At 36.1% G+C, this 72,089-nt stretch overlaps 4 protein-coding genes across 5 annotated transcripts in view; 2 read left to right on the plus strand and 2 right to left on the minus strand.

Annotated features, from left to right (window-relative positions):
* LOC118262474 (leucine-rich repeat protein SHOC-2) overlaps window positions 1-4,308 on the plus strand; it is a 15,643-nt gene extending 11,335 nt beyond the window's left edge. Inside the window, exons 3-8 of the mRNA XM_050704417.1 lie at window positions 50-256; window positions 595-783; window positions 1,202-1,432; window positions 1,512-1,733; window positions 1,891-2,089; window positions 2,415-4,308. Of these exons, the coding sequence (XP_050560374.1) occupies window positions 50-256; window positions 595-783; window positions 1,202-1,432; window positions 1,512-1,733; window positions 1,891-2,089; window positions 2,415-2,875 (1,509 nt within the window). The 3' untranslated portion in view covers window positions 2,876-4,308. The remainder of the gene's footprint in view (window positions 1-49; window positions 257-594; window positions 784-1,201; window positions 1,433-1,511; window positions 1,734-1,890; window positions 2,090-2,414) is intronic.
* Window positions 4,309-8,603: 4,295 nt separating this feature from the next.
* LOC118269275 (protein zer-1 homolog) lies at window positions 8,604-31,212 on the plus strand. The gene is made up of 8 exons (XM_035584338.2): window positions 8,604-9,903; window positions 14,209-14,411; window positions 15,257-15,428; window positions 16,954-17,115; window positions 21,288-21,449; window positions 21,601-21,750; window positions 26,441-26,693; window positions 26,824-31,212. The coding sequence occupies exons 1-8, from the start codon at window positions 8,884-8,886 to the stop codon at window positions 27,006-27,008; spliced, it is 2,307 nt and encodes a 768-aa protein (XP_035440231.1). The 5' UTR covers window positions 8,604-8,883; the 3' UTR covers window positions 27,009-31,212.
* A 230-nt stretch (window positions 31,213-31,442) lies between these two features.
* LOC118264254 (glutamine synthetase) lies at window positions 31,443-37,299 on the minus strand. Its single transcript, XM_035576707.2, has 8 exons — window positions 37,058-37,299; window positions 36,190-36,384; window positions 35,800-35,991; window positions 35,444-35,605; window positions 34,792-35,008; window positions 33,507-33,764; window positions 31,860-32,002; window positions 31,443-31,696 (listed from the first exon to the last, which is right to left on the minus strand). The coding sequence occupies exons 1-8, from the start codon at window positions 37,092-37,094 to the stop codon at window positions 31,548-31,550; spliced, it is 1,353 nt and encodes a 450-aa protein (XP_035432600.2). The 5' UTR covers window positions 37,095-37,299; the 3' UTR covers window positions 31,443-31,547.
* A 4,726-nt stretch (window positions 37,300-42,025) lies between these two features.
* On the minus strand, window positions 42,026-57,713 carry LOC118273974 (glutamine synthetase 2 cytoplasmic). Of its 2 annotated transcripts, none has more exons than XM_035591312.2 (8): window positions 57,172-57,713; window positions 47,448-47,502; window positions 45,567-45,764; window positions 44,727-44,888; window positions 44,008-44,221; window positions 43,644-43,901; window positions 43,257-43,396; window positions 42,026-43,168 (listed from the first exon to the last, which is right to left on the minus strand). In XM_035591312.2, exons 2-8 carry the CDS (start codon window positions 47,473-47,475, stop codon window positions 43,020-43,022), a joined length of 1,149 nt encoding a protein of 382 aa, XP_035447205.1. In that variant the 5' UTR covers window positions 47,476-47,502; window positions 57,172-57,713; the 3' UTR covers window positions 42,026-43,019. The 2 variants fall into 2 exon arrangements, with proteins under 2 accessions (XP_035447205.1, XP_050560380.1); XM_050704423.1 differs by lacking the exon at window positions 57,172-57,713 and adding an exon at window positions 56,686-57,074.
* Window positions 57,714-72,089: the final 14,376 nt, after the last annotated feature.

Raw genomic sequence — 72,089 nt, forward strand, 5'->3', positions numbered from 1 at the left:
AAAAAAAATGGTCAGCTTTCCTATTCTAATCGTATTTTTTTTTTCGTAGGATATACAGGAAGTGGAACACTTACTGGTGGCAGATAACCAGATATCGAAAATAGAGAGGGATGCGGTGCCCAAAGCATTGAAGCACGTTCATCTTGCAATCAACAAGCTTAGTTCGCTGAATGGAGCTCTCCGAGATTTGGACGACTTGGAATGGATTTTCATTAACGCGAATAATTTAAAGTCTATAGACAATGAATTGCCAGTCGTAAGTACAGATCATTTACACTGTATTATTGTGTCGTAAGAATGGATGAATTTACCTTCAGCTGAGAAAGATATTGAGAAAATAAAAGAAGTATCACACGCAACGCTAGTGGAGCCGTTCATAAGATTAGAAGTCTAATGTTGAAGTTTTTGGGAAAAGTCTAGGTGTAGAATACCTATTAGGTACTTTTGAAAAGCGTGCGAGTACGGTCATGTGCATGAATGTGATGGAAGATGAAGAAGTATGAGACACAGAGTCGCAATTCCATGTACCCACCTGGATATGTATTAAAATTACGTTATGCTTAAAATATTTATACGTTGGTATATTTGTTTCAGAAAGCGAAAAGGATTGTCCTAATTCACGCCGCTCACAACGAATTACAAACCTTACCCAAAGACCTGAAACAGATGCCTTCACTAGAGTCACTGTATTTCTATGGAAATAATATCAAGTTATTGGACGGAGCTCTGCAGAAGTCCAGAAGATTAATAAGGATAGGACTGTCTTTCAACAAGATAGAAAGTGTTAGTAATTTTGTGTGTTGATACATACATAGAAAAGTTCTTCTCTATTAAAATCCTTCTTTCTCTTCCTAACCTTCTTTTTTTATTAATCTTTATTAATTTAGGGTCTTTTGATCACACAAAGACCATGCCAGACCCATCGTACCCTAAACATAGTTACATTTACTTAAATGCTATGTATTTCTTAACCTTATTTCAGGTTATTTAGGGTCGGTATTGTATATCTTATTTTTCCAATGTCCTGTTTAACTCCCTTAGAATCCTTCCACAGACTTATTTTCATTGGTGAGGAGATTCATGCGATCTAGGCAACTTTTCTTTAATCGTCATCTTTTCTGTTTACCTATGAACATTTATCCAGCAATTGTATATAGGTAATTAATTTTTATTTTAATAAATTTATGTTTTGTAATTACAGCTAGCAGAGGATGAGTTTACCGAAGCAGAGAAATTGGCTGACTTGGATCTTGCGTACAATCAACTCAAATCATTAAATGGATCTTTAAAGAGTTTGAAGTCATTGCGATATTTGAATTTGACTCATAATTACATGACAGAATTTTCTCTGCAAGAAATCAAAGGTTTAAAAAGATTATCTGTTATTGATCTCTCTCATAATAGAATAAGCCTTATAACAGGAAACATGGAGGTAAATATTTTAAAACATAAACTAGAGCAATTGTCTAAAATGTTTGTATATTGACCGATGAAATTATTTGTTTTTACAGAATTTAGTTGACGTTGAAACTCGTGTACTCGAACTCAGGCTTGACCATAATCATATCCTTAGCTTGGGCGGAGCACTGATGGGGCTACATGGCCTCCTGAGGCTCAATTTAAGTAACAATCTTCTGCAGCAAATTTCACCAGATGATCTGATTGGTCTTGAAGATTTGAGATTGCTCGATGTGTCCCATAACCACATAACTACATTGGAAGAAACATCAAAGGTTTGTTTATACACTGGAGTATACATACTGTGTCTGGTTTGCTTGGCGAGCTTTTGCGATTTAAAAATTGTACAAAAATGTCAATACCAATGTTTAGCTGTTGCGATACTTTCACTTACATTTTATATTTAATTTTCGTGTCTCGGTTTATTTCCAGACATTTTTGCCGTCACTTGAGGAATTAATAGCACATCATAACAACATAACTTTACTTGACAAAGATTTCCACGGATTGCCTTCGTTATGTATAGCTGATTTGTCATTTAACCACATCAAGACAGTTAACTATGACGTTGTATCGAAATCTAGATGTACTATTAATGGAGTGCCTAGCGTGTTAAAGATTTACCTCCAAGGTGCGTATGGACTTAAATAGTATAAGCAGTTTCTTATAAGTTTAAGAAAAATTGTAACGCTTGTATGTGTGACATGTTCAACTTAAGGAGCAAAGCGAATTTGAGAACAACAAAATTCTGCAGTCTTACATGTTATATGCCTGTACGAATTAATTAGCTCTTGCGAATACTTTTTCCTTTATTGTAAGAGTTAGAATTTAATATGCATTTAATTGCATGTGCTTGTGTATTTAATCGTATGGCAATAACTTAGACAGTTGCGAAAAATAAATTATAAACCTAGCATTTTGTTACAAGTATATATTCTTAGGACGTTACATTGCAGATAACCCGGTGTTATGTGATGATCACCTGTACGAGCTGATCACGGTGCTAGAGACGTTGAGCGCTCGCATTAACGGCGCGTCAACATGCGTCGCGCCGCAAACTACAGCGCCCGTCCCGTTGAGGGCGCTGAACGACGTGGTGCCGCCTCAGGAAACACCGCCAGTCATCATCATGACACAGATGGGGGGCAGTCCACGTGCAATACCAGATAGTGTTGACCATGACACCGCCTCAGTGCCACAAGTGCCTCAGCTGATGTACAGGCGCGTGGGAGCACTCTTCGGTCACGTGTTGCCTGAGCGCGAAGGTGGATTACCGGTGGTCGTGGAACCACCAGTGACGCTGCCACCCTCGAGCACCAACGTTGTGGTTAAGTGGCCTGATGAGAGGAGAATGGAAGAGACACACCCGCTGGTTGACCACCTGCGGCTCCGAGACCTAAACGCATCGCCGCAGTGAGAGCAGGCGACCTGGGTGCCGCGCACGCCGATGACTACGAATTGACTGCTTCGCCTTAAAAATATACTGCCAATAATTTAGGCTAGGGCAGAGTGTCTTCTGATTCGGTCGGGCGCATGTAAATTTTGAATTAGATAGATACCATCCCATTCTGTTAGGTCTGCGATGTACATAGGACGATGCATTAGGTACACCGACACCGACAGTGTATCCTCAACATGATCCTATTCTGACAATGTCGAGTTAATGTGTAATTTGACTTTAGTATGTAGCAAGTATTATCCGAATGGTTAAATTTCTGCGTAGCAAAATGTAATGGGCGTGTATATAAGTTGATTGAAAAGTGTTAAATTATCGTTGATAGTTTTTTCTAATGACATAATTGTAAATCTTTTCTTGTGACCAAAAATTTAAGTAAACATGACCCCTGATCTGATCTGATATATGCTGATATGTAATCTTACGTAAATATAGTATGTATAGATAGATATACAAAATAACACTGGTTTTTATAAGGTTTAGATTTTTTATACAATATTTACCAAATAGTATCTAACTTGCATAATTTTCTAAAATGTTAGGTACCTAAGTTTGTACCAAAGATGAAATAAATAGTGATAGAACCGGCCTATCAAATAAGATAGTAAATGTAATTGTAAGGTTTGTCATGGTGAACTATCCACCGTGATCAGTGATCATTTATTAGTGTAGTCAAAGTGTCGAGATATTCTCGCGTGGGCGCTCCAAGCGTAGGTACACTGGACGCAAGACGAATGCTATCGAAGTGTGTATTGCTAGTAATTTGTCGATAAGAATTTATCTTAGTCATTCCTAGAACAAATTAACATTCAAGTCGTACCGCTGGACAAACTTTAACAATTATATAAATATGGACAGAACTTTTAGTTGTAGTAATGAAACATTTCCTAAATCTTTATAATGCTATTTTTATTTTATGTAGTAGTTATCTAGTATATAAGTAAATATATTTCAGTAAAGTACTTGCAGCCGAAGCAGGCTTGTTGTCTATAGTTCTCAGCGAAACCCTGATAAACCAGTGTAATTATTGTAGCTGTCGGTATGTCTGGATGCGTGATATTGCGTGTGTCGATGTCTGGGCCAATCTTCTTTGTGAGTGTGAGCTAATTATCTAATGACAGCTGTGGACTTTCCACACACTCACAACCAAGATTGGCACAGGTCACTTAAGTTAAATAAATTAGTTGACAAATTAAAATAGTACGTAACAAACATACTAAAAGCCTGTCAGCCAAAGTACATAGTTTATAGTAATTTCGATCCTTTCGAACGAAAGTGTACCTAAGATAACTTATGTAATTAACTACTATAACTTGCTAAGAATTAGATATTTTGTTAGTGTAATTTAAAATGTCGATTAACAATTACTAATAAAAGATATAAGGTGCTAACCATTTTCATTTATTTATTTTGTGCCCTGCGTTTATTTAGTAAGTAATTACTGTTTCACATAGGCGTATAAATAGACATATGCATATACTTACACATTCTTCAATTCTTGTATATATTAGTTGGCCCCCAGAGATCCATCCATATGCACGATGGTTTACAATAATATTATAGTACGTATTATATATCTATATATTAATACGTAATACAAAAACTTTGGACCCCTCTTTACGAAAATTGCGAGGACGTAGGAGCATAAAATTTGGTACACTTATAGATTATGTGTAGGAGAAGTGCAGAACGCAAATGTTTTTCAAAAATAATGCTTATAAAGTACGTTAAACTAATAAATAAAACATTACACACACTACCATGCATAGTATCTAATAGTATTTAACAAAACGTCAAAATCGACAGACATTGCGATGTTATTCTCACGTCTCATATGAATATTTCCTGTTCATGATGCGCCGGAATATATTAATTTGAATTTTACAAAACTAATAGCAATTCGATAAATAAAAATTATCCTTGTATGTTAAGTGGTATTGTAAATTAAATCGTATATGGTTGAATTTCGACCACTAGGCGACCACTAGTTATTAGAAATACAGGCAGGGAACCTATGGACTGCATGTTATGGTCCAATACAAATCAGAAATAAAATTAATTGTAAATAGGCTTGGAATGTGCGTAGTATACAAATGAAATTTATACGCACCATTTATACGCTGACACTGTCACAGGTCAATTATAACTTCGACTTTTCCCACCCTGTCTCTCAAGTCTCAAAGAGGAGACTTACCGATACCATAACAGTGAGTTCATGTTCAGGGGCCCATAGCCAATGATGACGTTAATTTTCATAAAGTTGCTGCCATAAACGCATACTTTTCGTGGAAAAAAGGCATTGATTATTTGGAGTTTAGTAATTTCTGAAATGATTCGCAAGTTTTTATTTTTTGCTTACGCACGTTTGGAGCCCTCGTATAATTGATAGGCAGATACAGCGCTAGGTACACCCCTGCGGCTCCAGACTTGTCTTACCGCCGTACTCGGAGTTATTTAATGATTACTTAACCTAGGCCTTAGCAATTGTTTCCATACAAAATCATTACTAAGGAATACTTTAAGTAATCATTAAATGTCTCTGAGTGTGGCAGTTAGTTTAACACTTTAAGTTTGTCAGTCAAAGGGCCATCACAGTACGTACAAAAGCACTCCTGCAGTAGACATAATCATGTTGTAATTTAGGTATTTAACTTTTGGCACAATTAAGCCCAAAAGTACTGTAATCAGATAGTGTAAGCCACCATAATGAGTACCTTGTTAGTTTAGTAGTCACAAGCGTAATTGCCGAGCGGATTAAAGGGTCTCGATTTTGATTCCCGAGTAGGATGGCAGCCGACGTGGTCATAAGTAAGCTGTAGGCAATGGTTAATTGATTTTAGGTATGTCTTACGGTTACATGTACAAAATTTGTACCGCTTCAGTCGCAGAACGGATACTGATGCTGAGCAAGTGGCGTCCAAAACCTGGAAGACATAGCGAAGGGGCTGAGTACTTCGGGCCGGCTTCAAACTGTCCTGCGAAGAGGTTTGATGGCATTGTCAGTTAGTTAGTCTGCAACACTAGCCGTAGCTGTTGGTTGTAATTGTTATCACATAACATGAATGGACAACGGTTGAAAATGTTCGGACTCTCCCCATCTTTACAACACTTTGAAATCCAATCGAGGGGTTTTAACCACCACATCACTGTAATGTGAGAACAAAGTTGCATCAATCTAAAGATATTGGAATTACTTACTAAATCCTAATAATACGGTGTAATCATTTTTGGAATATTACCACTAAAATACTACAATTATATCGATCCTGCAATGCCTACCCTTAAATATATGCAAAACAAGATGCAGCTAAATACTACAGCTATAGCTCATAGCACGTAGTTCGTAGCGTATAGTTCGTAGCGCACAGTTCGTAGCGCGTAGATCGTCGCACGTGGTGCGTAACACGTAACACCGATTTCCCGCTATTACTGTAATAATAGACTACAAGCATAGAGTTTGTCTAGGTTCTCCATAGCTCGTAGCGTATAGCTCGTAGCGCACAGTTCGTAGCACGTAGCACGCGTAGCGCACAGTCCGTAGCGCGTACATCGTCGCACGTGGTGCGTAACACAAAACACCGATTTCCCGCTATTAAACTACAAGCATAGAGTTTGTCTAGGTACTCCTTCCGTGCGACAGACTCGCCAGTTGACTCGGCTTTCATATGTACGGGATTAATAGGAAAAACACAGCTGCTACGCCCCACAAACTACGACTTACGAGCTACATTTGTAGTATTGTACCGCAATTAAGTGTAAAAGGGCTTTACAAATTTAGAGCTGCATAGTTCAAAACTGGGGTCTACATGAGACATATAATATGAGCTAAGAGATATATAGCTTATCATTACTATAGATAGAAACCGGACTTATTTTTATTTTATAGATAATATATTATAAAGTAAGTCGGGTTTTCCTTTCCGACGCTATAACTCCAGAACACACGAACTGGTTTCCACGGTTTTGCATTCGTTAGAAAAGTCTCGGGCTTCGTAAGGTAAACCTTACAGGTGCTATAAATAACAAAGAAAACTCAGGAAAAAATTCAAGACAAAAGCACGCATACAGGGAAAATCATTGGTGGCGAAACGGAGATCGCCGGCTTGCTAGTACTTCAACTAAAAGTAGCACGAAACAGGCACTAAGTAAGAATGAGGTATCGTTCACACCAAACATGTTGTCAGTCGCTGACTGTTAAGTTGTCGAATAAAAGGAAATAGATCAAAATAGCCTTACGTCCCATAACAACGTGACATACCTTAAAAAAAAAGATAAGAATGTATAAAAATATATGGCGTAGGAAAATCCTAACTTTTGAACAAAAAAAGAATTTGAAAATCCATAGGCCATAGAGACGATTTTTTTATGACAACGCCTGAACTATTTTTATAGCAATTCTTTCATAATATGAAAGTGTAAAAAATTTAAGTTAGGAAGTATGCCATACTTTTTTGTATTTTTTTTTATTTTTTATTATGTCACTTTGTTATAGGACTTGGAGTATTTTTGTGTGGATTATGATCCTTCTTATTTTATCTTACATAGCAAATGTGTTTCAACCAAAGTTTAGCAACTAAATATTGGGTATTTGCTATGTGCTTAAAGTGTAATGAATGAAATAATATTCGATTTTCGCGGTTTATTACACTATAGACAAACAGCGCCACCCTGATATTCGCTAAAGTCGTCGTTAAATGTCGAGCTCAGGCTAAAGAAAACCAATGGATAAGAAATACCTACAAAAGACGTGCAAATTGACATACCGACGTTACTTTTGAAACAGTAAAAAAATATCGATATTTTTATAATTTCATCTGAATTTTATCGGTTTTAATTGGCTTATCGATAAATGTTAATTATTATAATATAATAATATTATTTATGTACCTAGCCTTAATTTTTCATAAGTTATCGCCCGCGCTTCGTTTCGCGTGGAATTCGGTTCCTATATGAATTTTGGGATTTTGGTATGTATCTTTTACTTTCGAGGGGGAAAATCATCCATTGACTTCTTCCGCCTTGGTTGAGGCTGAGGTGAGAGAGAGCATCAGGCTCTTATTGGCTAAAAACTTTCCTACTCTGTTTCGATCCGGAGCCCGGGTAACCAAATTAGTTGTCCGCAACTTCGAATCAGGCACCAGCCCTACTGGACCCCGTCGTTGTTGGCCTGATGGATCTTTGAGGTGCATGTGGAACGCAACGCGCCGTATGCACGAGTCTTGTTCTAGCCATTCGCAGACCCGAACTTATAGTGGCCAGATGAATAATATTATTATTCATCTGGCCACTATGGCCACTATGGCCACTATGGCCACTATGGTCAGACTATGGTCAGTGGTGGTCAGGCTTATGTGACCACCATTGTAGGTACATTGTAAATACAATCACTACACATCCATAAGTTTTTAATCTGAGGTAAAGAGAAATAATTTTATTGATCCGTGAGTGTTGTCTATTGTCCTCTCACTTCAACATAGCAAAAATGACAAAGAGCGGCAATGTGAAATTGTCTATTATTAAGTTTTTGGGATACTTTTCAAATTAATTAGGAATTCTACAATCCTGAGGGTCAGGGAGATATTATACAATTATTTTATGTACAAAATCCTATAAGATTTCCAAAATTTTTACACATAAGAAATTAATGTAGTCGGGGCGTACTGTCCTTGTCTATGGTTTATGACGACAGTTGATATAATCTGTGTCCTGTGAAAAAAAAAGACAATTGACTTTCTTGTTGCGTTGTGCGAAAACTGCGAAATTCTGCCAGTCCGCTGACCAGGAAGCAAGTGTGTTGTGGTTTCGGACCGTCGGGAGAAAATACAACTGACTAACATTGACTATCATTACAATGGTCTCTGACGTAATTTCCAACACTTAAGATCAGTGCGTGAATTTTTTGACGAAATGTTGTCGTCGCAAGGCTCTCTTATTTCAATACAGTAAACGAACAGTGTTTGTCCATCAGAATGTCGGACGAAATATGTTTGTATGATACTACGTACGACTGTGTACCGGACAGTCTGTTTGATATTTGTTTGGACTATATTGTGGTGAATCTTAATACGATTACTAATTTCGATCGTGAGACTCGATGGCGTCGATTCAAAGAAGATGTTATACTGCCTTCCGAGATTTGCGAAAAATTTATTCGCGCATACCAGAAAAAATATCGCATTAATGATAATATAGCGAACATGTTCCGAGATAAATACCGCACCCGGTTACACCGCGTTAGATTGCGAAACTCTCGCATTACTGATGAAGGGCTGCGCTGCCTGATGGAGCACAAACCCTATGAAGTTGAACTGAACCAATGCGAGTATCTGTCGCAGGCATCGCTGGAAATTATCAGCAACAACAGCCAGAATCTGGTGTCACTGAAGTTTGGTCCTCTAACATATGTATTTCCCCAAGATGATGAAGGGATCTACCGCCAGCGCGGATACATTATCTATGCTCCCAACCTAAAACGACTTACCATCCAGCGTCGAGGCCTGGCAATTTTCCCATTGCTGCTTTTGAAGCCTCTGCAGCACCTGACTCATCTTGATCTATCTGAGTGTACCTCAGCTGGGTCCATTTGGGCTTTAAATGAAATGACCAACTTGCGTTACCTAGTATTGCACGCTGTCCCATGGACTAAAGATTTAATTGATTGGATATCTGGAATGCGTCTCCTGACACACTTGGACATATCCCAGTCAAATGAGAGGCATGGAAAATACTTCACTCCCAATGAGATTTTGACACAATTAGTGGAAAGCCTAACAGAATTGGAGTCGTTGGATATTTCCGGCACTAATTTGGCTGGGACCGGAGCTGCTGCAGTTTCAACTGTGCAACAAGGAACTTCAGATGGTATGGAGTATGAGGTGCGCTGTGATATACCAGGACTTGTAAGCCGAGTCAACCGCCCGCTCGAGTTCCTGGGATTGTATGGCACTCACCATGGAGCCTGCAAGCGTCATGATATACCCGCTAAAGTGGTAAGTAATTTTTTGTTTTGTTTCAATATCTTCATGTTATTCTTCAATAGAGTATTGTTATGAAGCAACATTTTTTTTTATTGTGTACCTACATTATAAAGGATAACCTCGATTATTGCATATCAAACTAAATAAACAAAACCCTTGATATATTTGCTAGGTCAATGTATGGATTCGCAGGGGCAAGGACCAAATACCTTCTGTTACTCTTTTAGTAACTTTTACTCTCTTCCTTCCAATTACATTCATTCACCAGGCCATGAACAAAATGGCAGACAAAATATTGTTGATAATAATTGTTTAGTATCATTAATTATTGTTAGTTTTACATACCTAATTGTCACTTAAATGAAAAATATGTGGATATGAATTTGTGAAAGGTCCACAAAGAAACAAAAAAAAAAACAACTGAGGGTTTAGTTGGAAGCTGAACTTCCAATCCAATAGATATAGATATATTTTTCATACTCTAAAACTTATAAAGTGTTTTTTAAGGGTTTAGATGTCTCTAAAATTAATCTTAATAGCACAATTATATTCGGTTTAATCTGGTTTGGCAATGTTTGTCTGACATATTTTGTAAAATTGATAATAAAATTACAAACTAGTAAAGTGTAGTTAACTAAACTACAATAGGTATTATTTGGGGATAGTAGAATGAATATTCGAATATGTGGGTACATAGTAATATAAAAACTTTGAGAAAATTTTCTTATGCAATGTCGTAATAGGAAATTTACCATGTCTTCCAATCTAAAACAGTGAAATTATGATGTTATTTTGATTACCTTTCTAAGATATTCAAAATGACAGCATGAGCAGCCTTTCTACCAGAGATGTGCTATGTAGCTATGCTATGAAGATGGAATAGCTAAGCTATGAAAGTATGTGACCGTTTCCACTGTTACTAAGCTGTGCGAGTGAGATGTGCTATGAAGGTGCACTGCAAAGTAGTTGTGCGAGGAAGATATGCAGCTCGAGTGTACATGGTATCGATAGTAGGAAAGCTTTATATAGCACACATCCATAGTACACATCTTTCCATATAAAAACAGCTTAGGTGAGTCCATGATTGGTGGAAGCCAAACACATCCACAGTAACATATCTGGTGGAAAAGTACCCTTATTCCAGTAATTTTACAGTCCTTTCAGCTCCTGTAAATCCAATGGACGATAATTAGTTATTTCGAGTTAGTTTTAATAGTTTTATTAAGCAAGCAAGTACCTAGTTAAGACAATAAGTAAGCAAAACAATAGTTAATATTTGCTTTTGTAGGTGACTTTCGGCTATGAGTAATAAATAGGTTATTTATTATAGAAATATTGTCAATTGCCCACCATGTAATAGGTACAGCGTGTTATGTGTGTGCATGCACATAGATGCATTATCTGTTCCTCTAATCTCATGGTCAAGTAACTATAGATCTCTGGGTAGTATATTACCAAACTCGAACTCGATTATTAATATGAATTCTTACCTTGCGGAGAGCCTAAAATATAATTTATTTAGAGATTTCCTTTTTTTTTGGGTGGTGGGAGGCCATAATTTGTTTGGAAGGTAATACTGATCTTAGGTTGGTGTCTGGAATTCACCAAGGTTATTTAACTGCACATAGATACATTCAGGAGACGCCAGAACAGCACGTCATGGTTGTCCATCCAAATCCAATGTGCCCACATTGGATTTGTAGGTCGAGGTTTCATATTAATGTTATGGCTAGACGATGCCCGACTCTTTCGACACCCGATGGGCTCGCTTACATTGCAGCGGTAAGTTGCCTCTGAGACGCTACAGCTACCTCCTCTCCCCCTTTTTTAAGGGGGAAAATCATCCAATGACTTCTCCCGCCTTGGGCGAGGCGGGAGGGAGTGTCAGACTCTTACTGACTAAAAACCACCCCGTTCCTACTCCTGCATTTCGAGCCGGAGCCCCGGTAAACCTGCTAGGTAGTCCGCAGCTCCGGATCAGGCATCAGCCCCATCTGTGGTGGTCTGGCTCTTTGAGGCACGCGCGGAACGCGACGTGCCGTATTCACGGGTCTGGTTCTGGTCGGGCGGCTAGCTACCCTTTTTCGCCGTCCGCAGACCCGCAATTACGGTGGCCGGAGATCGTCGCGCGATCCCCGACGCCCGGAGTGTCTCTCGCGAGGCGAGAGGAGGTTCGTTCCCTCACGTGTCCCGCCTCCTCCTTAGCTAGCACGACTGCTTTGCAGAAGGAGGAGACGGCATCCCAATCCCCCTCGCTCCGCACCATGGCCTGAACCAGTGCCGGACGCGAGAGGTCGCCGTCACCGACCGCATCCCTGAGTACTTGGCGGTGCTCAGCCCATGCAGGGCACACCGCCACCGTATGTTCCACCGTGTCCTCCGGGTCCTCTAACCCCTGATCTTACCGGACTTGAAAGATTCGGGAGGCACCTGTTTCTGATTGGGCGGGAGGAAATCAAGGTGGTGGTATGCCCTGCATGGGCTGTGTGAAGGAGGGAAAATTCTGCTAAGCAATCGCATGATTGCTAAATAGTTAAGGAGAAGGTGGGACGCGTGAGGGAACAAACCTTCTCATGCTCCAGTAGTCGCGGGAGACTTTCCAAGAACTTAAAATTAGTATTGAAGAGGAGACCCACTCTTACTTCAGGAAGTTTTAAAAAGACAAGGTAAATGAAAAAGAGGACGGAAGCTGCAATAGGAGTTCGAGTTAGAAACTTAAGCTACTGTGTTTTATTTCACCCAATTTATACAGGGTGTTTGGCGAATGGACCGACAATTTTTTTCCTGGGACTTCAGAGGTTTTAGCATTAGCTACCTTATACTCATAAACCCAACGGCTTAAATGCCACAGTTGGACAAACTACGACGAGGAGGAAATATTGACTAATTAATGTAACTATTTTTCCTTTTGATAATCCAATCATTGAAACTACCTAGCGGGTTTATCGGGGTTCCGGCTCGAAAAGCAGGAGTAGGAACGGGGTGGTTTTTAGTCAGTAAAAGTCCGACACTCTCTCTCGCCTCGCCCATGGCGACAGAAGTCATTGTATGATCCCCCCCCCCCCTTTAAAAAAGCCCATAAATAAACAGGAATCCTGTCACGCTTGGGATGAGAACACGCGATCATGTACCTACACGTTTTGTCGACTTTTTGTCAACTTACAAAATATTGGAGGGGAGGCGGTTTTCAATTTCTCAATATATTTTAGTTTTACGTTTAATCGTAGAGGTCCGGTACTGATCGGTCTGGATAGATAAACGTTTTGGTAGATAGCGCTGGCCGTAGACCTTCGCATCCATATGTGCTAGGATTTTGAAGGGCAGAAAGCGAGTGATTTTTTTACCATTTTTTGGTCTAGACGATCAATATTCTTTCTACAGCATCGATACCTGTCTAGTCTATCTGATCTAACAGGTCTGTGAAGGACTATCGATCACACGATATCTGCTTAGGGATGATTAACTTCTCAAACCCCCTCATGATTAGCAACAGTCTATGCATGCAGAACGACTGCCTTTTGGACATGGGTGACCATGCATTCGAAATACTGTTCCAAATCTCACCGACCATCTAAGACTAGGCTTAGAAACTTTGTGTGTGTCGGCTTGCCTGGATTTGCGCATCTCTAACATAGACCGACGTACAAGGCGGCTCCCTGTTTCTCAGCTGTGTATGGAGCCTTAGTGCCTCAGTTTGGTGAAGCGCTATTTCCAAATCCAGTCCGCGACTTGCCACCTCTAGCTCTGTAAGCCGGATGGTCTCCTCGAAGGCGCTACCGCTGTCCATTACCAGATTGTTATCTACGTAGCAAATGACGTGGATATCAGCGGGGAGTTCGACACGAGAGCCCGCGTCGCAAGCGAGATTGCACAACAAAGAATCTGCTGTAGATGCCGCTTGAAAAATAACACTCTAGGGTAGGAGGTCTGGAAAGACAAGATCTAGGAGGATTATTGTAATATTTAGTATCTTTAAAACGGACTATTCATCCTGATTTTACAGGGGTATGAAAATTGCCTCTCACCCTTTAGTCTTTTTGAACATGTTTAAAATATTTAATCTTGTTCTTGTAAATCACATCTCCTATTTTAACAAAATATATGTTGTTAAACAATTTGTTTACACTAATGCACGGCGCGGCGTACCAATAGTTGGTCGCTAGAACCAATGACATTTTCGTAAAAAATGTGTAATCCACCGGTAACTATTTCGGGCCTCTCCACTTATACGGATTTTTCATAATATCTTACAATTCCTTTTTCTAATGCCTTACTTGGCCGACTATGGGTACTCTATAGCCTTTCTTTTTGTCTTAGATCACCGGGGACGCCAATGAAGAACAGATTCTTACTGCAGCTCGAGCTTATATGGAGCGACCGGCCATGTTGACCCGTGTCCTCAATGATTTGTATTATTTGTTCCGTTACGAGAACAATGCATACGTTGGCCGAGCTCTGTCTGTTGTCCTTGATGCTATGGATCAACACGTTACAGAGAAACACATCCAGATATCGGGAAGGTAAGTCACATTGCTGTTTATTTACGTTTTTATTGTCATACATAAACATGCGTCCATAAAAAAAAAACCATGCGTTCTTTAATGTTTCCAAAAGACGCATCAAGGAAGTTTCATTATTATGCAACGGGCGCCAACGATTTAAATGTCATGTAGCTATGCCACTATGCCACTGACGATAAAATCTCAAGTTATAAGTACGTGATTTCGTGCGTTTGCTCATCAACTTTCGTTGTGAATTCTAAGAAAAGTCAGTACTTAGATGTTAGAACGTTAGTGTTGTTAATAAATTACCGTAATAAATTTATTTGTTTTTAATTAAACTTTTGTAGTAGAAGAAACAGGTCACTTAAAATCCGGGAATACATCGCTGTACCATATTGTTTTTTATTAACGCCGCAAATACTATTGAAGATAATATACCTATTAAAGAAGAAAGTACAGTAAATCTCAATTTCATCTAGTCGTAGATAACAGCGATCAATATCCCAATTCAGAATTAGGCTATTCGGATCAAAGAACCGGAAATAAACCGTTTTCCAATAAGGCATATACAATACGGTTGCTTCATTAGTTAGCTAGGTAAGGTATTTATTGTTAGTAAGTACTTCAAAAATAGAAAAGGTACATCTCATTTTTTTATTTAATAATTTTAATAACACCGATGTTAATAAATTATAAGCACTTAGTTTTGAAGAATTGCTGTCATTGCGGTGAGATAGAATAGATAGCATACCGAGTTTTATGTAATCAAAGATGAAAAGCTAATAATAATATAATTCCGACATCCATATTACATAAAAATGAAGTGACACTTCTTTGAATCTCACACTTGCTTGCACTTTTAGTGCCACCCTGTTCTACATAGTAAAGGGGAAGGAAAAGGATCGTATCGGCATGAAGGTGAAGAGACGCATCATCACCGCACTGCTCGACGGCATGGAGGCTCATCTTGGTGATGACACAATGATGAGGAATGGGTGCCTCACTCTGTGCCAATTCAAAATACCAACCGACGTGGTAAGTCTTGATACTGTTAATTAGTCTAGGAAGCTTCCCCATTGTAGTCATGAATCAATCAAGATAAACCTCTCAATTATTCAGTACCTATCAGTAACATAAGCGATGATTGTTACCGATGATTATGTAATTCCTGTATTGAGCCTAGGTTTTATACCAGTCTTTCGTAAAAGTGCACAGAATTAAATTTCGTTTAAACGGTTCAAATATTTACAACTATAAAAACGATTTTATTAAATTTTTCGAATCATGTCAAAAGTATTGCATACAGATTTAACACTAAACCAAATTCGTTTAAAACGCCATATTTCACACTCAGTAAATTATTCTATTTAGTTTCATGGAAACGAACAATTTTATGAAATTCTGTAGCCAGATATTCGGATTTATTAAATTTTATTTTATACACATTCGCTACCTGTATGATTTCGAGCTCGAGTAGAGGTTCTACTCATAGTAGGTCAAACACTCTAAATGACCATTATCATTCCAAGTGCCGTAAAGTTAGTGCCTACCGAAAAGGTTCTAGAATATAACGACAGTTGCAAACTGCGCGTCATATTTTTTATGATATCGATTTCCACCCTCTCGGGATTTATTCGACGCAGTGTGAGGAGGCAGATACTCCCACCCACCCTGTTGCACTGGGGTTGAGCTGTAACCTACCACCATACAACGCTTCGTCGGCATTGATTTATTGTTATCTCGAAATAGTATAGATAGAGCGGATTCTATAGTTTCACATGAGACTTACTAACAAAATTTTAATATTGTCATTCATCGCACCCAGCCTTTTGTTTACATATTTATGTGATCTGACATTGAGCTTAACTCAAATCATGATCTTCGTATAAGTTAGTCAAAAATTATCACTTTGTGAAAGATTTTCAACAGTGTGATTGAAATTCTTAGTGCATGCACCGAACCTCACTAAGCACCCATAAATATTGTATTCATATGGTAAAGAAAAGTACATAATGCTTGCTGTAGCGGAATCGCTCGTTTCTTATGACTTTTAATGTTTATAGTAAACATCATCATATTTTATGAAATGTAAATAGGTTTCTAAGAGTAGGTTTATTTTAGGAGTAGGGTTGATACCGACACGCAATGTTCTTTGTTTTGAATTTGAGTGTGACGTGACATTTTGCGAAAGATAAATAATCCATCTTGCATTGATGCATTTTCTTAAGAATAAAAAGGACGTACCGTATCCTCATATCAACTGCAAAGTTTTATGTTTTTTAGTACACCAGTTCCTATTAGTTTTAGTTTTATTATTCAGTCCTACAAAACAGATAAATTATAAACGTGGGGAGCTCAATAAGGAGAAAAGTTTTTTTCTCAACAATAACTATGTATAGACTTTGAACACAAACTTGTAAACTGATACGCTATAAGACAGTAGCCATAACAAACTGTTATCTATTTAATCTTAATTCGAGCAATAATTTTGTTTATAATTCCGACTATAAGACAGTAAAGTGAAGTTTTATTTTACTAAAGTGATTATTTTTTCTTTCAGTTGTTCGAGTATGAACGTGTGGTACAGATTCTTTTAAACGGGGTGGCCGACGTCAATCAGGAAGGCTTTGTCCAGCGCATCGCTATCTACTTATTAAACTCATTAGCATGTCAAGTTGACGGTAAACAAAAGACCTTCCTCGGAAACCAAGGAGCAATTGGGGTAAGTTTCGTTATTTGTACCAACTTTATTGAAAACGTACATTTCCCACATAAACTTGACTTATTTTATAGTATATGCTAGCGACATAAACACATCATTTTTCATACAATGTTGAATTAAAGTATCCTGGCAGGGCACTCGACGCGGACGTATTGTACGGTCTCCTGAGATTGATATGACCTATTTCTATTGAATTGGAATATGATAATAAAGGATCTGCATTCTGCAGTGTGCATATCACTCTTGTTAAAGTCAATTACAGGACAATAAGGCGTTCCTGTTAGCCGGCAGGGTGGGCGTTTGTTACTTTTATTATGCTTTGCGTGCTGTTGCATTTGGTTTCAAGACTGTTCAATACAAAGATATGTATGGCAATTTAGCAACTGTCATATAAATAGTTCGATGCATATTGCCTCGTTGCAAAAATACCATGTTTACTAACATTTAATTTCTAGTCTATTGTTCTTAATTCTAACTCCATTCTCGTTAATGTATGCAAAAAAGTGCCCGCAGTATCCAAATTTATATGGACCAACACTCAGTAGTAATTTAAAGTGAACTTATGCGGATTAACAATAGCTAAATTAAAACAGTTTCACAGTTAGTTTTGAAGCTTGGGGTTTCGTGCATATAACGCAGATGCGATTCGCGACGTCCATGAATTTGATATCTAGATGTAGGTGTGCGTATGTAGGTAGTCGACGTGGCAGGATACCTAGGGAGTTGCGCCGGTGTTATTGATTTATGCATCTCAATGGCCCCGCACCCCTTTCACCCCGTCAGTTTTACGAAGCCGATGAAAGCTTGACCGAAGCGACGCAAAATGCGCCCGCCAAAATTTTAAAAGCTACATGCATATATCTTGTTACACGCACGGATATGACACCAGATCGATCGAGCTCGCCTGGGCTCAAGCTAACAACGTAATATGCACATACGAGTCCTTATAAGATTATCGTTTGTTAAAGTAATAGATGCAGTTACTCTCGTAACTGTTAACTGGACCCCCTCTGTTATTAGAATTGATGCAATGATTTGTGTTCAAGAGTGTGGAGGTGTGAAGTTGTTAGGTATTCGCATTGGGTCCTTTTGAGGAATATTCTTCCTGTTCTTTTCCTAAATCTTGTCTACTTAATAGTATCATTGGAGTTTTCAGTTCACATCATTACAATATATATAGGCATTTGCAAATGACAAATAGTTTTAAAGATACTCAGCCTTGGTTTCGTTAGTGGCACTAAAAGTACTAATGAAGCTGAAGGCGGCCGTTGCTGAGCTTTACATAAAGTAGGAAAAGTTGCTAAGCGCAGTAAGTGAGCCTAATTGTTTACTGAACTGGTGGAAGTATAAATAGCTTCATGAAAGTATAAGACGATGTTATAAAACACTGAACTGAAGAAAATAAGCTGTTCGAAATTCACATTGTAAAGGGAGGGTCTCGTTCATTTTATTTGTGTACATTAATTCGTATGACATGCTCTTGGTGAAGTATAACAACGTTGATTTATGTATAAATGAATATTTCTTTCCTTGAATGAATGAGAATGTGAATTGGAAATGTGTAACTGTACCTGAACCTTTAATCTGTTATTCTACGGAGGCAGGATTGACGAGCTAACGCGCGAGGCTAAAAGCGAATTTAAAAGTCTTTGTTTCAAAACAGCGAATTTTTATTTCTTTTGTTTTGTTTTTAAATTACTTTGTCTCTTGGCTTCGATTATGCTTAGTTATATTTATGTTATTATTTATTTTTTTACTGTGTATTATTTTGCCATAGCAACATTATTTTGTCATTGTTTAATTTTAGGCTAAGCTTGCGTAATATTCGTATTAATGTTAACGTGAAGTGTTTTATATTTTTCCATTGTTCTCCGAAATAACGTTTGAACTTTCAGTATTAAAATAACGAATATATTTCAATTTTGTAGATTGATTGCAAAGTTATTGGGTAAATATTAAAATGCAAATATAAAATTTATAAAAACACCTCGATTGATTCCAATAATCCACGTAGCATACATGCTACGTGAATGATTAATGAAAGCAACGGATTGGATAAGCACTCTCTTTTTATTTCAATTTTAAATATTTTAAACTCGGTCGTTTATTGAAATTCCCGATTCGAGGAATTTTCATACACTGAGAAGTGGAAGCAATTTATTGGAGAAAAAAATATATAACGATCTTAATTTTTTATTGCATAACTTTTACCGGGAGATTATTATTTTATATTACGTAATAATTACTTAGCTTATCGAGACTTCTGCGCACTCTTACATAGAACATATCTTTGTCATAATAATATTATTTGCTGAATTGTGTTTGGAATCGCAATATATTTGAATCGACATTACTTTCGTTTTCTAATGAAATCTCATAGGATTTATTTATATGCTGGACAGATTTAAGAGTTATTACTGGACCTTCTAATGGCATTCGTGTGTGGTTTATCTTCCACATCATGTGTACATCATGAGGTGTTTATTTTATCGAGACTTCCATATTTAGTAATGTAGTAGACGCTGATACTAATTTAATTATGTTATACTGCAAACTCACGTAACCGTTAATTAGCCAACTCAACTAGTTTCGAGGAAGGATGGGGACTAAAAGTCTTGATCAACATTCTGCGATAAAGTTTTGCAAAATTATGAATACTCTAGTCCTAACACATTTCTTTCGCGCCCTAGACTTCACCGACCTCTTCATAAATGCTAGTTCATGTAATACGAAGTGATTGAGTCTGTGGCTATCTACATCATCTAAGCTAGATAAAGAGGTTAAGTGGACGTTTGAAGACGTCTTCTGTAACGCTCAAGAGAGAGTGAGAGAGAGATAGACGCTTTACATTAAAAATGGCATAGTAATGGAAATTTTTAAACTAAATTTTTTGTTATTCCATTATTCGAGTTCAAAAGTTGACGTTCAATAGTGCCTTCCCGATCTATTTGAAATAAATAATTTTGACTTTGACTGCTATATGTTACTATTCCTTCTTATATTTTATGCAGTAAGGCAAATTATGCGATAGTCATTTCTTGTGTAACCTATGATGGGGCTGACAAGGTTACTGTTATATCCTGCTACAGATAATGTGTAAATCGTTGGACGTTTCGTAACATTATAAAACATACCCGTAATTGAGACACAATTTTCTTTGTACAGAATGAGGTCAAACTATTCGATCCTCGTACTTTTCCTAGTTTCATATCTCTTCATAATATTTTGTACATAACTACACCCAGGAGCTGTCTAAAAATAAATATTTTATTGATCCGTCGCCAGTCTGTATTTCTCGGACTTTCTTGGGTTACAAGTCAATTATAATTGGGTTTGGCGGCCGCCATTAAGTAATTGGTTATTATTAGCTGTTTATTGGTTACTAAATGTGTTATATGAACTTATTAGTTATTATTCTCATTTATGAGGCGAGTAGATACTAATATTGACGTAGAGATTTTCTTCTTACAAAATAGATAACTGACTTCGACTTTACCAAAAAGTAGAATATTTTTTGGAATAATCCTAGAATAGAACAATTTTTTGTTCTTTTTAAATTATTACTCTTTGAAAAGTACTTAGTGCTTACTAAAAGAATTGTTCAAATCGATAGTTATTTCGGAGCATTTAATGGAAACATATAACAAAACATGAAACTTTCTATTTAACTAGGTGAAAATAACTCGATTAAAAACATAGACCAATTTATGTGCTGGCGTCTGTGATTCAAGAAATAGGGGTTTTTCAAATATGGAACCACTTTTAAACCTTTTCGAATTTACTAGAAGCTTCATACATTATGCAACGCGAAAGCAATCGATGCGATTCATGGCAATAGGCAATCGTTTTGCTTTAATTTATAATGAACTTTGCTGCCCTATGGTTTAGCCGTCTAATTTTAACTGGACTTTGATAGTGATTGGCGTCTTCTACGTTTACTGCCGATATATTTAATTATTTATGGTTCGGAGTAGTAATATGCTTGTAACAATGTGGCCTGTTTGTATTGGACCTTTGGATTATGATAATAAATAATGAGCATTATAGTGAATCAGATTTAACCTACATTTTTACTCGTATTATAAGACGATAAAGAATCTCTTTTCTGACTTATCAGTTACTGGAGTGGTTTATTGCGGCCGATGTATCATGTGCAGTTTCTATTGTTTCAGAAAATGCTCAACTTGATTTCCGACCGATTGGAACGTCGCATCTGTGATGATGTGCTGGAAGTTGCATGGTCAACTATGTGGAACGTAACTGATGAGACTCCACAAAACTGCCAACGATTCTTGGAGAACCGAGGCATGGAATATTTCCTTGCCTGTCTCAAGGTAATGAATTGTTTTTTTGACACAACGAAAAGACCAACCATACAAAATAAAGAAATTAATAATAGTGCTGTTACTGTTTATATATAGAAACCTAGTTCGTTATGTTTTGTTAGTGTATAAGGTATAGTAACCGATGACCATATAATTTCAGATATTCCCCGACAAGGAAGAGCTGCTGCGCAATATGATGGGTTTGCTGGGCAACGTGGCTGAGGTGGCCCTGCTGCGTCCTCAGCTGATGAACAAGCTGTTCCTGTCCGTGTTCTACGAGCTCCTGGACTCCTGCAGTGACGGCATAGAGGTCAGAACCGATTTATTTATTTACTATTTAATAATATATGTTGTGTTACGATATAACAGCTACTGCGCCCGCGACCAAGAATATTGAAGATGCCATGGTAAGATTGTGTAAACTTAGCTGTGCCACTATTATCACTGTTGCACGAGGATGGCAAATTATATATCCTATTGGTGTACCCCCTTCCCCCGCTTTGTCGCAGCAGCAATCATGGACACCAGCGAAGGACTAACTAACCAACTAATGCGTTCAAACTAATCCTGACACTAAATAGTCGTTGCATAAATATATTAGCAACATTACGGGTTAATCAAATTGTAAAAAAAACTTAAAATATTTTAATCAAATTAATAGTAGAGATAATATGAATATTTTATTGTTCAACTACTTACAACATATCATAGCTAGTTATATTTATTGTCAAAATAGCGGCATCAAGTCACGCGAAACTCTTCATAAACCAATCAAATCTAAGATTGGCAGCAGCAAAGCTTTTTCAAATTTTTAATAAAAAACCCAATTGGCATTAACTTGTAAACTTTATAATACTTTTATGCTGTAACCATAGATTTGTATGTTATATTGTGGCGCAAGGAAATATAAACGACCCAAGTGTTTAATGCGGCATATTCTGACGAAGTAAAATATTGTACTCACACAAAATATATGTCAAATAAATAAACAGCCCTTGCTGCCGCCGTAGATACTATATAAAAGCAAATCTATGATGAAGCGTTGAATATTTTAAAGTATAGCAACAGCTTGATGTTTACGTAGCGTAAATAAACATTTAATGGTATGATTTAATTATTTCAATTACCATTGATTTTACTTTCTGAAAAAGTAAATGTCAAACTATTGCTACTTCTATTCGTTGAAACGAACACGTGCTTAGGATTTGCAATGTACGCACGTTGTTGATAGATACAATTTGTAAAACATACGGGATCAAAACAAAAATTGTAATCAACGCAATATGGATATGTTTTAAGATCTATGGATTTTTTCTGTGGGGATTTCTCAAAGATAAACGTCTTCATACAGTAGAGAGTAATAGATAATTTGGACAAATATGTCGACTGATATCTTTGATAACGCCTGTAATTTTAAAGTAAATCGATTCTAAAACTAACTATTGCTAAAACTAAATGACTAATCATATTATACAAAGCGTTCACTCATAACTGGGTCGTTTTAAGTTTCCCTCTATGTACGTAAAATACCGTGAATAGTATTGCATTACTAAATACATAGTTATAATAACCATTTGCTAATGTTTGAAACTTACGTAAACATCTTACGACACGTAATAAGATTTTTTAGTGTAGATTATTTTGTAATTTACAAACATACAAAATATACGTAGGGGCAAGATACTGTAATAATGACCGGAGTTTGTAAAGATTATTTATTGAGATACCTGCTAAGAAAATGAGAATGTCCCGACGACGGTGTTGGAGGAAGTCACACGCTTCTGATGTCTACGTCGTGCAACCGATTCAGCTCGTGGAGCTAGCACAAGGTAATCTCTCAAAGATTGTAGTAGATGCATTAACTCTCTGGGCGCTACACCTCACTGGCCGGAGCTAGTACTGGCTGGAGCTAGTACACCAACGTGGTAAAACAACGAGAAACCAGCACTTTCCGAGCTGCAGGGTGTATGGACACAAGGTATGGCTACAGCAGCAAGCAAAAATTAATTGAAGGCGTAAATCCGAGCGGAATTACGAGCTGACGCTTTTGCTCACGTAGTTTATTCAGGCACTTTACCCATACCCATTGAGTTGTAGATAGTGGATATGCTTTAACCTATTTATTATAATTTATTTTTAACGAGGCAATCCTTTGTACATTCTGAACTATTGAAAAATACAAATTTATATGAACTGCACGCAGTTGCCCGATTTTAAAGCAATGCATATTATAAAATTTTTAATTGACATGAATTAAAATATAATTATGATCCAAAATTTACCTAAAACTCGTTCTTTGTAGATAATGGGGCACGATTTTTGTGCACTCGTTACTATGGATATAATAACAAACGAGGTACTCGATAAGATTGAGTTCACATCAGCGAAACAAGTAATTAAAAAAAAAAATCGCCGATAACTTAGCATTGCTAGAATTGCTTTTTTTAAGCCAAGCAGAAGCAAGCGGGTAAGAGAATAGCTATTTTATATAGAGGCATCTTAAAGCAGTTATGTTTTAACACTAACCCGGATAGGATTTTATGCACAATTATTACGTTTTTGGTAAAAAGTTATGACAGTGGTAGTTTAAATTGTATTGTTATGAAACTTGTACCGAGTGCAGAGGGGAGCAGTTAGACGGCCGCGCGCCGAGCGCGAGGCTCGTCGCGGGCGCCCGTGGTTGCTCAACGAACCGTCTGTCACCGATATGCGGCGCCGCGGATCTTGGCACGGCGCACGCAGCGAGGTGGGATATATTCAAAAAATAGCATTAAGGCTCATATATCTTTTAATTTTTTTATTTATTTATTGTAAGACATCAAAGAAAGCTATCAAAGTAACTAAAATTAACATGCCGAGTAGACAAATGTTTTAAAAATTATTCGGCAGAGCTGGCACTTTCTGTGTAGTCTTCATGTGGATCACTATTTGGAAATGTCAATAGCGATACACATTACACAATGTGAGGCAGCCTCTTCGCGAAGTTTGGTCCATGCGCCATTAATTCGAGACAATTATGTACCTCATTATATTATTGCTTTTTATGATGTATTTTTTTCAGTAAGTCAGCTCAATTTGAATAATTAATAGTTAGTGAAATAAAGTAAGTAATAAAGAATAAATGAATTATTTATTTTTGGCTGCCCACAGACAAATTGTGACAATTGCTTCTAAATGAACATAGGCAACATCGGTAATATTCGCCAATCTCCCTCATTTTTTTATGTAACCCTGTGATGAAGGGATCGTTCACATAGCGGCTGTCTAAGGATTAATGGTAATAAATTCTTTGTATTTTTTTACTTTTACACTTTCTACTGACTTAATGAGGGATCGAAAAAATATATATCTTTCTTTTAAGTTATATATTTTTCTCAAGTTTTCAGTTTATCTAAAATTGTAGGTTTAATTTGTAAGTGAATGGTTAAGTATATAGTAATATATTATAAGTATGTCTGTTTAAATATAATCTTATGTTTAGTAATATATTATTATGCTAATGAACTTGATGTTGTTGCTGAACCTAAGTTAATGTAAGTCAGTTACCTTATTGGGGTTGACACTTTAGTCCCCTGACTAAGTATCTGGCTTATTCTCTCAAGGAAGAGATGGGGATAGTAATTATTGAACTCGTATACACAATAAATAGAAAATGAATGAAACGTACTTAAACGTGGCCTGATTTGATTTTTCAAATCTAATATTTTGACTATATAAACAGTTGAAAACGTGCTCAATATTTCTATCAAATGATTATTTTTTTATTATCTTTTTAATGTATGTCTCTGTTTTAATTTCTGTTAAGGAGAGTTAACAGAAAATCTCCCATCTCTCCCTTTTATCATTAGTATAAGAAATAGTCAATAGTTTAAGTTAAGTTTATGTTATAGTATAGATGATAAGATTTATATATCTAATATTATTTAAAGCGTGGTTTTCAAACAGAATGGTACACTGCAAGTAGAAGTGTGGTACACTATGCTTTTATGACGAATATCTGCATTGTCTATGCCATTGTTTATGATAAAACATTACAGTTCTGAGGTGAGCTGCGATTGATGATTTTGTTTGTAATGCAAGAATACTGTGTAGAAACTAGCTGAAGTCAAGTAAGTTGCTTATTATTAAATATATTACAGAATCAATAATATAACTTTAAAGTTTATTAGAAAAAACTAATTCTGTACTACTTAAGAGTGTTAGATTCTTCGTGCGTTGTTTCCAAATATTATGTGAATATTCGGGTACATTGATTTTTCAATATAATATGCGGCATCTAAGTTGCTAAAATAATAAATGATACTGTGTCCACCAGTTATCTTATTATGTGCTAATATGAGGTCTGGTCCAACAGTGATCATTTCCATACACGAGGCATAGATTCATAATTTTAAGTGTGTATCACCCATTCAAGTAAGAACGAACATTCAGCTTGTCTATATTTATAAGCTTTTATATTTATTTAATGAAATAATTGCTATATATTTATTTTATCTTATACTCTGCAACTCTCATTTTATCTACATATATCGTGGGATTCAATTAATTCTAGAGTTCCTGTTCCAAAGCGACGGTTTCACCACTCTCGTATACCCAATATACTTATGTGGTGTACATGATAATTCATACAAATTTCGTTCTCAATTTAAAATCTGGTACATAGCGGTTATCCAGGCATTGGGAAATAGAGCCCGGTTCAAAATGCTATGGAAATTAGAAAATATACTTCTCCGGTCCAGTTATTGGTTGCTTCCACTAAATGTTTACAAACCGGACCTGATTATTGTGGCCCGATGACATTACGATAAACTCCGACGATCAACCATTATTCATAATCTTCTGTGCCTATTTTTTCATTATTCGAATTTATGATACATATTTACTAAATAAATATTAAAATAATAACAGTTATCCAAAAGCATGCGAAAAGAAATAAAAAACAAAATGGTTGATAGTTATTGAATATTTAGATGTGAAGTAAACTAGAGATTGATTGACAGGTAAGCTACAACGCCGCCGGCGTGCTGGCTCACATGGCCTCCGATGGGCCGCGAGCGTGGACCGTGTCGGAGCCCGCCCGGGACATGGTGCTGCAGCGCGTGGCCGCCGCCGTCGAGCGCTGGGACCTGCGCGCCGAACGCAACATTAACTACCGCTCCTTCGAGCCTATCCTAAGCCTCCTGCACGCACATCACACTCCACAGTGCCAACACTGGGCCGTGTGGGCTCTCGCTAATCTGACAACTGTTTACCGTGAGTATTTTGTCAAAAACTACGTAACGCCAATTTGCTTTTCTTCATCTAGTGTAGTAGAAGTAAAATCCATGCAATAATACCTACACTATTATGTAATTGAAGCTCAATTAGAATGTCATTATTTCAGCCGACAAGTACTGCACCTTGGTGGAAGCCGAAGGAGGTCTGCGCCTGCTGAATGAGCTGCTGCAACACCCGCGCCCCTACGAGCCGATCAAGAAGCTGGCGTACATTGTGATCGACAACTGCGCCCGCTACGCAGCCCGAGACACCGCCTACACCCCCCCTCTCTCTTCGTCTCCCGACAACTAACTAACGGAGTTTTTCGAGGAGATCGATCCTCGACTGCGTGAATAGCGCCGGTGTTGCAGGACCGCCATGTGTGTCACACTAGCCGCCATCATCTCTGGAGCGACTTTATTGTATATCAAGATCAACTACTTTGGTCCGTAACCACTAGTTACGGCAACCATACACACATGGATCCGTCACAAGCCAAAAACTTTTAAAATTTATCATTATTATCATGACCTAAGGAATCACTGTGTTAGTACAATAAGTAAATTATGGGTGGCATGTGCCAGTAAATGTAAGCGAAATTTTATCTGAACTAGATTAGAACTAATACCATTTCTATCAAGGATGTATATCGAGCTTACAACCCTGGGGCTGACCACCATCTCTTGCTACACATACATCAATATTTTAATCTTTTTCTAACTCTGTCTGTTTCATGGCAAATCCGAAAATACAAAATTTTCCGAGTTTTACTAACTAGTATATATTTCGACGCTTATTTTAACTGTTTCTTTGATACTTCGTTTTCAGGAGAACATAAGTGTGCTGTGTATGGCGATTACCATTTTGATCTCGTATTGCTAATCACCACCATATATTTGAAAGTTGGAGATATAACACAAAGATATTTCATGGTGTTGGTCGGCTCTTAGGTTACGATACATTGTGAAGACATAAACAAGATGTATATCATTGTTTGTGAACTTTGGTCCCCCTTTAGATTCATCTAAGCGTATTTTCCTAATACTAGTGTATAAAATAAGGCTACACTTGACACGAAAACTCAGTGATAGTTTAGTTGATTGCAGCTGTCGTTAAGTTTATGATTATTGCTTAAATTTTCGTTTTGTGCTTTGTAAGAATATGATCTGTATTGTGTAATATAGTTCTAATTTGGTAGAATCAGTTTATAATAAGTACTGTAATGTATTAATTTTTATTTATTTGGTGTATAACGAAATATTGGTAAAGATGAACATTGTTGGACTACATAAATTTATTTTAAGCTCCGTAAGACCTTCATATATTTGGAGGATAGTGTTTAATATTGTTAGTGTTAGCATGACCAAGGCGTGCACTTGATAGGATTTGCCTCAATTTACTATTCGAATTGTGAGAGAAAGAGCCACGATGTTCGAGGTATAAACAAATTACTATTTCAGTCGGAAAAAGTCGTTGGATGTTTCTGTGAATAAATTAGACTAGCGTCAGAGATTGTATGAAGGTTGTGGCGAATGTAGGTAGCTTAGGAACTTGAATAGTTGTTATAAGTTGGAAATCTCGAATAGTGAAATGGAGCAAAAGTTGCATGACCTTTATTATAGTAACATAATAAATGGTTCTTTTAAAATGTATTAATGTTACATAATATATTTTTAAATTTGAGACAAAAATTAGGTATGTTACTCATTTGTTACAATTCAAATGAGTTTATTATTTTATTTAGGTATATCGTCAGGCGATATGAATTATTTTTAATAAAAAAATTATACAGATTCTATAATTCTCGTATACATATAGTCAGATTGTCTCTCAAGCTGCTGGGAGCAAGCTGAGATTTATATAATATTAGGCCGATGCACAGCATCCACCAAATAGTAGCAGCAAGTGTAGGCTGCCACAAATATTATGTACTGACGAAGTCCATCGTATTTTCACGTTATGTCTGCGATGGCAGCTGAATGTAATAAATATTATTAATATAATTAACACGAAACAAACGGAATTTAAATTTATTATGTCCACTACAGTCCCGGGTAAGTGCTAAAACTGCGAACAGCCACCCACCATAACTGCGATCCTCAAGCCGCCTGCGAGGCGTGGGGATTATGGCAAACCCCCCTTCATTATGAGCAACAACTTAAATACACGACTCCCAGTCCCTGGCACCGAGTGGCGACCGCGGACTGGAAGACGTAACGTAGGCAGACCTCCCACTAGTTGGACCGACGACATCGTCAGAGTGGCGGGGAGTCAGTGGATGCAGGGGGCGGCTTGTCGCTCTATGTGGAGGACTAAGGGGGGAGACTCTGTTCAGCAGTGGACGTCTCTCGGCTGATGATGATAACTACAGTCCACGGCAAAACCACACAAACCTTATGTTGGTTGTTTTATCTTTTCCAATTGTCTGTAAACACCAACTGTTGGCATAAATACATACAAAACTTTATTCAATTACATCGATGATGTGTCGTATATGGGCATTGATGTAACTCTTTCTATTCATGCATATGTAACTCTGTTCTTAAAACTTTATTCACAATCTCAAGTCACGATACATCTACATCGGTCCGTCCCGTTTCCGTTGCCAGTGTCTAATAAATATTTTGATATCATATTTCTACTAACTGTCAATACTAATACTAGTCATATCGTCTTAGTTGTGTGGATATTTGCATTATACTAATAATCATAATAAAATTATGCCTAAACATTGGATTATAATAATTAAAAGTACTTGGTTTTTGAAAGAAGATTATATTTTATTCGAGTGATGTATGTTACGTCGTTGCCACATAAAGTAGTGATGCTGCTATTACTTGGCTCTTTAGTTCCATATTAGTTGATGTTGCCTCACGCGTATTGCACTGCGTCGTCATTATCACAATAGTTATCACGCGAATTATTTAGTAAACTTCAACATAGAACGGAGGAACGCTATATTATTTCGCTATTGTCATTAATTTATTGTTGTTAATTCTCGACAATGCTGTTTTATAATTTATATGACTCTTTGATTAACTCTTTTATATAGTGGAATAGATTCCATTACATTGAATTCCTTAGGTGCTCTGCAGACTACTTTTTATCGGCCGATAGTTGAGGCTGATTTGAAATAAAATAATGTTCTGATTGTTCGCATATTATAGAGACTTCATGCCCATAAATAAAATGGGGCAACTATTGGACGATAGTTTTGGTAGTCTGCGGGGATCTTTACAATACTAGTAATTATAATGATTGTCTATTTATCAACAATAGTGTTAAGCATTTGAAATTGGTATTCATTACATAATTCCGATCAGATTGATGTTATAATGAAATTTTCGTGTGCTTATTGTTTAGTATGGTCCAGTGTACATTTTTGGATCATATTGTATTTCGATTTGAAAGCAGGCGAGTCTCTCTGAGACTCTAATATGGTTCCAAAAATGACTTTGTTGATGTAGCTTCAGCGATATTGTAATAGATTTAATGTTTAATGCAACAGTTAATCATTCATGTGTCATAGGTGTCTATTATAGTTATCTTTGCAGCGTGCAATCGTGCTTTTCCTGTTAGGTTGGGTAAGAAAAGCTTTGTTTGGCAGAATCATTGATTGAATTACTGATTGAATGTCGGACAGAAACATTTGCGTTGGTTGATTTGGAAGTGGACAAACTTCACAGTGCCGGAGGCTGGAACCCATATAGGGCCACGGACGCGTAGCACCCGCATTAGTAGTTATGTTGGCGCTCTGCAAATATACGCAGGGCAAAGGTATTGTTAGAATAGCACTGGCATGTTGTCAGCGCTAGTGCGCCTTCGTGGTAGGATGCGGGTAGCTTGTAGGATGGAATAGATGCACTTAAGGAAAGCAAAGCAAACGATTTTTCGACTTTCAATGTTATCCCTAGGAATATTTTAAGATATTATTGCCGTGAGAGGATGGGCTCTTATCACATTGTGCTGTTAAAGAATGAATAAAATATTCAGGATATGTATACGCGAGGGATAAATAATGGAATTATTTGCAGATTTAATCGGCCTTGCAAAGAGCACATGGTAAACGGCATCATTATATATGTAGTGGATTTTAACATTTTATCACATTTTCTTCGGATCAGTCTTTACAGTATAACAGTCGGTGTTTTACGATGTTTAAAAATAAAGAAATAGTATTACATTTTATCTTACGTGTATGTCGGTACTGTATAACCGATCATTAGATGTTTAATGTCTATTTTATTATAATCTTCTTAGTATGATAATCTTTGTGAGGTTCGCACATGGTTTATTCTTATTTTATTGTTTGTTATTGAATATAACCTTTGACATAATTTATTTTCTTATATCTGTATTCAATTGCCGTGTCATATGATTACATATTCTGTTTTGTTGTTCATTATGTTTGTTTTACTGGCGTTGATCATGTTTTAATCTAGAAATCTTACCTCTCTGATTGTCATTTTAGAGATTAATAAGTTATCAATAATAAATAAATATCTGAATGTCCAAACGTGTTGATTCTTTCTGGTTCCACCCCACACATTCACAAAATGTACAGATAATAATTTTACATTTACACAATGGCGATTAGCAAGAAATAATAACATTGAAATTCTGTGAAAGATAGAAATGAATACATACATAAATAACCTGAACCTCATGCCTCTCACCAATGTAAGTAGGCAGACAATGCAATGCTTAAAATACTTTCCTTATAAATTTAAAATAAAATTTATGTTAAATGTACATAGGAGTTTAATAGTTCTCCAGTTATATCAGCATACAAAAAGTTCAAAGTATGGCCAAAAGTCAAAACGGAGATTCATTGTAGCTAATGGAAGACAATTATTCATTAAGTATAACAGTGCTCATCAGAGCATTAATCACTCGATAAGGATCAGAGTTGGAGGCAGGGCGGCGGTCTTCTAGAAAACCGCATTTGTCTTCAGCCACCATACGCGGTATTCTTACGCTAACTAAACGGTCTGCGATTCCTATAAAAATAAATTTATTTAAAATGACATTATTTATTCATTAACTTGAAAATGCACGGTTATCTAAACAGGTACTAATTAAGCCCATAAAATTATTTTAATGGGCATACAGGGGATGTAGGTCTACTAAGGGGCGCACCGGGCCAGGGAGACAAATAATTACCTGCAGTAAATTTATCTATGGCACTCGTCAATCCAGTATCAGCAGTTAGACGCTTCTTGTTGTCCAGTCCACCCCGAGGGTCATATACTTGGATGTGCCTTTCATGAAAAGCTGCTAATCGTTTTATTCCTCTCTGAATTGCCCTGGAAAGTATGTCATATTTTTAGATCTTGTCTGTTTTCTTAAATAACAGACTTACCAAATTGTATTTTCGGATTCAAGTTTACATTATTAGTTACGTAACTTTTTAACATAAATAATGCCGATGTTATTAGGTAAAAGTCAAAGTCAAAGTATTTATTTGTGAAACATAGGGTACATTATAAGTTGTAGGGTATGCTGCTATACATGAATAGATCCTGCTATGTTTTGCTTCGGAAAGCGTACAAAATTTTATAATATGTCAAAAAAAATAAAAAAAAAATGGGAAAAAGTATATAAACATATGTCAATAGCGTGTGATAACAGTCAAAAAATACTAAAAAAATCGCAATATCAAGAAAACTAAATAAACAACACAATACAATAATCACAGAACAAAATATAAACACACAAATCGTATCAAACTACTCTGTTAACATCTTTTTTATTTAAATATTCCTTAATTGAGTAGAAGGCTTCATTAGCTAGGATGTTAAACAATCGTTTTTTAAAAATGTTAATATTATTCATTTGTAGTAATATATTTGGCAAATTATTATAAATTTTGGGGGCCATACCTAAAAAGTTTGAACTAAATATAGCCTTTTTATGCGGTTTTGCACAGATTTTATGTTGATGACGAGCATTTTTTAGTTTCTCAAATAAATGAAAATTTTTCTTTACAAATATTGCTACTTCATAAATATACAAAGAAGGCAAGGTTAATATTTTATATTGTATGAAGTATGGTTTACAACTGTCAGTTGGTTTTATTCCACTAATAGCTCTAATACACTTTTTTTGGGCTTTAAAAGCTATTTCTCTGTCAGGAGAGTTAGCCCAATAAATTATACCATATCTCAAAGTAGATGAAACATAAGCATTATACGCTGTAACCAATGCCGAGTGGTCGACAATTTTTGCCAGGTTATAAAGTGCATATGAATAGTGATTAAGGCGCCTACAAACATTTTCTATATGCGTTTTCCAGTTCATACTATCATCCAACCAAATACCCAGAAATTTACTATTTTCCACGCTTTCAATTTTGGTGCCATTGTAATTTATGTCAAAATTTAATTTATTAGTCCGTTGTTTAAATTCAATAAGTTTAGTCTTTTCTAAGTTAATTTTTAAGTCATTATTTTTGAGCCAGTCAATTATTGTAATAAGATTATCATTTATTTCTTTTTCTACTTCCACTTTATTTTTGCCTGTAAAAACTACAGTAGCATCATCTGCAAATAACACCGTTGGATGACTAATGACATTAGGCAGATCATTAATATAAACAATAAATAATAATGGACCTAACACACTACCCTGTGGTACACCTCGAACAATTTTGCAGCATTCTGACACATATGTATTTTCTGTTTTTGATTCCAAGCATAATTTGTTAATACGAGTAAACTGGGTTCTATTGCCGAGATATGATTTAATTAACATCAGTACATTACGGTAGACTAATATGTAGATACGAATAAGTATAAATTGTAAACTTACGAAATACCGTTCACTCCGCGTGTAGCAAGAGTCGAAAAATTGATGTGTGCTCCGGATGAAACCCAGTTTGCAACTGGTTTGGGATCGAAGGAGATCACAACTCCGAATTTCTCACCGAGTATATTCAGAATGTAACGAGACATCCAGACATCGTCACCTGCATCTATCCCTACTGAGGGACCGACTTGGTACTCCCACTGTGACGGTACTAACTCTGGATTTGTACCCCACATAGGAATACCAGCGTGTAAACAGCATCTGGAAGATTTTACAGAAGGTAATTTATTACTAAGATTCTCGATTCACGACAAAACGTCGTGGAAGATTTTTTCAGCTGAAGGGATTAGGATACAATTTGGAACAGGGGTAGATCATGGTCTGAAATAACACATAGGCTACTTTTTATTCCACGGGAATGCGGGCGAAACCGATAGCAGAAGCTAGTATATATAAAAAATTTAGACGAAATACTAAAACGGTAGCTCTATCAGATTTTCTCCGGAGGCGTACAAACTCACCAGTTGAGTCCATCAACTGGCGGAAAACGTTACTACACGCTACGAACTACGCGCTTCAAGCTACGAGCTTAACTATGCGCTACAAGGTTTGATTAATCACCACTCTGTGTTGATGATTTTAAACTTACTAGTGGTCGGCTAGTGGTCGAAATTCGACTATATACGATTTAATGTACAATACCACTTAACATACGTTCAAGGATAATTTTTAGTTAGCAAATTGCTATTAGTTTTGTAAAATTCAAATTAATATATTCCGGCGCATCATGAACAGGAAAACTCTATTCATATGATACGTGAGAATATCATCGCAATGTCTGTCGATTTTGACATTTTGTCAAATACGATTAGATACTATGCATGGTAGTGTGTGTAATGTTTTATTTATTGATTTAATGTACTTTATAAGCATTATTTTTGAAAAATATTAGCGTTCTGCACTTCTCCTACACATAAACTATAAGTGTACCAAATTTTATGCTCCTACGTTCGCGCAATTTTCGTAAAAAGAGGTCCAAAGTTTTTGCATCACGTATTAATATATAGATAATTAGAAATTATACTCCCACAATGGCTTCCTCACGATGTATTCCTTCACTGTATGTCACTGGTATTTAAATAATCTTAGAAAGTACCTACATACATATAACTCAGAAAAAGTAACATTTTCATTTGCCATGTTTGGAACCCGCACCATACATAACAAAAGGATGCATTGATACACACGAAATTGAAAAAAAAATTAACTTCTCAAATAGAAATGTAACCTGTAATGAGCTTCAACAAGTTCTCGACCAACAACTTTATTCGCACCAAGGCCGCAGTAAGATTGGTGTGAGAGTCTAGGAAAACCGCATTTCGGCCAGCCTGCCGGTCTCGAGTCGGTGGGGTTCAATAAGTAAAACTCCTGCTCCACACCGAACCAGGGCTCATGCTCCCTGCATTTATTGTAAGTGGCCGCGCACTGGTATCGATGGTTAGTCCCTGTGATAAAACAAATTAATCTTGATAAATAGGTAGGTATAGTATTCAAAATTACTTTATTGACATCGACTTATAGCTTCGAATAAATGTCTCTGAGGAGCTGCACATTAGTAGTAAATGTTAGGCCCAGCCATTACCAATACCAGAAACGCATTGGTAAAATGGTATTATTGTTCACGATGAACGCGTAGCCACGAGCGCGAGTGATAAGTTCAAACCGTTAGAACTTATACAAAAAAAGTACAAAAAAATTTCGTAGCATTTAATAGGTAGGTATATACTGTTACAGCCTACAAGATATTTTTTGATAAAAGTTTTCTCAATTCACGGTTTTCTCCTTAGTCATTAGTGCAATACAAATTTTACGCACTAGGTACTAGAAAGGAAACACTTCCTTATCTGTAAGTAATTTAGAATCAGATTAAAATGACACACGTGTGGGTTCCATCCTGTGGGTGTAGGTGTCGCACATAACTAAGATGTTGTTGCCGCGTTTGAACGGGTCTCCGTATATCGCTCGAGGAATCAAGTACATGTCACTACTGTTGCGTTTTGTTAGACCACTTGCTTTTCCATCGAATGACAGTATTGGTAAATCTATGATAAGAAATAAATACATTATAGTCCTCAAAAACAAACAAAAGCCATAGTTCATAGAACACCGGGGATTAGAGGTACGTATTACTATCAGGATACAAAATATATAATTGTTTCTTACGCTTACAATCAATGCCACCCATGCAATCATTCTTTACCAAATCATTGAAAATTCTTTATTATAAAGTAAATACCTTTTAAATTTTCGTCAAAAGAGTCCCTGTTCCTGGTTTTCCTAAGCTTGCATTCAATTTTATATGTATTTTCTAAATTCCTTGGACAATAGTACGGTGGTAAATATTTATTTTGCTGGGAATAAGACATACTTTCAAATGTTTCCTGTCTTATTTTTTCCTCTATCTTATCCATTATATGTTCGAATTTATCTGCAAAAAATTACATTAAAAATGTTTTTTCTTGAAAAGCTTTATCATAAATGTGAATTTCCGAGAGTTAATAGAAAGCAAGAGTGATGAATATCATATCCAAGTAAATTTTAGATATTTTTTAAAATCCCTGTAGCTGAAACGTTTCACTGTTATAGAGATAGGTAGTTAGTATTTATAAAGCAAGGCGTAGTTTACCCTTTGGTTTTATAGGTATCAACTTTAATGTGGTTTCCTTGCTCCGTAAATATTCGCCCGTGCCATCAATCCAAACGTATGTAGCTACACACTTGTCCTTAGGTGTTGGAAGAGTGAGGTACTTATCCATTGGACTATGTACCGGATTGTTGTCGTTATTGTCATTGGCGATTCGCACTTTCTTTTCAAGGTCCTCTGTGGGTAAATCGAGTTTTATGTTCAACTAAAATATACATAATACTAGCAAACCCGACGAACTCCGTTTCGCCTCCAATGATTCGCCCTGTTTTCCTGCTATTCTCTTGAAATTTTCCTAAAGTTTCGTTGCTATAAACCTCACGGAGCCCGAGACCTTTCCAACGAATGCAAAACCGTGGAAATCGGTTCGTGCGTTCTGGAGTTATAGCGTCAGGAAGGAAAACCCGACTTATTTTTATATTATAGATTATTACCTACTTAATTATGTTTTACTTAATAGTGGAGCCCATCAGAGCATTTAAAGTTGGTGTTTCGTAGGCTTTTACTGCCGATTGAAACCTATAGGTTGACAGTTGTAGATTAGACGAAGCCGTTGGTGGTGAAACTCACCCGTCTTCGTGGGGTTTTTGATAAAACTTATTTTACATAACGAATCAAATCTCTGTCTGTACTCCTACCCCTTGCCTTACTCTTACTCCTACCCCTTGCCTTACTCTTACCCCTACCCTTTTTCTTACCACTACCCTTACCGCTACTCCGACCCATTTCTTTCCTCATACCTCCTCAAGAAACTCGTTTCTTCTGCTTTATTTGATTTGGTCTTTCTAGCCATACTAAAGATTATAGGTATATAGGTAGGTAGGTATATCTAAAGACTCCAGTCACTTACTTCGACGATGGTCTATAACAACGATTGTATTATCCATTTTTGTTTACAATCTTTTACTTGTGTTCTTCAAATCATATAATATTTATAAATTAAAGACACATAATATTGATTCAAATGTAACAAAGCAGGTACATGTATTATAATTTCGCTAAACTAATATATTTGTTACATCATAATTACTTATATACAACAAATAATATATAATTTACATTACAATTTTGATTTGGTCGATGTGTCAGTAGACAGTTACTCTTTGGTTTACCTCCTTGTCAATCTATATGACGTACCTACAAAAAAAAAATTATCTATGCGTCTAATTTTTTTTAAGAAATAGTACAGTCATACCTAAGTAAATGCGAACTGCCTAGGTTCGTACTCACTGTATGAATAAATCCTTTGCTTTTCTTTTTCGAAATCATAGCTCGGGATTTATATCTTAAACAATGCAAGTTTAACAATTATCGCAAGCAATGTGAGTTCCTAGAACTACACGAAGTAACCCAAGTTTTTGAGGGACGCATCCTTGCAAACTCATTGAGTTTAGACACATATTGATGTATCTGAATAATTATAGTATATTTTGACACTATGAATGTGCCCCAAACTAAAATATGCATATATTCACCTTTTGTATTTTTTTTTTTTTTTTTTAATGGGACAAGCCCGCCACAACCTCCCACACCGCTGCAACTCCTGTAAGCCAGGATCTACAGTAGATACAACCATGAAAACACCGGAACATTGAAGTCCGGCGCGTCCCAGGGACATGAATGACTGTCTTGGATCCCGCAACGAAATAAATCAGAAGATATTATTAGAGGAGAAGAAAAGAAAGCGATTGTTTCCACTTCCCTCGGTGAATTTAATGCAGGAGACAGAATGACTTAAGCCTTAAGGCACAAAGAGACTCCACAACTGGGAGAAGCCCAGTCGCCAAGCACCACGGAAATTTGACTTAAAACTAAGTGGGTCCTATGTGTGAGCTGTTATACTTGCTTCCAATAATAGGTATGGCAAAAACGCCTAAACGCACGGAAATTCGTTCTAGACTCCACAAGGTCCGTATAATAGACTACACCTGATGAAACAATTAAATTATCTAACATAGTGTTACGCTCAGATTGCCAGAGACCACACTCCCAGAGTATGTGATGGGCGGATTGCTCATGTTGCAACTCCGCTGTCGAACATTGGCACCATGGTGAATCAACGAGTTTAAATGAGAACAATTTGCTTTTAAAGTTGCCATGGCCAGTAAGAAACTGGGCAACACAGTGATCCACCTCCAACCATGTCCTCTCCAGTCGCTCATGCACGGATGGAAAGAACTGGTAAAGGTGACGGCCCTTGGTGGAAGATTCCCATCTGCACTGCCATTCAATTAGAAGCTCATCCCAGACGTCCGTTAATGGCTTAAGCAGTCTAGCAATTTTGTTTCGATCACGTTGTGCTAGAAAGTTTGCGGAAAAGTTAGGTCTCGCATTGTAATACATAGCAGCACGTCGCTGCACCTCAAGATCGACTGGAAGTAGTCCCGCGAGCACAGGTAGGGCCTCTGTGCTAACCGTCCTATAAGCCTTACACAGAAAGATCAAGGCTAGACGCTGACCTTGAAGAAGCTTCCGCCGTACCGCGCCTATTGTGGCCCTATCAGCCCATACTGGTGCCCCGTAGCACACGCATCCTAGGTAGGTTGCTCCATATATGGTTTTGAGCGTAAGAAAAGAGAGACCCCAGGTAGCCTTCGAAATTCGCGTGAGTGCATAGAAATTATTTTTGGCTTTCTCACTAATAGCCTTAATATGTTCAATAAAAGAAAAGTTTTTTTCTAAGACTAGACCGAGATAGCAAACCCACTCCTTTCGTTTTACGGGAACGTTTTTGAATTTAATGGACGGCCATGATTTCAAGTTTCTTTTAAGCAATAGCTGGTAAGTTTTATGTGGTGCAAAAGTTAATCGATTACGTTCACCCCAACGCGTTCACCTTTTGTATGCCCATATTTGTTTGTATTGACTATATCTCCAAGGGACTGCCGTCAGCAGACACTGGATAGCAACGCTATGCTATAAGCGTGAACCAACCTGCCTTGAAACTGCGATCTCCAACCCGCTTGACAATCCTGAAAATTTCTATACCTCATAACAAGATGAGTAATCTAACAGGGAACCATCAAGGGGATGTTAATTGATGACGATGATGGTAGTGATGAAATGTAGGGACATGCCTTTGCCGATCCCCATTAAGACAGTCGTCGATGCAATAACATGCCACGTTTCTCAAGCATATAGCATTAATATTCTAGTAACTAAGTAATCTGATATTGTATTGTTATAATTAGACATTAATAAGCCTGACTTCAGAATGATCACTTGTTTTCATCTGCCACCTACATTCTTGGTTGGATATATCACAGAAGTGACCTATCTAACTCCTTGTTTGTAAAACTTGTATTTGGTTTGTTTACACACTTATTACACAGGAGAAAAGCGTTGCTTGAGAAATATTTCATTAACATAAAACTTCGTAGCCACTCGTAGTACGTACTACGTAGGGACTACGAATTGCTACGAAGATTTTTTTAATTGTTTCGGTTGTCGTGGGTGCCACTAAATGTCGTTAAGATTGTTATAATAATATTATACGTATTACTAGCATAGCATGTATACGACCTATAAATGTTGTATACTAGTTATTACCCGCTTGGTACTGGTACTTAATCAAAGTGTAGTTTACGATTTTCATTTATAATCCATTTTACTTAAAATATCTTCAGAAGTTACATGTAAATAGTTGTGCGCATAAACTGCGCAACAGAAGTGTTTACATAGCGAAGTAGTCGTATAATTCGACCAAATGAAGTTGGCGGACCGTTGGCGGCCGGGCGTTAACCTACTACATTTTGTCGTGTAATGTACCAGGAGCACATGCCGTAAAACAGTGACAGCAATACATAAAATGTCACTAAGTGCTGATATCGACGCTGGCGACATCTAGTAGTAAGTGAATATAGCTCCAAGTACATTTCTAATACATAACATAGATGGCGCAATAAATTATTTTCATATCAAGCCTTTCTGCCACCAGTTAAATGGGAGATTTAGTCAAAAATAACTCTTGATAGTACCTAAATAAAGTGCAAATTTATTTAACTCGTTTTTGCAAAACGGGTCTCGAAACAGCTGAAAATTTGGCTCCAGCGGTACTAGGACCGCATGAAAACCGAATGGTGGATTGAAAAACTTGTGATAAGCGACATCTACGTTGTCATTTTACACTACAATTTCTTGCTGAAATACAATGAGTTGGACGGCGTTGGGTTCATTGGTAGATGGCGTTTCATGTTCATTGTGATATTTTAGTGTGTAGTGTAGGTCCTGGTAAATGATAATATTTATTTAAGCAAATGGGTTACAATGTAACTCAAAAAATGGTGATGTAAAAGCTATGGAAAATGGTCTAAACCGGTACGAGGGAGGGATGATTTGGCCATGCCACTTTCCACCACGATATTTGCGGGGGTAAGATATGAACATTTATGTATTTACAAAACGACACAGCCTAATACTAGCAAGTGGTTGTTATTAAATCAATGCCAAAACCAACTATTTTTCGCCTGTTAATCTGAATTGGTTTGTACCTAAGTATCGTAATAAAATAAAGTATGTTAATTTAAAGAATCACAATGAAATTCGAATTGTTTTATTTTGTACCAATTTCGTCTAAGTCGAAATGGTGGGATCAAATGTAAGTATTCCAGTTTCAGATTATACTTAAGTATACTTACTAGGTACTTACCTAATTTCTACTATTTACTACCTTCATCGTACAGAATTTTATAATTACTTATGATAAAGGCCAGTAAACAAACATACTGATCATCTGTTAGTAAGCAATCAGCGCTACTCATCTTTTGGATGTTGGTAGTATAACACCAAAAACATACAGTATGGAGTTACAAATGCGTTTTCGGCTTTTTAGAGGTTAAGGGATAAGGAATTTGGGGATTGGAGAGGTCAACGACCTATTCTCTTTACCTATCAGACGTGAACAATAATCGAGATTAGCAGTCTTCTACGAAGTGTTGGATCAGCTGTAATGCACTTATGAAGTATACGAATACGGACCCTTATTGAAACAAAAAGAATTTCTCAAATCGGTCTATAACTGCCGGAGATATGGATTAACATATCTTCGGGAAGCTCAATGGTCAATGCACTATTTGAATGAAGTAAGTTAGATGTGCGTACATTCAGCAGGCTTCAATTGAATTGATCTTCGGCAAGTTACGAGTTACCATAGCAACCAATATGAAGACTTGAATACTTGAATACTTATACTTATTGGCGGCTTTTTAGCATATTATTATATTTCTTTGATTATATCTTCCATTTCGATGCAATTCTATAGTATACCTAAATGTAAATGACATGGTCAGAAGGTGCTCCAAGCTGAGCAAAAATATAATTATTAGTGAGTGGGATACTAAGGGTGCTTTTCACCACCCCAGGGTAAGATCTAATAGCTAAGCTGTGAAACTATGTAAACGTTTCCACCGATACTAAGCTATGTAGCAGGGCGAGAGGGATGCGATGCTCGAATACCTATGCGATATATCGATATTAGGGAAGCCATTCATAGTATACATCCATAGCTGGCATTCACAGCATAGTTGTTCTCGCACACGAAAGTCGAAGGTGGTATACAAAGACGTTATAAATGACCATAATTTAAGTTCATTATGTATAAACAAATTCCACCCGAGCGAAGCCACGGGCAACAGGCTAGTTATGATATATTTAACTTCCTATGCGTTCGTCTCGTTCTTATTTCAATATTATGATGGAAAACTTGTGACCTGATTTTATTTCTGAAATACGTATAAAGTTGATCATAATCATTAATGGACGATTCCATTGTGGGACTGGGTAAGGGCAGGAACTTAAACAAAAATAACAAAAACATAACTAGTACAACAAAGTATGTTTATTTTTTTATAATATCTCGTATTTTATAACAACATTTCTTATACGCTTACATTTTGTTAATCATACCAATTTCCGATGCATGCAAAACAATTTTAAACATCTTATACATATAATAGCATAAATAGTTTTATTCAGACGATAGGAATATAATTTTTTGTGCTCTACACGAGTGTACATGGTGTTCACGTTTAGACATACTTCATAAGTGCTTGAACTCTTGAAAGGCTCTTGCGGTTCTCTTTACTTTATTATACTCTAAAATATTTGCAAATGAATTGCACGTAAACTACCTTTAACATTAACATACTGGTAGATCCTATACTCGTAATATTATCATCCGGACATTGTAATTATCTGCAGTTATCTTGTTAGTACATAATATGTCAAGCAATTCATGTGTTCTCTTTCATGTTATTCTCTACAACTAATTTGCAACTATGCATTAAATGAATTTGTTAAAAATAATGATATGTGGTTATTTGTATACAATTAAACTATTTAACATCAAAATAACAATTTTTAAATATCACATAATATTCGTAGAAATATTTACCTACTTATACAATATATTAATATCTTATATGGTCCTTTTAAACGCACTACCTCTATCACGTGTCGGTTTAATTTATCTATTATCCTTTGATTTTTATTTTATAGTTAATATAAATTGAATAATCTTAATGTCTTAATTGAATAATCTATTGAATACCTATAGGCCATAATTATTCGATTTGTTGTCGCTAGTGAATATATTAATTATTATTATAAGGTAAATGTCTATACAAAACGTTACTTGGTGTTGCTCTTGCGGTATATGTATATCACTAAATGGAAGAGGTTCAATAACGCACATCGGTGCAGGTACATACAGCTTGCGTTGGCAACCAGGCACGAACTTAATAGACGGATTATTGGTGATGTGTTCGCTAGCTGACACGTGGCGCAGGAGTGGCCTGGCGGGGGATGCGCCACTGTTATTCGTTGAGTATGCAGGTGCGCATCAGCGCATCTATCACAGCGTACGGGTCGCAGTTCGAGGCCGGTCGACGGTCCTCCAAGTAGCCCTTCTTCTCCTCGGCCACAGTCCGCGGTATCCTGATGCTGCTGCCACGGTTAGCGACACCTGACAAATAAAAAATCATTAGAGTCTTTTTCTTTTTAAGCCTCGAGTAAATTATGTGATTCTCATTTAGTTAGTTCTGGACCCTCACCAGCGCTGAAGTCATTAATACTGGCGGTTTCATGGAGACCGGTCAAACGTCTCTCGTTGTCCTTTCCTCCGCGAGGATCGTACACCTTGATGTGCTTCATGTGGACTTTAGACAGCTTGTCTATGGCCTTCTCGATCTCACTGAAAATAAACAAAATTGTTAGTAAAGTCGTGCACAGTAGTGGTCTGTGACTACGTAACATCGTTGCTACTACTCGTGCCAGTTGAACAACGCACCGAACGGTGTCGAAAGGTGTTATTAAATAAATTAAAATGTAATAGTCGATTGTTTCGTTAAACTGAACATCGCGCGGTCGTAATGAAACTTTTCACTAAGTAAATCAGGGAGTTTATAAAAGTGTACGTCAATGGTATCATAGATACTTACATAATACCGTTGTCCTCACGCATCTTCTTGGTAGAGAAGTTGGTATGAGCTCCAGATCCGTTCCAGTCCTGGACTGGTTTGGGGTCAAAGCTGACAATGACTCCATACTCCTCAGCGAGCCTGTTCAGAATGTAGCGAGCGACCCACAGGTCGTCGCCAGCGGTCACTCCCACAGAGGGACCCACTTGGAACTCCCATTGGGAGGGCATGACCTCAGCGTTGGTACCCGAAATGGGGACGCCAGCAAATAGACAACATCTGTAAAGGGAAAGTGAAGTATGAAATAATTGTGGCCAAAGCGTGTATATTCTTTGATAAATCTGATATTTGGGTTCCCGTTGGGATGGTGGAGTAATTTATTTACCTGTAGTGTGCCTCGACAAGATCCCTGGCGAACACCTTATTGGCGCCAACACCGCAGTAGTATGGGCCTTGTGGTGGGGGGAAGCCACCTGGGGGCCATCCGAAGGGCCTCAGGTCCGAGTCAAGCAAGATGTACTCCTGCTCAATGCCAAACCATGGCTCATCATCCTTGCACCTATCGTATGCCTCCTGGCACTTGATGCGATGGTTAGTCTCTGTGGAAAACATAGAATAAATTTATTATCGAAGATCTGTCGCCAATTAGGTGGTTCGGAATCGGAACATGATCTAAAATATGTGGCTTGTGGGCTACATTACGTATTCGGTACAGTTACCGCTGACCCGTGCACTATGTGGTAATATACCTAATCTAAAATAAGTAAAACAATGCGCAGGTCGTGCTGTCATGCAATTACCATAAATGTGTAATTAATTGCGATTGCGAAGCAGCGATGACTAATATAACGCCACTTAATACTCACACACACACACACTGTCACATACCATATCAAGTTTAATCGGAAGATTTGAAAATAATAAAACGTTATTGATATTGTTCTGTTGTTATTGCTACTGTCTTATTGAATTGACAAAAACATAAAACCAAAATACTTCATTTACTGTATTAGAAAATAATATCGTAGGCTGGTGCAGAATGCTATTGAAATTGGAAGACCAAAGGCATTCTATTTGTATTGTGCAGAATTTTAATGAACGCACCTGTGGGCTCCATGTTGTATTTGTACGTGTCACACATGACGAGGATGTGGTTGCCACGTCTGAACGGGTCCCGATAAATGGCGCGGGGATACAGGAATGTATCAGAGTTGTGCCCGTCCGACTGTCCGGTGGAGCTGCCATCGAAGTTCCAAATCGGTAGATCTGTCAAACATAAATTACATATAATATGACATAAACTAATGTACTCACTCACACTCAATTACTCTAACATAATGAACATGAAGGCACTCTATCAGGCGTGGACACTTAATTTACTGTGAACAACAACTTTCCAATGAACTAAGAATATTGAATGAAATCTATCGTAACATTTATACGTCTGCTTCTGGACAATATTGCTTTGAAACCTTTTAAGTTTTCATCAAAAGCAGTAGTGATGGAAGTGGGTTACTGTTTTTATTTGTGGCTATAATTACATATGTTTTTGTTGGATGTTAAAGTGCCCTCATGGCTGTGTCTGTATATAAATATAAGCCGGTGTAATTTTAGGCATTATGTAGCCAGATTTAGATAAATGGATCTAATGTAGCTGCATGTAGTATTGTAATAACTGTTACATGATCATATAACCGTTGTTATGTTACGGCGCCATGTTGTTTACAGATCAGCTCGTTTCACCGAAGGCTGAACAATTTACCGAAACTGTGCTAATTGGTTTGTTAATGAGGATGTAATAAAACCTCTCTCATTTCATAGGATGTGCCACTTCAGTGTTTAACCAGTGATGTATATGATTTAAAAACCGGGACCGAGTTTGTGTTCATGTAAATATGTTGATGCACAAACGAGCGATGATGAACGCAATTTGAGGACACTCACCCTTGGGTTGCTTTGGAATGAAGCTCAGGGTGCGATCTTTGCAACGCAGATGCTCTCCAGTTCCATCGATCCAGATGTATGTCGCCAAAATTTTGTCCGCAGGAATAGGGAGGTCATTGTACCTTCCCAACAGGGTTTTCGACAAAACCGCATTAGGCGAGTTGACCAGCACTGGGCCGGATAAAATCTTCGGGTTATCTGTTAAATAAAATAGATTTTGTTATTACAGACATTATTTGGAATTGTAATTGTTCTTCTACTTTCATTAAAATATATCAATACCCCGTCGTTATTCGGTCACTTGTGTTTTACGTAAGTAACCATTTTTATATAAACTAGATAATTTCTCATTCCCGGAACTTAAACTGTTTAGAGAACCACTATGAAAAGTGTGTTTCCGAGAATAAACCAAAACATGGAAACCCAGACTAAGAGGCTTTAGCGGAACGTCATGGGGATTAGCTGAATTCTATTTTTCATTTTAATCCCAACTCTATTTTTATAATAATTAAAATTCAAAGAATTCATTAATTGGATTGAAAAATGCAAAAAGTGCGTGTATTTGTTAAAGGAATCAGGAATCTACATTTCCATTTATGTGCAAAATACATAATGTCGTTGAGGATTTTAACTGATACTATGCTGTTGCAGTGCTGACCTTTGCACACACTGCTCACAGCTTTGCATTACACCAGTGAGCCTCTTTGATGAGCTCACAAGGTACGGGCTGGTGTGGGTTACATTCTGCGGTGACCGTAATATTCCGTAACACACACCGACGCCGACCACTGTAATTGAGTCCCTTTGCCGTACATTCATACAATTAGAACCTTGTCAAAGGATTAATGTCGCTGAATTAACTATTTCATTCCACTGAAACGTTGCCCACATTATTACTGTGAATCGTTCTTACTTTACTCCACAAATAGTGCAGTTAACTTTCCATTTAGCGAATGAATGTTTCAAGTCGGGCTAGTCAAAAGTTTACCTTTTCGTTTTAATTAAAAAAGGGCTCGTTAAACAAAGACCAAGACCGAAAGTGCCTGAACGAATCTTTTGTCGACCTACTTTGTAGTGGAATTTTGAAACAATGTGGAGCATAAATCTTCAATGAAAGGTGGAAGCTACAACGTTTTAGTGTACCTGTCTAATACAAGTTTCACGTCGCCTAAAACCTACATAATACCTACGTAACATAATCTTATGCCTACTATAGATTGGCGCAGTAATGCGAATTTGTCACAGTATTTAAAATTTTCTCGTTGTTGTAGAACTGAGTTTTCTCAATACTATGCGCCAGACATTGACCAACTAAGTAAGATTCACATTCACGATGCGTTTACTATCTTACAATCTTACGCAGTATTTGGTCAATTTTCGTGAGTGCATTAAAAATTTAGATTGCGATGCATTTTGTGTAGCTACTGGAAAATGAGCCTTATGTGTATGTAGCAGGAATGTTAGTAGACTAGCAAAGACGTTAGGGGGAATGATTTGCCTCATACGGATAAGAGCTATAATGGAGTGCGCTTGCTAAACGGTTGTCCATTGAAATTGAGTTATTGTACACGCATGTTTGTACACAATCCGTCTTGGAGTTAACTCTTTTGCGTTGACTGGTTCGCCTGAACTGATATTACAAAACGAAGTAGAACATCTGGTCTGATTTTCATGGATATATACAGATATAGATGTTTACTACACTCACTTTCTGCCAGTAATGTTTATGAATCCCATGAATTTCGGTTCGATTGCTATACAAACTAGGTATGTTTCTATTAGAAAGAAAATCCTAAATATACGCCTTGTATGTGGTCCTAGTGTGTATAATAATAGAAATCTACGTGTAATCGTGTAGAACGCCCTTCGTACAAGCCTTACCTTCTATTTTCGCGTGTGCGTCAGTCATCTTTGCGCCTTATAAAAACGTACAAATCTGTAACAAAAGAGAATACATTTAGTTTTCACTTCTAAGAAATATATTCATAGATACATGTACTAAAACATCGTATAAATAATATGTAGATGTTAGAGAAGGAAAAGTCGGAACATAAATAAATCAATATACGTCGTATAGTAGGAAATAAACTGTGTGTCAGTGAAAAAAGCTGGTAGATAAACATACTGAGATACTGACGTTTTATTACTATATAGTTACTTTAGCTAACAATATATAATATAATATAATATAACAACATAACTTGGTATAGTATACATTATTACAAAGATATTATTAATGAGAAATATCGCCAATTTTTAACATCTTACGAGAGTACAGTACTGGCTGGGTTGAACAGTTTAAATTGTATATATTCTTGATGTTACAGATTCTTGATATTAAGATAGAAGTATTTGGAACTAGATTGTACCTTATACTTAATATTTACATATATTTTCCTTGACATTTGAAATACTATAAATAAATGCCTATAATAAGTCAATAAAAGAAACATGTTGTGTGGAGCACATTAATTGCGTTGTAAGCTTATATTATTTATTTATTTATACATCGAGATTTATATCCGTGAATGAGGAAAAAAAAATCTTATTTTAATCGGAAGTTTAAGTAAAGAACAGAACAAAGAAATATTTTAAATAAATTATAATGTTTTAAAATATTAAATTAATGCTAATTTATTTTAAATCAGATTGTTGGTTGATTATGTCAATATGGTTGAGAGGCAAAGCCACAGGGCATTATTGGTAATTGGCATGACGTTAAGTGAAGATAAATCTTATTTGTTTCATTTTCTGGGTAAGTTATCCCCGTGTAGCAATAAAATAAACAGACCCTTGACACATAACAACGGTAATTTCACGAAATCGATTGGCGCGTTGCCCAAACAGCGATGACGAGGAACTCTGCGTATGTTCACCCAGCAGTGTGCACCGCGCACGCAACGTAATGCCACAGTCACGGGCGAACTGAAACGACTTTGAGCGAAACAACTAGATAGGGAAAACGCGGGCAAATAGAACGTTCTTCAACAAAGTTGTTACGTGGACTAAAATAACCTGGATGGTACTAGCAGTTTTCTTAAGAAATTTTCCAATAAAACACTATATACCTAATGAAATAAATTGTAGATGTTTAGCTTTATAAGTACTATTCATAGATTTTCTATGAGTAACTAGTATTTTAGCTGAAACACGTATTAGATGAAATATCTACATCTTATACGCGAGTAGATACCGCGTCATTAGTACGTACGTACACGTACGTAAACAAATAAACTGAAAAACTCGTAGCGCAACTAATGGCTATTTATTGGCAAATAGTATGATCTGGGAAAATTCCCGATTGCTCGGAAACTTTCTTGATGACCAGTTGCGATACACGATAACACCACGCGCATGATTTATGTCTAACAAGCAAGTTTCACGGTGTAATGCTGAATGCCAATTTTCAGGGAAACTATAAATCCATAATTATTATACCTAAAACTTTTTACTGTAGTAGAATAGTAAATAGCAAACAATGTTTGGAACATTAGTTGTTATCTATAAATAGAAAGCAAGGTTAAGTCGGTTCGATATTTCGATCGATTGACATAATAGTCATTAGCATTGTTTGGTAGTCACCGCAGGGCCAAAGTTTGGCGTTATTAATTTCTTATTACACTTCGCTCCACATTACGTTGAGTGCCCCGTTATTATGGTTATTGCTTTGCTTTCTGACCGTGATAAACCGAATGACCACCCATGTTTACTTACTTTTACAACTCCATTGCCTTTACGAAATGTTGTTCGAGTGATAATGGACATAATAGGCTTGGCAAATAATATTACTAGTGTCGATTTTTTGAACACACACTACATTCACGATTATCAAACATTGCCAAGATCAGAACCATTTTCTTCAGGTTATTACCAGAAGGTAATAGCCGAAGATGACTCTGTATATGTTGTGTTAACTGAATTTTCAGATATATAGGACACTGACATAGGTATACCTGTATGTTATGTATGTGTATGCGTTGTGGAATGCAATGGTTGGAATGGGAGGTACTATCTATGCCCTAAAATCTCAGCAGCCCAGTAGCCGATGTGTGCGCGATTCTAATTGATATCAATCTATCTATCATATAATGAGAACGAATGTGGCTAATAAATAAGTAGGTGTCACGAAACTGACAATAATGGCGCGATTGTAATTCAATAGCATAGCAATAACATGCCAACTGAAGGTATTAATAGAAATAGCGCAATCTATAATTTACATTACACATTACGTGTGTGATGACTGAGCAGTGAAGCGTAATTTACAGTTTCTATGTGCATGCGACTATTCACGTGCAATCGTATGATATGCAGAATTCGAGACCACCATAAGGGAAATGTACAAGAAATCCAAAGCGTGCCACGTTATTTATAAAACACTGATCACTGTCTTTCTGTTTTCACTTAGTACAGTGTGGGTAATTACAATACATCGATGTTTTCGTATCGAGTGTTTTGTACACTCCCGTTATCAAGTGTTGACATTTTACATGTTCCATTTTATCTATGTAGGTTAATGTAATGGCTCATTTGTATTACGCCGATGTCGATATGGTGATAATAGTGACGCAATTTTTCTTTCATAGATCGGATGTTCTGTCTACGTAAGTAACTAGTTATTATGCTGGTCGTGCCTGCATCACAATGGATCACTAGTCTTAAGCGTGACATTTGACTGATTAGTGACAATTTATTAGTATTGTACTTAGCACGGTGAGCCTACGCGGGAGTCACGTTGCCTAGCTATGTGATGTTCATGCGTAAGTACCCGGTAATGATAGGATCACAAAGCCTTTATGCGGTGGACTTGAACAGCTAGTACATTACTCACAGTACGCTTTGCGTTTGTTTATTATGTTTATTATGTATTGCACAGTCCTGTCCTTGGCCTTGTCATCAAAAAGAGGGCGATGACTGTTGCACGCAGCGCTTTCGTGTTAGGTCACTAGCTGCGGTGTGCTCAGCTGATGCTCAACGCCCGACGCGTTACAGCGGTCGACTGCTTCTTTATTATTTAGAACGTGTTATATTTAGTTCACGTGCGGAAAAATATAATGCGTGAACCGCTGCCAGTAGCCGGCTTTGCGGACCTAAACAAACAAGTCTTTGTTTGTTTCCTTAGTTCCGGTCTCATAAATGTGCCGATTATAAAAGTCCTGTATATTTTTTATGTATTTATCTACCTTCAAACTGCACTTTGTTTGATATTTTCTTTCGGAGAAATTTATGTAACATGTAATCGAACAAAGATAAAACAGAACGTTCCAAAGCGGTGGCTAACAAAGAAAACGTAGAACCCAGCTTACGCACTTATTTAAAGATCGGAGATAAAGCGCGGCTAACAAAGAACGAGAATAATTCGGTCATTGATATCTATGCAGTTCATGTACCTTTATGTTTTGATCTCAAATCTCGACAGTATGCCACTTTGTTCCGACGGAGCCGATATGTATGATTAATAAATGTCAAGGCAGTCTTCGACGAAATTTATTCTATATAGCTTCTGCCCGCGACTCCGTCCGCGCGGATGTCGGTCTTCGCGTGGAAGTTTTATTTCTCCATTTTGAGTAACTCTGACAATGACATCTTATAAATATCTATTGGACCCAAATACGGCGAGGCCCATAATAATTAAGGAGATCCCTCTATTGAGCTACTGCTGTTGAGCAGAATAAAACTGAAAAATAAAGTTTTTTTTCTACGTATTTTTCCAGGATAAAAAGTAACCTATTTTATGTCCAGAATAATAAGACATAATTATACCAAGTTTCATCGAAATCAAACCGTTAGTTTTCACGTGATGCCTGAACATATATAGACAGACAGACAAAAAAATTATAATCACATATTTGGGTTTGGTATCGATCCAGTAACACCCTATTTATTTTTTCTATATTTTTAATGAGCAGAATTGACCCTTCTACAGATTTATTATAGCCCGCGACTTCGTTCGCGTGGAATAGTGACTTCCGGCAAATTTTTGGTTTTAACCACATAGTTCCCGATTTCGCGGGATCTCTTCAAAAATGAGATGTGGAAGATATTCTAGGGAACTCCTCAAAAATCAACATAAAGCTCTGCGTTTGAATTTAATAGATGTATACTCACTTAAGGCATTGAAAAAATAGTTTAAAAACGGACTTAAACTAAAGAAATATTATAATCTTTCCGAACTTAAGATGAAAACTAACTTAAAACTAAAGAAAGCTACGAATTACGAATTTATAACAATTAAAAAAGAAATTATATTACAACCTATCCTCAATGCTATAATAACCAAGCTTAAACTAAATAATTTAAAAGAGACGACTTAAATATAATTAATTTATAAATTATAGACTTAAAATTTTATTAAACAAACTAACTACAGTAACTACTAATAATCGATATCAAACTAAACCTACGTTAAATAATTTAACCAGAAAACCAGGAAAACTCAACAAATAAACTTTTTAATAGACAAATACAACGAAACCAATTTAGAATACACGAAACAGCAGGACCACTGCAGACAAATAATCATACGACTTATAGTACACTATTTCCACAACAGTACCGAAGCGCTCGGCCGATACCCAACCAAATGAATGTAACGAAATTTAACGTTTATTTTTATTTTTTGAAATAAAAACTATCCTATGTCCTTTCTAAGGTTCTAAACTATATCTGTACCAAATTTCAACCAAATCCGTCAAATAGTTGCGGAGATTAATGGTATAAGCATAGAATAGAGTTCGACGTGATTCTTTAATTTGACATAACTTTTTTATTTATGAACCGATTGACATGAAACAAACACTAAATGTAAATTGAAGCATACCACAATATATTCGTGAAAACCGCATCCAACTCGGATCAGCTGTTTCTGAGATTAGCGCGCACAGACAAACAGACAAACAGACAAAAAAAAAGTTAATTACATTTTTGGGTTCGACATCGACATAACAATAACCCCTGCTATTTTTTTTATTTTTATTTTCAATGTACAGACAGCACTTTTCTACGATTTTATTATATGTATAGATTAGATGCACCTCGAAGCTACCTGCGCAGAACCACATTTATATACAAATGAAGTAAGACGAGTGGTAATAAAGACGTGTATGATTTGTGATAATTATTATTGTAGTTGTCCTTGTTCAAATTGAATTAGCCTTCTTTCAGAAACTGCACTAGAAATCTAGCACAGTACTGATAAGTAATGTGCGAATGTACCTACATTTTCTTATGTATATCGAGTACCTAATCGTCACAAAGTATGTCATTATCATATATCCATATAGGTTATCGAGTGACTGGTACACGTACAACTCGTTTCGTCATTAACAAAACTGTTTTTGCGAGACATCGAAACGGTCTTGACCTGAAGATATTACGCCGAACGGAGCCGATCCCACTAAATGACGGTTCGATGCTTTATTGCATAATAATATATGTTGAAATATCAACAAATACAATCGAATTGATATTTTTTATTACTCTCATAAAAAATAACCCTGATATTTCTAATTCATGTTACTGTTCCGGATCTCGATTGTAATTATTGAGGTTTTAGAAAATTTTGGGACTTCGTTGTTATATTCATAAAAAAACTGTTTACTATGTAGGTAGGTATTTCTATGAATTTTTTATCTCAGAATTACTAGGAAAATCATGGTAAACATTGGAAATGAGAATAATATGTGGTTCTACAATAACAAAAACAACTTTGTTTACAAGAGTGTTTAGACATGCGAAGCGGAATTATGAAATTACTGGTATTTCAACAAAATGTTTGTGCGGCCCTTGGGCTAGTTTGGTTAATAAAAATAGCACGGCGTAGTTATAAACGCAACGGTTAACTCAACAAACTGTATATCATTGAGATTGATATCATTCCGGGATGTGGCATCATTTCCCTGTTTGTATGCAGCCACTAGGGATAGCTGTGTTGCCTGTTTGAACATCGCGAAGTAATTTCACAGTACAAGAGTCAATGCTTGATTACCAAATGATTGGATATCAGACGAGATGGATAAGCTCAAGTACTGCGACGTTCTTGTCACAAACAGCACTCAACTGATTATACTATTATCTGTACTGAAGGCGAATAGATTAATGACAATTTACGCAATAATGATCGCATTTATTTTTAGGTCAAGGGATCAACAACGCGGGCGGATTTACTGATAACATTCAAAACAAGTGTTAGAGCGAACGATAACAGTGGCCACACCGGAGCGGACTGGCGAGGTAGGTGGCAACCGTCGGCCGCTGATAGATTGCCGAAGATAAATCCAGTCAGCTGATTGCTAATTAAAATTATAATTCTAAAGTCCTCGTAACCTCGACTTGAGAATAATAATACTATGAATAAAAACGACGCAAATGTTTCCGGAAGTTCAGTGGGGCTAATAAGCGGCTCTGGTAAATTACCTTGCGTTTTAAATGGGCACTTTTTGTACCACCTCGCCACTTATAAGAAAAACTGTACGCGGAATTGTATTTGGGTCAGACAGTTAACCGTGTGTCTTTTCGAAATTAAAAAGTTTTTCTGTTCAGACTCGTTATCTTAATTATAGTTTCAGCGAAAAGAAATGTTTCGAAATACCATATTTCTCTCGTCACTTAGTCACCGTAATTACGTTTAATTTCTTTTGTCACTAAGTGATACTGCCATAAAATCAGCAAATAGGTCGTTAAGCATCGTTAATAGGGAATCTTTGATACTTAATTTGTTTACTATAGTCATTTAAAGGCAAAGTCATTAGGTACTAACGAGCTATGTAAACAAGCAATTACTGATTGTAGTTTAGTTTTACAAATCATTAAATAAATATTTCAAAGCAATTAGTAATAAATATACAATAATAGCAATAGTATTGAGTAGTTATCACCATAATCTACTGTGGCGATTTTCCATTCAAGCCTACTTACTTAGACGTATGATTGTTCTCGCTGCGTTTATTCATCTTAGCCTAGGCATAAACGAGTACTTATGTGTTTATGGGTTAGCATATTAAGTTTCATTGAAGCGAAAAATTAAACGGTTTCCTTACTTGTTTATCGTTTAAATACAGTATCACGCCTTTTTCGAGAAACGATACGATAATCCTTGCGAAAATTAAGAAAATGCTCGTCGCGTATCCGACCGAAGAAATTCCATTATTAAAGTATAGCTACCCTAACTACTTTCTCTGATTAAAATTTCCTATTGTTACATTGGGCCATTGTAAGAACATTTCAATATTTGTATTATCCAGCATGCGACGTAGGTACTTCCTCGGCAGTGAACAATGTACAAGTTCGAATAGTTAACGCAGGGTATTTCTTGCGATATCGTGCATACCATTTGTGTATAAACCCTTGACACAGTTTGCTCCGCTAAAGGGTCTAGTACCTACCTACATAGAATTTATGAACGGTAAGAAAGGTTCGGGCAATGTACAAAACATTTACAAACATCATATTACGACAGTTATTCAAATAGTTTTCGTGTTAGGTGAAAAGTCAGTTGATCTACACCACGGGTTGGTACGAGTAGCGCTACGAGAATAGAACTTACGATCGATTGAAGGTTTTTGGACCCAAAAATAAATCTGGTTTATTTACCCGTCGACCGTACGACGGAGGACGAGTGATTCATTATTTTCTTTGTTTTTATTGCTCGGGTGTTCCCTGTGATGATAGTGCGTTCCTCGTACGAATGTTACTGACCTCTCGTCCGCAGTAACTGAAACTCGGCCGCATCCGCCACTTGAATATTATTTTATTTACACATTTTATCGCTTTTCCAAATACCTAAACACCGAACTATGACCGAGTCAAGCCCGTATGGAAACAGAAATAACAGCGCCACTGAATGAGATACCACTCCACCTTCAACTCTCAAAGCTTTTGACGCTTTGCAGTGAAAAATAAACTTTTGAATACAGATTTTCTCATTGATAGCTGTGCCCGGCGTTTTTGATTGGCTGAATGGCGGGCTTTTAGGAGAAATTGAGTTAAAATCAGAGCATTTAAACTTTTATCGAAGGTAAATGATGAAATTTTCTGCGAAATTTGTGGGATGCCTCATTTGTCTAGTATTTGTAGGCGGGAATTTTTTACATGGTAATCTTGATTTTGTGTTTAATAATCAGTCTATAATGTAAGGAAAGTCGATTGTTAAAATTTCACGAGTTTTACTAAACTAACAAATAAATTACTTTTAACGAGTTTCCTTATAAAACGGTAAATACCTTTTACCTTTGGAGGAAAAATCTGTAGCTGTTTGTCAAACAACAAACGAAATTGGGGTGAACAGCGATCAATATAAAAATTACAATAATTGCCCTAGATTGTGTGGTTTTCTCTTTGTATATAGGTGACGATGAATAAGTCGGAATTTTTACGTCAATCTAGTGATTTTACAATACTGGTACATAGAAATTTCGTATGTACCTATAATATAATTATTTTTGCACACGTCCTGCCTATGCCTTCTTAGTAACATTTTTTTTGCCTGTCTTAAATTTTGGTAACATAATCAGTGCCTACGATTATTATAACCTTCTCGTCTCCCTACCCATTAACGATTTTAAACATTTTATGACGCTGATACGATATTATTTTTATTGGTTAATATACATTTTATGTGTTTATTATTCCTTCTAACATACAAACAAACATGTTTAATTTTATTAAGGTACCTGTGCTATTTTAGTTGAGCGATCTTTTTATACGTCAGTTAATTTCGTTTTAACTATGTACCATTTAGGTACGAAAGTAACGTAACTTTAAAATCGCTGCGACCTACGTTACTTTAGAATCTGTCGAATATTCATAAAAAAATTACGCATTTTTATTTAAAGTTGTTCACACGCAGAACTTTAAGATAACTTACACAAAGTTAAGGCGCGCACTAAGTCACTGTTTACATCTAAGATGCCGCATTACCATGAATACAAAATAATATTTATTACGTAGTAAATATTAATTCGACGGTTTATCATACCTAATGCAAAATATATGTTTTAAAACTTATTTACGATCCGAGTTCAAAAACTTCATGTTCACTTTTATGAGTTAAAAGTCACGAGTCTCAGCATGTTTCTTATCCCTAAATATTTGGACAGGTTCCAGTCGCCCTAAAACTTACCGAGATCCAGTTTACTTTTATAAATTTAACCAAACGAGTTACTTTAAAACTTTTTCCTCGCGCAAAACTTTTGTGAGATATAATTTGGTTGTTGGACATAAACATTACTTTGAATACAAGACTAGATGCAGGTCTAAATCATTACATGTTATTATATTTTGAAACAGTTCGACTGAGCTAGTTCTTTTTCAAATATTTCGCCATAAAAAAGTTCGCAAAGCATGTAGACCGCGAGCGCATTTGGTGTGAACTACAAATATTTTGGTCGGAGCTGATGCAATTCGCATTGCAGCCGGATGGTGGTGGTCGAGCGGCGCGAGCACTCCGCGGGCACGTGCTGCCAGGTCGTCGGGGAGTTTCCACACCCGGCACGAGCACGACGTACCACTCGACTGATAAAATATGCACAACACCGAACGCACTCCGACGTATTTCAAAAAAATATTCCTAAGCTTTACTTATCGAAAAAAATATTTTTTACAATACCTTAATTCAAATCCCCAACGCGATCGCTGCGTAACGCGCGGAAACTAGCGTAGTGTTGCTCGTGTGCGAAGTATCGGAACGCTCAACTGATTCGATCGCGCCGCTTTGCGATCTAAGGATTGACTGGTGTTCGTGCGAAGCGCTGGTGAATATATGCGCGCGCATCTCCCCGCGCTTGCGTTGTGGTGGGAGCACGACGCTGCGTACAAATGTGCACGACAACCATACTATCCTAGTTCTTATCAGCACAGCATAAGCGTCAAAATGGAACAGATCTGTCGTTCTTGTACATTGTTGCCACTGCATGTAAAACTGTCAGCAATTCATTCACTGCTTATGCCGCGAGGGAGCGTCGTCCAATGTGTAGTCCCACCCATAGTTAGGTCTTCCCGCTCAAGGTACATTAATTTGAATTGGGTCGTTACCGGCAGGTATAACTCCGAACAGTTTTAAACTTTATGAAACTTCGTGTTATCGTGTTTTGACACAATATGATCAATATTTACAACTGGTTCTCTGTTGTTTACATATTATTTAGTTATTGTAGGGAGTTTGTACTGTTGGGATTTGTAATATTTATGTTCATTTGAATTTAGTACCATTTGCGACTTGAATAATATTTTTGAGTTAACCGTTACAGGTTGTTCGTACATTTTATTGTTACCTATCTGCTGTGTTATATAGATATTCATTATATCTTCGACAAAACAGTGAGCCAGAAGTACATATAAATATATTATTATGTAACATGTACTTTAAGGAAAAGTAGCAAGTTTTGAAAGTAATGAAATCCATAGTAAGATTGTTCCGGAATTAAATTGCTAATCTAGTAATAAAAAGTCTATAATAATCGTTTAGCAAATGAGATTGTGAGCTGAACATTTTGTACTATTGTACAATGTGTATATATTACGTGTATGTATGATCGTTGTATGGAGAGTAAATGAAAAGTACAGATTCATACATAAAACATACAATATGTGAGAAACTGTATTGCTGACATTTTTACAAAGTACCTACACGATAACTACAGATTTTAATGGTGCCTTTTCAGTATAAATCATGTAAACAATAAACTCTTTCATGAAACTCCAGAAAATTCTACCGTAAACTGTTTTAAACGTACATCATTAGCAATGAAAAGGTCTTCAATGATCATTGTCTTAATTTTTAAGCCGTTTTCATATACAGAAGTATAAAGATTATAATTTTAGTTTGTATATAACATTAGTTGCGATTATATTCAAGTCCTTGCTACACTAGATAAGTAGTTGGTAAACAACGTGACCATTTTAATCGTTATCAAAGTACATTAAAAATAGTTTATCAAACAGATGAAATATCTAGAAAAGTGGTGCGAGTACCATCGCTGAACGATATAATCGACGCATTTACATAGAAACTTGGACGAGATAATTACCATAGCAACGGAGTCAACAAAGTATGTCTTGTTATCACTGATTTCTTTGTTGTCGCATTTCATATAGTAACGTTACTTGAAACTTAAGAAAATGTATTAGAAGTGATTTTTACATGATTTTAGTGTATTCGTATTAGTTGCGATTATATTCTTAAGAAAATGTATTAGAAGTGATTTTTACATGATTTTAGTGTATTCGTATTTTTTATAATAGGTTACTATAAATCAGACATCATACTACATAGGTCTGGTTATTTTGGTTAGCAAATTTCGTATCCAATTTCATCCGTAGGTTGAAAATATCGGAAAATTCTGACAATGACTTTTCTGACCTGTCTTTGGCCCTTTTTTGTTGTAGCTGTAACTGGTTTTACTGTTATATTCCCTGGACCAGTGTATGTCCTTAAACGGCGACCGGGTGGGCAGCAGCGTTCTCTATTTTTTTTTATTACCTAACAACGATGTCCAAGGAACTTATCATGGTTATCATGGCCTTTGTTTAGCAGTAGCTGTAAAAATCTAGTGATCATGAATCACCTCGGAAGAAAGATCTTATCAAATAAAAGAAAAAATAATAGAATGCTACTAACTAAATACAAGCACTCAATTTGTGAAATTAATGTTTAGAACATAATTTCAAAGACTGTTCTGTTCTGTTTAGTCCAGTAGTAGCTACTTAGTTTTGTTTTTTTATAAATTATGATGATTTTAATGGTACTTGGCATGTCTCAGAGACAAAGTCCTTTGATAAATTAAAAAAAATACAACCGATTTGCGTATAACATAGCTTCTTTCGTATATGTATGTGTACCTACATAGGTAGTAGGTACATCAGCATCCGAGATATTTCACGTCGTAAGTATACATCTAGGTACTACCTACTAAACTAGTAATGTTTAGTCTTCATACAATCGAACGTTCGATAGTTTATTCATAGACTTTAAACAGTAACTGTTACTTCTAACGCCACGACTACTTTATGCTTTGCTTTTAATTTTATACGAATATTTTATCATCATCGCCACGGCCGTATGATGGAATGTTTATTAAATAAAATTATTAGATTCAATAAAACAAACGGTACCTAACTTATTAAATATACATCTCTTATTATTGCAAATACTTACTTCTAAGTAATTTTCTGTTTTACGCTCCTTTGTGACGTTCTTGCGGTTGCTTCGTAATAAATTTCTATTGTTTTAAATCCTCACACCACTTATAAGAGTCCTGTAATAATAAAACCTTTAAAAAAGAACTTGGACAATAGGTTTAATGGGGACTTCTGAACGATATTTAATCGGTTACACAACGTTTTTGACTATAAATACCACGTGAAGAGAAATGTAAAGGTCTGATAACGAGATAAGAGTTCTAAATAAACATTACACTCGAAGCATTTTAACTCAAATCCAGTTTTATCGTATTTTCCCAAGTTAAGTAATAAAACCTTTGGCTTGTAGATACTGTCGTTATTTTATAGGTAAAAAAGGTAATATAAGTTTTTAAACTGACATGGTCACTAACACTATCATTAGAACTTAAGACAGGATATTTACCAGGGTCGAAATATCGGAAATTCATAGACACAAATAAATATGGTAAATATCCCGTTTCAAGTTCTAATGATAAAAGAAAAATAATAAGAATATTAGAATTATTCATATAAGGCATCATCAGGCACCGAATCTGTGAAACCAGAGAAAATTACAAATAAATTCAATAATACTATGTTCTATCAAATAATCAGTAATTTGATGATTCGTTCATGCTGAGCTCACTCTGTGTCGTGTATCAAAAGAGCCTGTGTATTGTGTAAGGAGTCTTCGTCTACGAAGTTAGAAATTCGGTTCTTTGAGGATCCCACATTCGATTCATCCAATTTACTTGAGAAACATAAGGCTTCTAGAAAACTATGTATATGTATACCTGGGAGCAGTGATGCATCAATAGGGTAGACGACTAATCTATCTTGTAGATTATTTAAAAAATATAGACACATATTTTCTTACCGAAACATATACTTTCCAAGTTATATTGACTTGAAATATCGCCTGACGTCACTGCTAGTTACGTTTTGTATGTAGAAATGACGTATTTGCTTCCACTTTTGAACTTTCATTCGTTTTATCGTCGTATTGTCGTGTTATAGGACAACATAAAAAAATACCTAAACAAAAATATTACCTAACTGAAAGATTAAATAGATTTTTAATTTTCATACCCCGTCTTCAGGAATTAATTCTAGATTTCTTAAGGAATTAATTCTAGATTTCTATAATTACGCGTTTCCAGCTTCTACTATGCTGATGATCATGATGCATCATACAACGTTAGCTTTACTATTTGTTTATGAATAACGTTTGTAGAATGTAATGGCTCAATAATGCGTTCCTCAAATAATTTCAACGTAAACCATTAGACGTTCCGTGAAAGTGATTAAGAAGTTTGCGTGCCAAATGAAATAGTCATTAGGGCTGACGATTTAAACTTATAAATGTTCATTATACTAGACAACATATTTACAAAATTATCTCATTAGTGTATAAAACTGTTAGCATAATATGGCTTCACGTTTAATTTCCGATGTGAACAATGTGAAATTGGTTTTCAATTTGCAGCTTCGATCTATTAGCAGTACGAGTATTGCAATCAGTGTCCTTTGTATTCAATCATTTTATAAAAGAACTGATGGGTCGTTCTCTAATATACAAGAATATATAATATATGTGTGGGAGAGCCATGCTTCGGCACGAATGGGCCGGCTCTATCGGAATGATACTACGGCCTCACCGAAAACAGACGTGAAACAACGCTTGCGTTGTGTTTTGTTCTGTGAGTGATGTTACCAGAGGCCCAAATCCCCCCTTCCCAATCCCCGATTCCCCAACATCGCTTAAATTCCTAAGCCCCAAAAGGCCGGCAACGCTCTTGTAACGCCTCTGGTGTTTCAAGTGTTCATGGGCGGCGGCGATTGCTTACCATCAGGTGATACGTGTGCTAGATTAACAGGTTGTTCCATAAAAAAAAACTAAATTGTATATCAATCATGCTTGTAGTCTTTTTTTGTCATACAAAGGACATTAAAACTTTGAACTTAATTGCTCACATTAAAGAAGACAGCAGAGTCTTAAATTCTAGTTTAATATATTTATCTTTGTAAAAGGTATTATTGTTTTACTCGTATACTTTCAAAATACCACCAGGAATCCGAATATATAATGGTTATTCATCGGAATCCAATAGTCGTTTTCTCGTTGACTTTTATCTAGTGAATAAAAGTCAGAATGTTGCGTGTATTTTTTTTAAAAGCAACGCTACGTCCGCAGGAATTCTGCTGTAACCGTGTCTGGCCTGGCTTTAATTTTATTTAAAAACCTTTGTCTACGGTCTACTAAGTACCCACCCAGCCTTTTCAAGACACATATTTTCGAAATGTGAAATTTACGTCGCAGCAAAATAAATATACCTAAATTAATTTTACACATTCTTAAAACTTATTAGTAATTGAAAAAAAATATTATCTATAAGTCTTTTTTTTTCTTGAAAAATACAACCCGGGTATTTTTAAGGTCAGAGTAAATAGGTACTTTCTAAGTCTGTGTGCTCCATCTTCGCTTTCCCGTCCTGGCAGTAAATGGGTTGGTGGCCAAAGGAAGATTTATCAACGTTAAAAAATATATTTGTTCGTAATTTTCTTTCAACAATGAAGAGAGGACTTTGACATCTTCCAGCTGACGATGATGATGAATTAAGTGCTTTACCTCCATATAATACCAACATAACTACGCAAAGTCGCAGGCACAGCTAGTCAGAAACATACTTATGTAATGGTCCCAGTCTTGTTGACGTGTTCATAAATTTTCCCACAGTGAATGAGATTTTCTTTTCAGTAAAAGCGACGTGAGAGGCTTGTCGTGTTTCTAACAACTCCTTTACTTTGCGTATAAAGTAATATTCGTAATTGCTGTTGAGGGCCAAGACTTTTAAGCCAAGTCAAGAATTTTCTAGTATGTAATTCCTTTCTTTTTCAGTTATTAGGTATAATTATGATTTCTTTTGTTTGTATTGTATGTATATATTTGCGACAGAAATATATGAAAGACTATCATACTACAGAGTATCTGTCTTTCATATATTTCTGTCCCATAATTTGATGAATAGCATGGGCTATTCATCAAATTATGGGACAGAAATTTTACAGAGATTTTAGAATAACATTAGTTTTTAGTAATGTTAGCATGGGCTAACATTACTAAAAACTAATGTTATTCTAAAATCTGTCCTAGTAAACTAACAAGATAGTCTAGATTGCATTGTTCTTTATATTATGAATGATCAATAACACGTATATCGAGGCTAAATGCCTCTATAATGCACTACTTGCCACTAACTACAAAGTGTGACACGTTCGATACTGATATCGAGACGTTACCTATAAATTATCAGTTTCATATTTAATGTTCGGAACACACGTCCCTTCACTCATTATGGTAAGTGTTCTTTATAGGTACGGCATCAAAGTAATTACATTCCGTTTATTGTAGCATACGGATCGTGAATCGTGGGGGCTAATTACACAATTATGTTACGTGTATGACAGTGGGTAAAGGGGTTATGGCTTTATATTTTCTTCATGGTAGTAGTTTTACCCTTTATTGATACGATGGTATTTTTTTCTAGTTATTGCGGTTTTTTGGAGTTTCGAAAATCTCTCAGTTTCAATCTCTCCCCCCTGTATTTGCAATATATGAAAATAGACTCCCACGCATTATATGGTTCATAATACAACTAGTGACAACTGGGTATTCCATAAATTGTATAAACAGCTCTACCCACCACTTCGGGGATAAAAGGGTGAACGCTTTGTTGTATTATTTTTTCTCAAAACTTTAGGAATTTCAGTGAGTTGTCGATGATTCATAGATCATTCTTACAATTATCTGAGAATTTTACTTTTTCCTCATTCGGGAAATCTTTCCTTAGTACTCCCGTCCTCTTCTCGGGAAATGAGATACCAAACAGCTTCTTATGATCAATAATTCCGGATATGCTTGTCTCTCAGTCAGTCAAACCCTTAATCTACAATAACGCTCACAAAATCTGTTATTTGATTTAATTTGCTACGGGATACCATTGTAACAACTTCAAGCCAAAAATTAATATGGATAGCAAATAGAAAACCCGGAATAGGACATTCTAACATAGTTTTTACCGTGTCCTACAAAAACAGAGTAAAATTTTCATTGGAAAGATGAAATTGTTAGGCGTTCGCTCTAACGCGAATGGCGCGGTGCAACGAATTCAATGAAAACACGTTACTCTCTATTAGGTTAAAAAAAATGGAAATGGATTTTGAATCTGGTAAATTCTGAATAGAACTCTTTAATGGCCAGTAAAACTATGTAAACGATGTATTGTATAATATTTGTAGGAATTACTTAGGATTTTAAGCGAAAGCTGAGAACGCACGTGTAACTCCTCTGGTGTTGCGGGTACATAAGTATGGGTTGCGTCGGTTGTTTACCATCAAGACTGATCCATTTGCTCGTTTGTCTCCTTATTTCATATAAAAACTGAATCACACCTACATTTTTAGCCGACTCAAGAATAGAACCCGATGCCTCGATGGCATGCCTATGGAGTAGTTTAAGTTAAAATGATGAAATATATCGAAATGTTCTTAAATTCTTCCTGGTGTTGGAAATATTGGGTACAATCAATTAAACTCATTAAAAATTTAATGCTAATGCCAGATTAATATTGTTTACTCTTAATTGACAATAATATTATTAATGGTCTCTTAGTAATCCTATTATAATAATTGAATATGCACCAGAAAGCTATATTTGGATATATGAATTATTAGCCTCTGCCTATTAGCGGCTTTGTCCGCATTTCTATGGGATAAAGTACGATAAGTATCCTGTCACCCAAGTCAGGTTTTACCCTGTCTGTAAACTAAATTTCATCAAAATCCGTTCAGTAGTTTCAGGGTGATTGACGAAAAAACATCCAAACAAACAAACCCTTTACATCCCATTTATAATATTTGTGTGATACTCGCGAATATTCTCTACTGTAATTACTGACTGCTTATCAGTCAGCCATCGAAGAAAGCCTGTCCCTTCTGTACAGCATTCTCTAAATTTTCGGTGATCGAACTGCAATCTCCAACCCCGGGGATTACCGTGAAACCAAACCCCTGTTAAGAAGAAGGCATTTGTTCAAAACATAGGTACCTATTATTTAAACATACGCTACCCACCTGTAGATATAAATACAAGCAGATATGTGGGAAGCCGCCGTTTCAACGATAAGGGTCTCAATAAGAAAATGACAGGTTCCCCCCCAGATGTCATTGCTGAGAGTGCACATGACCCGGTTCCAACTGCGTCAGGACTATGAAAAAACATTTTCGACTTTATTGCCGAATGGTAAAGTGCAAAGTCTGTTGAAGAATTTCATGTATTGGTGCTGATATGACCTATGTATGTGTACTAAATCATGCTATCAGCTGATCTCCCCTTTTCCTTTTACTGTAATAGAATGTAGAACATAGAAGATAATTATCATTTTCTTGTTAAACATTGGGTTTTCTCGACACGGGATTCTTAGTCTCTTACGTTTTTTTTAAAATGTGCCATTTCAAAAATAATACGCCCTTTCATACCAAGGGTGTGCACACGTTAAATTAAAATTTTCAACCCAGTCGTGAGTCGGAACACAGAGACACAATGTATTTTCTTTTGTTACCTTTTTTTTCAGCCATGGTCGTTGGTCGTCCCACTGCAGGGCAAAGGCCTGTTATCTTATACGAAAGGTTAATTGCTATTTCACATTTTGCTGAATACGCTGAGTGTTCCAGGCTAGAGGCGAGTTTAAATAAAACTACATACATACATAATATAATCCCCGAAGGGGTAGGCAGAGGTGCACATTATGGCACGTAATACCAGTACAATGTACACCCACTTTTACAATTTATGTTGTAAGTCCCATGTAATAGGTGGTGAGCCTATTGCCATATATCGGGCACATTTCCAGACTCCGTGCTACTACTGAGAAATTTTCGAAAATCCGAAAAAAAGCCCAGCAATACTTTGCCCGACCCGGGACACGAACCCGAGACCCCGAGTCGCACTTGCGACCACTCGACCAACGAGCAGTTAAATAAAACTATCAGACAATATTCACCCAACTTCAAAAAAATCGGGTACGTAAGTACAATATTCATCATCATCAATCATCAATAACCTGGTATAATTGCCATTGCCACTTAACGGATTGATCCGTGCGGTCTTGTCCAGGAAATAACACGTTTTCGGCATGCATAAATCCAGTTCAGATTTTGCTTTCGAAATAAAAGTATTTAATAATTGGGTCCATTTAATTTAAGCACAACGAGCTCATAATTTAATAGGTACACTAATTATATTAACTAGTGGTCGCCTAGTGGTCGAAATTCGACCATATACGATTTAATTTACAATACCACTTAACATACGTTCAAGGATAATTTTTATTTAACTCAAACTCTTTTATTTAAACTCTATTCATATGAGACGTGAGAATATCATCGCAATGTCTATCGATTTTGACGTTCTGTCAAGTACGATCAGATACTATGCATGTGTGTGTAATGTTTTATTTATTGATTTAATGTACTTTATAAGCATTATTTTTGAAAAATATTAGCGTTCTCCACTTCTCCTACACATAAACTATAAGTGTACCAAATTTTATGCTCCTACGTCCGCGCAATTTTCGTAAAAAGCGGTCCAAAGTTTTTGCATCACGTATTAATATATAGATGACACTAAATTGCCATATTAGATTTCAATATGGCTGATGAAATTAATCATTAAAATGTCATTTTTTCAAATCTAGGTAACTAAGGATTTATTAAAATAGGAGAAGTACCGCAAATTCCTATAGAATTTTTCAAAGTGGGGTCTAGGGGTTCGCCATTTGACGGCAGGGGGTTTGCGGACCCGATAGTTTGAGAAACTCTGCTATATGTTGACAATATTATATGTTGAACGAACACAGGCATAGAAACTTCAACACTTTATACGTAACATAAACAGTATCTAATAATAACGTTCTAATTACACTTTTAATAAACAATAATTTCCAAACGTGAAAATTATCTGTGTAAGGAAAACGTTTATAACACTTAATTGGGCTTGGCCTTTATAAATGAAATTCTAAATAGATAGTTATCGAATTTCAAAATACCTTACCAAACAAGGTAAGTGAAATATAGCGTATGAGTCAGAAGTGTATAACTTTTATAATTTTGATAATGCTATCTTCAAGCAGAATGTGAATAACAATATCACAATATAACAATCAGACATACAAAGAAACGTTTATTTATTGGACTATAAACCTTAAATCCAGTGATTAAGCTCGCAAATATAATTTTATTTATTTCTGTAGCCGATCGTTTAATGCATCTGCCGTTGTACGGCAGCAAATGTCAGGTATTTATTTGACCAATTAAGGTTTTAAAGATTAAAAGTATTGGAAGTGTTATTTTGTGGATTGTTTATCACAAAAGTTTCAGAATCAGATACGTATGCATTTTAATTGAAAAGTAAATATACAATAAAATTACGTTCGCAAGACTGGTGTGTGCGTGTATGTTGTAAGAGCAAAATAAATTATTTACTACAATGCTATTGAATAGGATTTGCTGAATTCACGTGAGTGATTTCAGAATTCGCAATTGTACGGCAGATTCGAGATTGTACCCAGTGAACGACAATAGGAACGCTCTGAGCTCCCATTGTAAGCGTAATTTGCACTTTTCTTCGTATTTTCTGTAAAAAGGAGTGTTCTAAATATACAATATTATTATAATGTTCTTATTTTGGCTGGTAGTACCGATTAACATATTTAGCATAAATTTTTCACCTCGGAAAGAAATTGAAATCATTTTGGTGGTAAGCACGTAGTTTTTAGGATTATTTCCATTCGTTAGAGGCTGTCAGTGTTGTGGTGGTAGAAGACATGACTAGTGGCAGATGATATACGATGGACTCAGAAAGCCCGCCAGGCACGTTCACCTCGCCTGATCGTAGGATCCTCCTTTTCATAGGGAACTTTACTCTATGTTCCTTAATAGTTTATGAAATAGTTAATAGGGTAATAGTTATTAAGGATAACTTAATAAGAATAAGTTTAAGGCGATTGTTCATAGTTTTAAAATACCTGAAACTGAAAACTGCAAAGACTCAATGCATTCAACTTCCTTTGGGGACTATATGTCATCAGCTCAGGTTTTCTTCAATAACAAAAGTATCTTAGCGAGAACATACTTCATCAGAAACTCGAATGTATGTAGACGGGTCCTGCCTTAAAATACGGAGTAATTGGCCCACAGAGACTGTACGTGGCAGAGTCGCAATAATAAAATATGCTTCAGATATAATAGGGTCAGGCTCCCCGACTCCGAATGAATATTTAAATGTCTGGTTACAAAGGACGAAGGATACCGTAACGTACTCGTATTTACACTAACTTATAGCTAAATTAAGGAATAATATAATAGTCTGCTATAGTTAATTATGTAATTCTTAACTTTTAAACCAAAATGTCTCTACATATAACTCTCTAGTATCAAACCTCGCTTACCTACATATAAAAAAAAAAACATAAAAGTAAAATATTTTGTCACTGCGTCTGGTTCGAATAGATCTATAATATTAATTTGTAAAATCATGTATCCTACAACGCTTTTATACATTGAGGTTATAAAAAATAAACTAGTAGAACCGCATTATGCTGCTATGGCTGGTAGAAATTGCCTACGGCATTAAGCCCACCTCATGTACACATTCATGTGCATAAAGAGTTAAATAAATAAATAAAATTAAAATTATAATAGAAAATAATCCATTTATTTAGTGGCATTCTCAACTGAAAATACCATCTACCTTATTCCGAATCTAAGCTTATTCGAAAGAGTAATAAAGTTACATTTTCATTTTTATCATTCATGATGTTTGTAGTAATAAAATATATATTATTAAAGTTGAAAGTGTTTTATAAGAAACACTTAAAGACACTCAACGCTCGCCAGTTAGCGAGAAAAGCCCTCAACCTGTTTCAAAGCGTAATCTCTTGCAATTTCACAAGATATTCCATTTAAAGTACATTTTGTAGAAAACAGTAAGAATTCTCATAAAATCACATTAAACACTTCATACATCAAAGCATCATTATTTATTACAAAGGATGAAAAGGTTAACTTTTATATGTCATATGTTATATTACAGCATGTTAACTAACAGAGGGTGTTCCTTTAAACTCTTAATATTTATGTTAATCTATATCATTAATAGATTAAAATAAATATATCAGCATAGAAAAATAAGCACTAAATTGCAACGTTACCTTCCTTCAACTACGCATACAAAGAGTGTTTCTTTTACGCATCGATTTAAATTTTTTGATGAATATTTTAATATTTAAAAAATTAAATTGTTTTGTCTTTGAAAGGTGATATTTTTTTAGCATGTATGGATGCTATACTATTAATCTCCTCTGTTAACTAACAGAGGGCGTTCCTGTTAACCCGCAATGTTAGTTAGCATTTGTTTTTTCACTCTGAGTGAAATCTACGACATAACTCGTAGTTGTCGACACGATGGGCATGTGAAAACAACCGCGATATATGATAAAACATAGTGCAAAGTTAAAAAACGCAAAATGTCCAAGTTTCCATCAGTTTTGAAGCCAAAAAACCTGATATTTATGTTGCTTTGCGAAACTAAAAACCAAAGGCTTCGGTTGCACAGTATTGCAGAGCTAAAATATTCAAACCTTTTGCTCTGTACCCTTAGTATGAGTTTGCTTTACGTGTAAAGTAATTGAAACGAGATGCACGTTCGGTTCTCTAATTGGCCGGCTCGAATAAACAACCAATCAGAGCGGCAGGCTATGGGTGCCTTTCCTAAGGGTGCTGTATTGAAAGGCATGCATACATTTCAGTAGGATCGAAAAAAGGTTGGATGTTTGCTTGTCGATAAAAGGTTTTAAAAAAGGAGATGTGTGTATTCACATGAGAATTATTTTTACTTTTCGAAGACGTGTTTAAGGTATTCGTATTTTTCAATACATTATGCATGTGAATGAAGGTTTTAGTGATTTATTTTACATTTGTTCTCATCGTGTAATTTTATTTGTACATATAATTAGAACGCATTTCGAATTTTTAGTCATTAAAATGTAATTTTAAATGAATAATTAGCACTTTTAGAAATATTGTAAATTAAACGCATCCAGATGGCCCTGAATTAAAAAAAAAGTTTATTGTAGAATCAAACTTTTACAGTTAAAATATAACATAAAGAATGACCTCAAACCTCCTTTTTAGTAATGATAATGAGAGTGAGAGACTAAGAATGAAACAATAACATCTGACTTTGATACACTTTAATAACAGAATATTTATTTCCAAGCAAACACTAAAGAAAGCAGACGGGTCAACTAACAAGGGATCTTGGTCTGTGTTCCAAATAAATTAAAAACTAATTTTCTGTAAATAATCACATAAAGTGTCTGAGCTCACTTCTGTTCGAAACTATTTTACAAAAGGAATCAAATTACGAAAGTTCCCTGCATAATTTTTCGTATAATTTAGGTCAGAGGTCAACCGAGGTCATATTTGCACGAGAACCAACCACGTTGCAAATAAAACTCTTCCTGCATGTTTTTTTAGAACAAATTTCCATGAAGTTAAATGACTTTTGAGCAAAATTAAAGGATCCAAAGACCAGTCTCATTGCCGAAATTAATAGCCAATCTTATTCCAAAACCCCTGGATCCAAGTTTTTGTTTTACTCTACCTATATATATAACTGATGTCAAAAATCAAACTTTACTCAAATATTTTGGTTTATTAATTACAGTCTCCAGCATCCCACATAGTTATTTGAAGTTGTCTTTACTAGACATGGCTTACGCTCCAAACAAAACGAGTGAAATACATACATACACTAAATTATGCCTGTCTCCCATAGGAGTAGGCAGAGACTAAAGCCAATTGCTACAATTCTTTCATATCTCTTTCGTTTCATCAACAGTATCAGTTTCATGCATGCTCATCGATTAAGGGTACTTTTATTTGGCATAATGAGTAAAATATCTTCAATGCAAATCTGCAGATAGTTTAGTTATTGATACTAGGCCATAAGTATCGTGTGGCCGTTCATATACGTATATGTATATCCGGAAGGCTTTTGATATAGACATTGCGTTCGTGACTCTAGATTAACTTTATGACATGTTTATGTTAATATCAAGCTACAACCAGTGGTGGTGTCGCCGTAGCGCGTGTACGATGATAAAGACTAATTAATAAAATCGCTCTCAAAGATTAAATATGAGACAAGATAAACCCGTGATGGTTACCGAGAGTGTAGACGAAGTTATGACTTTGATTAGGTTACAACCGATTTTAACCAGAATATTATCATTTATTTTTTCTTAATTAATCCAATTAATTATTGTATTTTACATATTAAATTCAGAATGATATACGTGAGTGTATCGTAACTTTATTTTAACTTATTATTTGATTGCAAGTTCACTAAAATGAAAAAAATATATGGCTTATAATAAAATGAAAGTAATCCACATTCAATAATTGCAGCACATTGTGTATTAGATTAGATAGTTTTTTTTTTATCTATTTACCACTGCTGCAACTGTTTTTTTTTTGCTAAAAATACCCATGTGCAATATAAAGCATTGTTTGATAAAAATCGGTATAGAACTGCGATATTTGATATTCTTACATATGTTGTTATAGTTAAAGTAAAATTCGATATTCAGACACAAAATAGAACAAAATTGCAATCCGTTTTTACTTGAAATCGATGGTAAAGCTGGGTCACCTAATGGCTTCATATTGTTTGAACTGGGCAATCGATTTTGCTTTTATTTAGAATCCATATTTATGGCGCCAGCCGCTATCGTTTTATTTATAGACTTTGGTACACGTATGGCAATCACAGTCTTAATACGAGGTTAGGAAAGTTGGTTTTAGTGCAGGTTTTGTTTTAGAATTTTGTCGTCGTACCTAGAGCTATTTTAATGGTTTCTTAACCCTGTTTAGAAAAGGCCAGGAATAGTTTTAGCAAAAAATCGTTACTTAGATTTTTGAATAGTTTAAGTAATCATTAAATATGTCTCGAGTGCGACAGTCAGCCTCATTTATGTTACGTAGCAGCTGTAAACTTGATAATAGAACATGAATTCAATTTGGATGGGTCCCACAACTCAATTACAAAACTTAAACAAATTATTACGCAATTTAAAATGTTCATATCTAATTATCTTGTGTAATATTTTAATAGTAAACAAACAGACGACTTACTAACTACGTATCGAACCAACATATTATGATAATTAATTAAATCTAACCCCTGTTGTAGTACCTAGACTTTATTCGCGTTAGCTCAGTAACCTCATGACTGTACGGTCGGTG

Source organism: Spodoptera frugiperda, chromosome 25, assembly GCF_023101765.2.
Source record: "Spodoptera frugiperda isolate SF20-4 chromosome 25, AGI-APGP_CSIRO_Sfru_2.0, whole genome shotgun sequence".
Lineage (NCBI taxonomy): Eukaryota > Metazoa > Arthropoda > Insecta > Lepidoptera > Noctuidae > Spodoptera > Spodoptera frugiperda.

Coding starts and splice junctions, on each gene's coding strand:
- LOC118269275 (XM_035584338.2), top strand. CDS start 8,884: ATGTCGGACGAAATATGTTTGTATGATACTACGTACGACTGTGTACCG. Junction 15,429..16,953: donor TCAAAATACCAACCGACGTG/GTAAGTCTTGAT, acceptor TTTTTCTTTCAG/TTGTTCGAGTATGAACGTGT. Junction 21,751..26,440: donor CCTGCAGTGACGGCATAGAG/GTCAGAACCGAT, acceptor ATTGATTGACAG/GTAAGCTACAACGCCGCCGG.
- LOC118264254 (XM_035576707.2), bottom strand. CDS start 37,094: ATGGATAATACAATCGTTGTTATAGACCATCGTCGAA. Junction 35,009..35,443: donor CCACAGGATGGAACCCACAC/GTGTGTCATTTT, acceptor GTTTTATCACAG/GGACTAACCATCGATACCAG. Junction 33,765..34,791: donor CTTGTTGAAGCTCATTACAG/GTTACATTTCTA, acceptor AAAATCTTCCAG/ATGCTGTTTACACGCTGGTA.
- LOC118273974 (XM_035591312.2), bottom strand. CDS start 47,475: ATGACTGACGCACACGCGAAAATAGAAG. Junction 44,222..44,726: donor ATACAACATGGAGCCCACAG/GTGCGTTCATTA, acceptor TGTTTTCCACAG/AGACTAACCATCGCATCAAG. Junction 43,169..43,256: donor TATTAATGACTTCAGCGCTG/GTGAGGGTCCAG, acceptor TTTATTTGTCAG/GTGTCGCTAACCGTGGCAGC.